Raw genomic sequence first — 68,916 nt, 5'->3', positions numbered from 1 at the left:
GGTCCTTTGTATCCATCTGAATTTGTCTCTCCTTTCTGGAGAAGGAGTGGCCTCCCTCTAGACCAGATTAGACTCATTCCCTCCTGCAGATGTGTATCCCCAAAGGTGCTGTTTGCATGTGAAGCATGCTAAGCCCCAGCCCAGCAACTGGAAGTATCTGGGCCTCCTTCCCTCCCAAGCCCTAGAGGCAAACACTCCAGACCCGGACAAAACTGCCATCACCCTGCACCCTACCAAGCGCCAGCATTCTGTGGCTGGGAGATTGCAAACAGGACGACATGTGTAGGTTTCCCAGAAGCCAGGGCCCTAAAATAGTGCTTATAGTTACTGGTGTAAGTGTTTACACCACACTCCCTCTGCCACAGGATCATTACACAGGTTGTTCTCTGCACATTCACACACACACACACACACACACACACACCCCTACCTGCCCCAACCTACTCCCCCGTCAGATCTCAGCTTTGATGTGATTTCCTCAGGGTAGCCTTCCCCGCACCCTGGGTTCATCATGTGACCTATTCAATGGCCTCCTAGCAAAACACTGTATATCCGTCTTTCTTGCACTCATTATACTTTATAGTTAGGCATGCTTTTGTATGTCTTTGTCCCCCCACTAGACTGAAAGCTCAATGAGGGTAGGAACCATGTTTACTCTTGTTCGCTGTCTCCAGTGCTTAGCACGGTAGTGCTCAATAAAGATTTCCCAATGAACGAATGAGTGAATGAGTCATGAACGTTTGCGTTGAGGCAGTGAAGAGTACTGCTTAAGAGAGTGAGCTTTGGAGCCAGATATCTAAGTCAAACCAGCTATGTGACCACATTTCGGTGCCACCGTTTCCCAGTCTGTAAAATGGAACTGATAACAGCACTTCTCTGGTGGGGTGCAGTGCAGGTCAGATGAGGGTCTCAGTGTAAAGACTTCAAGCAAAGCCAGACTCACAGTGAGTCCTCAATATCTATTACCTATTATGACTACTATTTTCTACTCTTTTGGCCAATACAAGCATTGCTGTAATGAATATTCTTTAACATATGTCTTGATATACTTTTTTTTTTTGCGGTACACGGGCCTCTCACTGTTGTGGCCTCTCCCGTTGCGGAGCACAGGCTCTGGACTCGCAGGCTCAGCGGCCATGGCTCACGGGCCCAGCCGCTCCGCGGCATGTGGGATCTTCCCGGACTGGGGCACGAACCCATGTCCCCTGCATCGGCAGGTGGACTCTCAACCACTGCCCCACCGGGGAAGCCCGTCTTGATATACTTTTTATGAGCACTGCAATAGTTGAGATTCCTAGAAGTTGAATTGTTGCATCAGAAGGTTAATTTATTTGAATTAATTTTGGTGAACAGATTAAGGGAGAGATCAATTTTGCACTTTTCCAAATGGAGATTTGTGAGAGGCCAAGGCCCCCGTTAGTTGCTGGGTCAGCGGAAATTAGACATTCAGACGTGGAGTCAGTGAGGGCAAGCGATTACTTAACTCAGGTGAAGGGTAACTTGATGGAAAGCTTTCACAGTTCCTCACGACCCACCTTCTCTCTCTGAGGCTCACATAGGGTGGCAGAGGTTAGGATTAGGGGAATCTTTTGTATCTCCTCTGCTCGAGTTTTTATTCCCAATATAGTAGGAAGTCATGTTATTAATACAATAGCTCCCAACCCTACAGCAGTGTAACTACTCTGTACCTGCCAATCTAGACTCCAATTCTAGATGTCCTGATGTCTGGGTTCTTGTTCTCACATTAGCTGTGTCACAGACCTAGGACTTTTCAGTTTGACACGAGGGCTTTCCCTGCAGCGGAGAAGCTTTCCGGCCTAGAGCCGCCCAAGCAGCAGGCCAGCCGTGGCCTCTCACACTGGCCAGCTGTCCCAACATCATTTACAAATTTCTTATAAATATAAGGGTCTATTTCTGAACTCTCTTCTGCTCCTCTAATTCTATAGATGTTGCTTTACTCCACCCTCATTGTTCCTATTTTTAAAAAACTCTTGGCTATAGTCTCATCCAAGAAAACCTGAGAATCAAGTTGTCCAAATTGTGCCCCTACCCCCTGCAAAAGTACTTGCTTACATGCACTACACACATGCCCACTAACGCATACACGTACACATTCTCACACACACTTGCTTCCACTAGAAATTTCACTGGAATTTTATTGAACCTATGGAATAATTTGAAGGGGATTGATTTCTTTTCAATACCAAGTCTTCCCATCCTGGTACATGGAATATTGTTCCTTTTATTCATGTCTTTTTTGTTCTTCAGTAGAATTTTATAGTTCCTGTATATTGATATCACACATTTTGTGTTCCTTGTTGCCATTGTCAGCAGGGCCTTATTTATTATATTTATATTATATTATGAAATGAATATATTTATTTTTATATCTTATATAATTACTATACTTTAGGTTATTACTGGATATAGGAACAACATCTTTTACGTTTGCTACTCATGGTAAGAGGTGAGCTGAGACTCTGAGGCAGATGGCAAAGCTGACTTGGTTGGCATGTAACAGGCAGAGCGCTAAATCAGACATGGCAAACAACTCCCAGGCAGGGCCTAGAATAACCTGGGAGTTGTTCGATGGCGTGGAGTACACAATGGCCAATAACATCTTTACTTGGTTTGGTTGCCACGTAGAATTGCATATAGGTTTAGCTTTTACCTCATAATTACTATCCTGAGCAATCTGGATATAATTTAAAGTAGCCAAGGGAAGGTGACATTAAAGTATCTTTTTAGATGATCCACTTTTATCTGGTTTTGAAGGTTTGGTTTTCTCAGAGTGCCTTCCTTACAGCATGTAGCACCCATTTTGCACTGATGATTAGGTTCGCCTAGGGGATTATAGTTATTCAGACTATCTTTTGACCTTCAGTCTTTAGCCTTTCTTATCAAGATTCTGTCCTGCGTGTTTATTTATTTATCTATCTATTTATAGTATAACCATTTTATTGGGATGTAATTGACATACCATACAGTATACCCAGTTAAAGTGTACAGTTCAGTGTTTTTTCAGCATTTCACCAAGTTGAGCAACCATCACCACAATCAATTTTAGAACATTTTCATCACGCTCTAGGGAAATCCTGTACTATGAGCAGTCACTCCCATTTCCCTCCAACCTTCCTCAGCCCTAGGCAACTACTAATCTACTTTCTGGCGCTATAGATTTGCCTATTCTGCACATTTCATTAAAATGAATCATACAATATGTGATCTTTGATGACTGGCTTCTTTCACATAGCGTATCATTTTCAAGGTTCATTTTTGTGTGGACATATGTTTTCATTTCTCTTGGATATATAACTAGGAGTGAAATTGCTGGATCATATATATGATAAATCTATGTTTAACCTTTTAAGAAACTGCCAAACTGCTTTCCACAGCAACTCCACCATGTTATGTTCCCACCAGCAGTGTTTGAGGCTTCCAAATTCTCCACCCTTGTCAACACTTGTTACTATCTGTCTTTTATTTTTTTGTGTGTGTGTCAAGATTTTATTTTATGTTACTTTTTTTAACATCTTTATTGGAGTATAATTGCTTTACACTGATATGTTAGTTTCTGCTTTATAACAAACTGAATGAGTTATACATATACATATGTTCCCATATCTCTTCCCTCTTGCGTCTCCCTCCCTCCCACCCTCCCTATCCCACCCCTCTAGGTGGTCACAAAGCACCAAGCTGATCTCCCAGTGCTATGCGGCTGCTTCCCACTAGCTATCTATTTTACGTTTGGTACTCTATATATGTGCATGCCACTCTCTCACTTTGTCACAGCTTACCCTTCCCCCTCCCCATATCCTCAAGTCCATTCTCTAGTAGGTCTGTGTCTTTATTCCCGTCTTACCCCTAGGTTCTTCATGACATTTTTTTTTAGATTCCATATATATGTGGTAGCATATGGTGTTTGTCTTTCTCTTTCTTACTTACTTCGCTCTGTATGACAGACTCTAGGTCCATCCACATCACTACAAATAACTCAATTTCATTTCTTCGTATGGCTGAGTAGTATTCCATTGTATATATGTGCCACATCTTCTTTATCCATTCATCCGATGATGGACACGTAGGTTGCTTCCATCTCCTGGCTATTGTAAATAGAGCTGCAATGAACATTTTGGTACATGACTCTTTTTGAATTATGGTTTTCTCAGGGTATATGCCCAGTAGTGGGATTGCTGGGTCGTATGGTAGTTCTATTTGTAGTTTTTTAAGGAACCTCCATACTGTTCTCCATAGTGGCTGTATCAATTTACATTCCCACCAGCAGTGCAAGAATGTTCCCTTTTCTCCACACCCTCTCCAGCATTTATTGTTTCTAGACTTTTTGATGATGGCCATTCTGTCTGCTGTGAGATGATATCTCATTGTAGTTTTGATTTGCATTTCTCTAATGATCAATGATGTTGAGCATTCATTCTTTCTTGTTGGTTGGCAATCTGTATATCTTCTTTGGAGAAATGTCTGTTTAGGTCTTCTGCCCATTTTTGGATTGGGTTTTTTTTGTTCTTGTTGTTATTGAGCTGCCTGAGCTGCTTGTAAATTTTGGAGATTAATCCTTTGTCAGTTGCTTCATTTGCAAATACTTTCTCCCATTTTGAAGGTTGTCTTTTGGTCTTGTTTATGGTTTCCTTTGCTGTGCAAAAGCTTTGAAGTTTCGTTAGGTCCCATTTGTTTATTTTTGTTTTTATTTCCATTTCTCTAGGAGGTGGATCAAAAAGGATCTTGCTGTGATTTATGTCATAGAGTGTTCTGCCTATATTTTCCTCTAAGAGTTTGAAAGTTTCTGGTGTTACAATTAGGTCTTTAATCCATTTTGAGCTTATTTTTGTGTATGGTGTTAGGGAGTGTTGTAATCTCATACTTTTACATGTACCTGTCCAGTTTTCCCAGCACCACTTATTGAAGAGGCTGTCTTTTCTCCACTGTATATTCTTGCCTCCTTTATCAAAGATAAGGTGACCAAATGTGCGTGGGTTTACCTCTGGGCTTTCTATCCTGTTCCATTGATCTATATTTCTGCTTTTGTGCCGGTACCTTACTTTTTTTTTTTTTTTTTTTTTTGGCGGTACACGGGCCTCTCACTCTTGTGGCCTCTCCTGTTGCACAGCACAGTCTCCCGACGTGCAGGCTCAGCAGCCATGGCTCACGTGCCCAGCTGCTCCTAGGCATGTGGGATCTTCCCAGACTGGGGCACAAGCCTGTGTCCCCTGCATCGGCAGGCAGACGCTCAACCACTGCGCCACCAGGGAAGCCCTCTCTTGTGTTTCTTGCCTAGAGAAGTTCCTTTTGCATTTGTTGTAAAGCTGGTTTGGTGGTGCTGAACTCTCTCAGCTTTTGCTTGTCTGTAAAGGTTTTAATTTCTCCACCAAATCTGAATGAGATCCTTGCTGGGTAGAGTAATCTTGGTTGTAGGTTTTTCTCCTTCATCACTTTAAATATGTCCTGCCAGTCCCTTCTGGCTTGCAGGGTTTCTTCTGAAAGATCAGCTGTTAACGTTATGGGGATTCCCTTGTGTGTTATTTGTTGTTTTTCCCTTGCTGCTTTTAATATGTTTCCTTTGTATTTAATTTTTGATAGTTTGATTAATATGTGTCTTGGCGTGTTTCTCCTTGGATTTATTCTGTATGGGACTCTCTGTGCTTCCTGGACTTGATTAACTATGCCCTTTTCCATATTAGGGAAGTTTTCAACTATAATCTCTTCAAATATTTCCTCAGTCCCTTTCTTTTTCTCTTCTACTTCTGGGACCCCTATAATTCGAATGTTCGTGCATTTAATGTTGTCCCAGAGGTCTCTGAGACTGTCTTCAGTTCTTTTCATTCTTTTTTCTTTATTCTGCTCTGAAGTAGTTACTTCCACTATTTTATCTTCCAGGTCACGTATCCGTTCTTCTGCCTCAGTTATTCTGCTATTGATCCCACCTAGAGTATTTTTAATTTCACTTATTGTGTTGTTCATTGTTGCTTGTTTCCTCTTTAGTTCTTCTAGGTCCTTGTTAAATGTTTCTTGCATTTTCTCTATTCTATTTCCAAGATTTTGGATCATCTTTACTATCATTATTCTGAATTCTTTTTCAGGTAGACTGCCTATTTCCTCTTCATTTGTTTGGTCTGGTGGGTTTTTATCTTGCTCCTTCATCTGCTGTGTGTTTTTCTGTCTTATTTTGCTTATCTTACTGTGTTTGGGGTCTCCTTTTTGCAGGCTGCAGGTTCGTTGTTCCCGTTGTTTTTGGTGTCTGTCCCCAGTGGCTAAGGCTGGTTCAGTGGGTTGTGTAGGCTTCCTGGTGGAGGGGACTAGTGCCTGTGTTGTGGTGGATGAGGCTGGATCTTGTCTTTCTGGTGGGCAGGTCCACGTCTGGTGGTGTGTTTTGGGGTGTCTGTGGCCTTATTATGATTTTAGGCAGCCTCTCTGCTAATGGGTGGGGTTGTGTTCCTGTCTTGCTAGTTGTTTGGCCTAGGGTGTCCATCACTGTAGCTTGCTGGTCGTTGAGTGAAGCTGGGTCTTGGCATTGAGATGGAGATCTCTGGGAGATTTTCGCCGTTTCATATTACGTGGAGCTGGGAGGCCTCTTGTGAACAAGTGTCCTGAACTTGGCTCTCCCACCTCAGAGGCACAGCACTGACTCCTGGCTGGAGCACCAAGAGCCTTTCATCCACACGGCTCAGAATAAAAGGGAGAAAAAGTAGAAGGAAAGAAAGAAATAGGATAAAATAAAATAAGATAAAAAATAAAGTTTTTAAAATAAAGAATAATTATTAAGAAAAAAAATTTTTAAAGTAAAAAAAAAAATGGATGGACAGAACCCGAGGACAAATGGTGAAAGCAAAGCTATACAGACAAAATCTCACATAGAAGCATACACATACACACTCACAAAACGAGGAAAATGGGAAAAAATAATATATCTTGTTCTCAAAGTCCATCTCCTCAATTTGGGATGATTCGTTGTCTATTCAGGTATTCCACAGATGCAGGGTACATCAAGTTGATTGTGGAGCTTTAATCCGCTGCTCCTGAGGCTGCTGGGAGAGATTTCCCTTTCTCTTCTTTGTTCGCACAGCTCCTGGGGTTCAGCTTTGGATTTGGCCCTGCCTCTGAGTGTAGGTCGCCTGAGGGTGTCTGTTCTTCGCTCAGACAGGACGGGGTTAAAGGAGCCACTGATTCGGGGGCTCTGGCTCACTCAGGCTAGGGGGAGGGAGGGGCACGGAGTGTGGGATGAGCCTGCGGTGGCAGAGGCCAGCGGGACGTTGCACCAGCCTGAGGCGCACCATGCGTTCTCCTGGGGAAGTTGTCCCTGGATCCCGGGACCCTGGCAGTGGCGGGCTGCGCAGGCTCCCAGGAGGGGAGTTGTGGAGAGTGACCTGTACTCGCACACAGGCTTCTTGGTGGCGGCAGCAGCAGCCTTAGAGTCCCATGCCCGTCTCCGGGGTCCGCGCTTTTAGCCGCGGCTCGCGCCCGTCTCTGGAGCTCCTTTAAGCAGCGCTCTTAATCCCCTCTCCTCAGGCACCAGGAAACAAAGAGGGAAGAAAAAGTCTCTTGCCTCTTCGGCAGGTCCAGACTTTTCCCCGGGCTCCCTCCCGGCTAGCCGTGGCGCACTAACCCCCTGCAGGCTGTGTTCATGCTGCCAACCCCAGTCCTCTCCCTGCGCTCCGACCGAAGCCCGTGCCTCAGCTCCCAGCCCCGCCCGCCCTGTCGGGTGAGCAGACAAGCCTCTCGGGCTGGTGAGTGCCGGTCGGCACCGATCCTCTGTGTGGGAATCTCCCCGCTTTGCCCTCCTCACCCCTGTTGCTATGCTCTCCTCCGCGGTCCGAAGCTCCCCCCTCCGCCACCCGCAGTCTCCGCCCGCAAAGGGGCTTCCTAGTGTGTGGAAACCTTTCCCCCTTCACAGCTCCCTCCCACTGGTGCAGGCCCCGTCCCTATTCTTTTGTCTCTGTTTATTCTTTTTTCTTTTGCCCTACCCAGGTATGTGGGGAGTTTCTTGCCTTTTGGGAGGTCTGAGGTCTTCTGTCAGCCTTCAGTAGGTGTTCTGTAGGAGTTGTTCCAGGTGTAGATGTATTTCTGATGTATCTGTGGGGAGGAAGGTGATCTCTGCATCTTACTCTTCCGCCATCTTCCTCCTCCCCCCTGTGATCTATCTGTCTTTTAGATTATAGCCATCCTACAATGGTAGGTGTGATGGTATCTCATTATGGTTTTGATTGGCATTTCCCTGATGTCTAAACCTATACTGTGTCTTGAATCTGATATTTAAATGCCCTCTTTTGCCTCTCCTTGGAGCTACTCTGGCTGGATAAATGATGGGATTTCATACTTACTCCCCCCCACCCCCGCCGATCCCAGAAACCCACACAACTGGACAATGTGCTGTATGGCCATTGTTATTCCAGCAGAAAGGGTGGGACTTTATTAGACCCTCAGGAGGAAAGAAGCATCTAGAATGCATGTGGCTCATAAAAGAAGAAAAGTGGTTATTTAGCTATCTCAATCAACCATAAAATCTTTGTTACAGGTAATACAAAACTCAGAGCTAAATCAGGAAACTTTTTTCTAGTAGCTCTTATTCATTATTAACTCTTAGTGTCTCAACTGAAGAAAAAATTAATGTGTCCTATCTGCTGTGAAAATGCTGCCTGTAGCCTGGAAAGTGCTCTATAAACACCTGCTAATTGACTAAGAGAGTCGTGAGGAGGAAGCACCAAGAGTGGATTTGAGATAAAGATTGCTGAACCGGGGGTCAGAGGGCGCACGGGACTCAGATGTCAGAGAATAATCCGTAAGGGAAAAGAAGAGAGAAGACAAATAGGGAGTTAATAAAAGATGAGGGAGAAATGGAAAAAAAGTCCATACTTTTGTCTGCATGGGGGCCTCTAAAACCTGAGTTTAAGGAGACTTGGAGAAAGTCTTTGCTGTGGCAAGTGATATAATAACAGCCACCTTTTATTCCAGGTTTGCTATGTGAAGGGCACACAGCTAAACCTGTCACATGGGTTATTATATTTGCTCCTGTTTTACAGGTGAGAAAAACGAGGCCCAGCGAGATTACGGAACCTGTCCAAAGTCCACTGGTGGCATTTGAAACCAAGCCCTTTTAGATCTTAACTCAGAACTCTGGTTGTTTCTGCAAGGTAATGGACCACAAAAGGAATAGTCTAGTTTGGGGGTAATAGAATTTGGGTGAAACTAAGAAGAAAATAGAGATTTCTTAGTAAACTGCCAAAAGGAAAACCCAGATTAGGCAAGGCTAGCCCCAGGTGACTATATCAAAGAATGAAGACTTAAGGATTCTCTAAAAAAAAAGACTACATCTTACAAAGACTCAGATGGTCTTCACGGTTGTATAGGAAAATCAGGTACCTACCTCCACATACAGGTATGGAATTGTGTGAGCAGCACTCTGTACCCTTTGCAACCCCATAAACTCTCCCATCTGTAGTTGAATACGTTGTTACTTTCAATACTGTAGATATTCTGTTTTCCTGGGAGGAGTGAGGAGTATGTCTGGAAAGAATGAAAAGAAAAAGTCTATACTGCCAACGTTAGAGCTCTAGGAAGAAAGGCAGTCCCGTGGATGATGGGGAATTGACAGTGAAGGGCTTGCCCGGCCTCATATTTTTTACCCCAGCTCATATCTTATAAGGTGTGGCAGCAACAAAAATTATGACTTGTAGCACAAAAAGGCCATCAACCCTCCCCCACCCAGCTCTCCACCCCCAGCTCCCCACCCCCATTTCTCAGAGAACCCTGGCTTAGTACTTGGGGACCATGGCAGTTTGCAGAGCGGAGCCAGTGTGAGGAACCAGTGTTTGGTCTGACAGCTCCTCCCTCAGACACACCTTTATGACTGAGACCCCTGGAGCCAGGGCCTGGCTGGGAGAACGTGCAAATTCCTGAACTTGGGGACAGTGAAGATCAGAGGTCCGGGGTGCATCACCCTTCACTCATCACATGTTAATTGGGGCTACTTTGGATTCTGGCATGGCATGGAAGATTCGCCCTGCACCTCCTTTTACAAGCTTCGTGACCATCAGCCTTTGTTTCCTCCTTTGGGAATTGTCTCAGGAGAATCCCAGACCATTCCAGTATGGAGCAATCACAGAGTCACAGGCTGCTGGAGTGAATAGGCACCCAGAAAGCACGCGGTCGGCCCACATATGTTGCTAAGGCTCCTGGCGACAAGCAGCTGGGCCTGGGTGTTACCTGCCTGGTGCTCCGGATGCAGTCATGGGATAGGTGGGGCTGGAGGAGCACACCTGACCTGCACCCCACATTTTTCTGAGAAGCTCTAGGCTTATTTTAGATAAACATCTGATGTTCTATCTTCCTTTGGAACTGAGGCAGAGAGAGATGGGAGGATGGCCAGGAGCATAGGGAGGCCATGCAGGTTTAGATGCTGACTATACTTCCCAGCCCACATCCACCTGAGGGGAGACATGTCAGGGGTCCCCGCGACCACCCCTAGATTTGGTAATTTGCTAGGAGGACTCACGCGACTCAGCATATAGTTGTACTTGTGGCTGAGGTTTATTTCAGGGAAAGGATACAAAGCAGAATCAGCAAAGAGAAAAGCTGCATGGGGTGAAGGCCAGAGGAAACAAGGCCTAAGCTCTCAAGAGTCCTCTCCCACTGGAGTCATGCAGGATGTGCTTAATTCCTCAGCAGCACACAGTAACAACACATGTCAAATACCGTCAACAGGGGAAACTCATTAGAGAACTAGTCCCCAAGGTTGCTTCCAGGGGCTGGTCACATAGACACCCTCTGCCTAGCATTTACCAAAATTCCAGACTTCCAGGAGGAAAATGGTATTCAGCATAAACCATATTGTTTGCACAAACAGTCTAGGCACCTAGCTATGTGATCTTGGGCAAGTTGCTTAACCTCTCTGGGCTTCACTGACCTCATTTGTAGAATACAGGTACTAAAGGTACCTGATAAGATTGTTGTGAGGTTTAAGTGGGTTAATATATGTAAAGTGCTTGCAATAGTACTTGGCAATGTGGCGAGCACTATATAAAGGTATTGTTATTAATGTTATTATTATTTTTATTATTCAAGGTCCAGTTTCCGTGATTCTCCCAGGTCTTTCTTCCTAGGTACTTGCACATTATTCTGTCCTTACTATCTCTTCCCTTTAGGCAGTGCTCTTATGGAGAAAGGGCTACCTTATTTCTCTTTATATCCCCTGTATTTAACACCAAATAGATAATCTGCTGATGTTGAGTAGATGTTCACTGAAGGATGAGACAATAATTGTAGTAATAATTCTGAATTCTTATATCTGTCCTCATTTCCTTGTCCTGTCCATTTGTTTATGCAGCAACCGATGATTTTTTTTGTCCTGGGGGTCTTTTCACATGCTCAGTAGGATTTGTAAGTGAAAACTGCATTGTAGAAACCATTCACATTAAACCAGCGTTTCTCCAACCATGGTCATGCTCATAGGTATTCTCCAAAAACAGGTTGCATGGATAAATAAGTTTGAGAAATTCTAGGTTACACAGGATTTATTTGTTGTTGTCTTTTTTATGTTTTTTTGACAGCGCCACATGGCTTGCAGGATCTTAGTTCCCCTACCAGGGATCAAACCCCGGGCCCCCTGCAGTAGGAGTGCAGATTCCTAACTGCTGGACCACCAGGGAAGTCCGCAGCTTACACAAGATTAACCAAATATCTTTCCTATAGGACTTCTCAGGCCTTTACTAGGGTAATTAATGCCCAGGGAGTTGGGTAGGATGCCAGGTAAAGTTAGCACATTTCTTAACTTTTTTTGACCAGAGGACCTTTTTCTCAGAACGTTATCATCGTCTAGTGGGACTGGTTCTATGGAGTGTAGTTGGTGAAAAACTGCACTAAGCCTCATTCTCTCCTAGAGCCGACTGGCCTAGGGCTTGGGTGTGCAGATGGGTGCCATTTAATTGCCATCTGTGGTCCCAGGCCTGTAGAGTGTCTGTACCTCTCCTAAAGCCTTTACCAAAGAATTACTGTGCAGCTCATGTATCCACTCAGTAAAGATTTATTGAGTTTCTGCTATGTGCACTGACTGTGGAGAAAACAGGATTCTTGCCAATCAAGGAACTGAGGACTCAGAACAGGGCCTGGTGAGTTGGATGTGGAGAGAGCAGGGCCCTCTGCTGGCTGCCCTGGGAGCTTGAAGGGTGAAGCTTTTGATTTTCCATCCAGACCTCTCAGTGTATAGGTGGGTATATGGGGAGATTGAAGTCAAGGAAGTGATAATTTTTAAAATTTAAAAATTTTCAAAAATTAAAAGAAGTTTTTAGTCCAAACATCTATTTGGAGGCAGACTGGAAGCAGTACTTCTCCACTGTATCACACTGACTCTGAGCCTAAGTGTCTGAATCAGAGAAACACATAGACAAGTCCAACCCGGGAAGAATTTATTCTGTGTTGCTGCCTGGTGGTCTTGAGCCTGTTCAGGACCATCATAGGTTGGATATCTTTCCCACTTCCATTTTCCCGTCAGTGACCCCAGATCAGGTTTATTTTTGCATATGTCTGTCTTCTCATTGCTTCCCTCTTTGAGCATCCTTGGTGAGGATGCCTGTGGCCTGACATGGACTGCAGTCAGAGAAGGGCACACTTTAGGAGCCAGAGGGCTCTGGCTGTGCTTTGCCAGCCAGGCAAGCGCTGGTGGGAAGAAAGTGATGAGAGTAACGCCTTCAGATGGGAGGGAGTTTGTGGTACTGCGGTTCCTGAGGTTCTGTGTACACACTAAGCAAACAGGAATGTAATGTGTGTGCTACAGATTAGAAGGAAACAGGCCACCCACTCTTGCTCCAGCCTGCTCACCGAGGCACCTGGTGTCTGATGCCAAGGAACTAACATCAGCTCCCCAAGGAAGTGCTGCTCCCTTCTCAGCAATCCCTCTCTGCTTTCTGAACGAAGTCCACAGGCTTCCAGGTTCTGTCCCCGGCACCAGACTGCATCTCTCAACTTCTCCTCTGATCTCCCTCTGTACTCGTTCCTGCTTCCTGAGAATGTGCCCCATACATTCCCCATCCTGGAGTGCTTGCTTTTACACCCTCCTTGCCCTCCACCTCTGCTTGTTTGAAATCCCATGACTTTTCCAAGGCCTGTGAAGCAGCCAGTTTGGATTCAGCTGCATATAAGAGAAGTTCTGCTGCAGGGGCCGAACCAATAGGGATCAATGTATCTCATGTAACAGGAAGCCCAGGAGCAGGCAGTCTAGGGCTGGTGTGGCAGCTTCATCCTGAATTCCTTCCAGAACCAGACTCTTTCTATCTACAGACAGCTGCTGTACTCTAAGCATAACCCAAGTTCCTGGAAGAACGAGGCAGAAGTGGTAGAAGCTGTCCTAGAAGGAACCTGCTTATGTCTCATTGGCCAGAAAGGAGTCTCCTCACCACCCCAACTGCAAGGGAGTCAGGGATGGTCTCTGGCTTTCTAGCCTCTAAGGGCCAGCTAGAAGGGAGCTGAATGGGTGGTGAATGATTTAACCTGTTTGAATTATTGCCTCTTCCCCGAAGCCTTTATCAAAGCATCTTAAACTTCCTTCATTCTTATCTAACAAGGGTAAACCTTTTTAGAGCCCTTATATATTGCCGTGGGTTATGTACTTGTCTTGCTTTTTCTTCTTCTTCTTTTAATAGATCTTTACTGGAGTATAATTACTTCCCAATACTGTGTTAGTTTCTGTTGCACAGCAAAGCCAATCAGCCACATGCATACACATGCCCCATATCCCCTCCCTCTTGAGCCTCCCTCCCATCCTCCCTATCCCACCCCTGTAGGTCATTGTAAAGCACTGAGAAGATCACCCTGTGCTATTGCCTTTTCTTCTTGATCATAAGCCTCTTAAAGATGATGAATACATCCTTGTCCCCCTCACAGCTTCTTTTGGATCGATTTGTGATTTCTGCTCCTTTCTCATATGTCCTTCCTCCTCAAAGTTTTCTTCCAGCTGTAAGACCTCAAGGACTCTTCTGACTGGGATTGATTAGCTGCCCTGGGACACTGCAAGGAGGTAAACCCCATCCAGGCCCAGAGAGAGTCAATGAAAGAGGGAGTGGAGACATCCAGGACCTCTCACTCACTGCACAGTGCAAGGGCCAGGCTGAGCCCAGAGGGACAGGAAGGTGAGAGCAGAAGGTAAAGAGAGACTGAGCCAGAATGGCATGGATAAAAGCGGGGGGTAAGACACTAGTTCTGGTGGCAGCAGGCAAGAGAAATCTGGGGAGGTCACGTTTCAGGAAGTGAGAACTCTCTGATCCCCAAATCTTGAAGCCCTTCTGAACCTCACCTTCTGATGACAAGAGGAGGGCTCTCACGAAGACCTCCTTTAGTTTTGGGGCAGGTAGAGGCCCATGTTTGGTATTATACATCAATTGGAACCAGTGTGTCTATCAATTTTATCAATTTATCCTCATGTGGGTTAGGGAAGCAAGACTTATGGGTTGAAGACTCAGGTCTGCCCTTGAGTTTTTCTGAACAAGTTAATTGCCCTCTCTGGGCTTTAGATTCCTAACTATAAAAGATAGGCCTGGCGTATATCACTAATTTTTAGATCTCTACCACTGGAACAAAAACAGATTAAAAGCTTGAAAAGATTCCTCAAGCAGCAACACATCTTCTTGGCAAGAGACACTTAACGATTTGTAGTATCTGGAGCATCTCTGAAGACTCCTGTGGCTGCAGGGAATACCATTAGGTGATCTTGTAGCTCCGTCCCTGCTCGCTGACCTTGGCCTTTTCTGATTATGGTTACAGCTTTTTTTTCCCCTCATATTTTCTGTCTACTGCAGTTTTTGCATTTTTAAAGAGATAACTAAGGTACCATCATGACGTGATTTCAAGTTGGCATGTCTCAACTCTGTACATTGCTTGTTTCTGGTCATTCCTCAGTTTCTTCATTGGAGTTTTTAATTGCCCTTCCCCACCCTAAGAGTTTCCTTTGTCCTTGCCCAGACACCCATTCATGAGATGCGAAGAAAAAGTCAGCCATTCCACATTGAGTGAGTCACAGGCAGTCAGTGAGGCTGATGCTGAAAAGAAGCCTCACACCTGGATGAGATGCTTGGTTCTACTTGGTGCCTCATCCAGGGGTGGAAGCTGCTGACTTTAACATTTTACTCATGTGGTCTCTTAGGTGCAGGCCTTTTGTGGTTGGTTTCACAAGTGACCTGCTAGACCAGTTTCACTAGGTTCTGCAAGCCAAAAAGGTGATCTTCTTCCTCCTGTTTCAACGTATTAACAGCAAAAAAAAAAAAAAATAACAGTGATACTCAACTAGCATTGATAGAGAGCCTGTTAGGTGCCAGGCCTAATCTCATTTCATCCTCCGACAGCCCTTCAGCTGACAACAGATCAATGACTTGTTGATTCAACACCTACTGTGTGCCAGGTTATTCTTGGATCTGGGTGGAACACAGAGATGATAGATTGCGTGTTAGGTGCCAGGCCTAATCTCATGTCATCTTCCAACAGCCCTTCAGGTGACAACAATGAATTGTTGATTCAACACCTACTGCGTGCCAGGTTATTCTTGGATCTGGGTGGGACACAGAAATGACTAAAATAAGGATTACATGAGATTTTTATTTTGTTTTAGTTTCATTATTTTCCCACAATGAATTTATCATGAGAAAAGATTATCCTCTCCCCCATCCCAAAAAAAGATAAGAAAAAAAAGTCAGAGCAGGCCCCATGAAGGAAATCACAGTCTAGTAGAAGAGACAGAAATGCACGGTGAACCAGCACATGTGGTAGGTCATGGTGAGTTTTATCAAAGTGGTACAAACAGCTGGGACAATTAATTGTGACTCTAGAAGCAGGAGGCCTTTACATGCTCTGTGAATTAGGAGCAATAATCATCCCTGTCCAGTCTGCCTCACAGAGTGGTTGCAAAAGCTCAACAAAATGGACACAAAGTCTCAAATCCTGTGCATCTGTACATCCTAAAAGGATTACTGCCCCGTCTGCTCATGTTTCCAGTAGAGTTGGGGGTGTTGGTCATTCTGTTCCCTCTGGCAGTTGTGCTGTGCAGGGGTCATCTGAGGACTGTCCTCTGGACAATCCTGTGAACCCTTGAGTTCACATTGTGGGTGGCAGCCCCAGGGCCACAAGTTCAGTCCTGCTGCTATATTGATTCTTGCCTCGTTTCCTGTCTTTGTCCCTTTTCCCATCTTCTTGTATTGAGCTTTCTTCATCCTTCCTACAAATCTCTTAATCCTTCTTGTCCTTTTTCCATAGTGTGTAGGTATCCCCAAGACCACTCCCAGGTTCTGTGATCTGTTAGGAGGACTCACAGCTGTGATTTATTACAGTGAAAGGACACAAGGTGAGATCAGTGAAGGGAAGAGGTACACGGGGCAGTCTAGAGGGCACCAGGCTCAGGCTTTCTGGAGTGTTAATAGATTCCCAGTAGATGTACCTTAATTCCTCCAGCAACAAATTGTGACAACACATGTGATATGTCATCTATCAGGGGTGCTCACTTGAGCCTAGGGGCCCAGGGTTTTATCGGGGGTCAGTCACATAGGTAGCCTCTGCCTGGCAGGCACCCAGACTCCAGGCTTCCAGAAGGAAAGCAGATATTCAGCATGAATCACATGGTTTGTACAAATAGCTCAGCACAGCGAGCCATTCATCATCTCAGGACTGGAGAGAGCCCTCCTGAAACCCATGTTGCCCAGTGCTAGCCAAGGGCCGGTCTTTCTGAAGTGCAGCCTCGGGCCTGCTATACTGGCTCTTTTCTGCACTGTCCACCCCCTCCATTCTTGGCCAAGGCATCTTTGCAGCAAAATTATTCTCATTAGGAGCGCATGCAGCAGGATGAGACCAGCCTGCAGCACTGACCTCAGTCATGCCCTTTAGAAGTTCGGGACTCTGCCAGTTAAACAAAGCCCAATAACCATAAAGGGCTGTTTTAGCAATCCAGCTGGCTTTCTTGTCAAGTTTTTACTGGTCCGAGGCATCAGGTGAGGTTCAGCACAGCTCTGCACGGAATGTGAAAGCTGACCCGAAGGCTTCCAAGGACGGAGGTGGTGCTAGAAAGTGCAACACACAAGAAGAGTACCCCAGAGGGTGCACGTGGAACCCCTGGAAACCAAGGGCTGATGATCTTTGGGGCACCCCATGCAGGACAGCCACTGGGCAGGCAGTACGGGTTCACAGGGCCCCCACTGTGGGTCCCCATCATGGGGCTCCCTCCGAAGGCCTCCAGTTCCATCCAGTTAGTTCAATTCAGTCCTCGGATTCGGAGGGACTGCCCAAGGCTGGCAGTTACGAACGGTGGGCTTGTCTGTGACAGAAGTTCATCCACCCGCAAGTGGACAGCATCTGCAGGTGTTCTCCACGTGAAGTGCGGGGAGCTGGGCTGCCCCTGCTGTCCCATGCTCAGAGCTGTCAGGTGTGATAAAGGCTCAGTGTGAGTTAAAAGCTTCCAGCCGCTTGGAAAGGTGCTCAGGGAGTTTTCCTTCAGGAAGAGGGGCAGCTTCCAGGGACAGTTTTGAAAAACAGGGCATTAGAGCTGCCCTGAGCCTCTCTAGGTGCTGGGATTTGGTTTTTCCTCTGTTGTTTCAAACTCAGTGTGTCCCATTCAGCAATCATAACCTTACATGTTAAAATCATCCCTTACTGTCATCCAAACCCTTCACCAGAAGGGTTGTATGCAAGAGGATCAAAAGCATTCTTACAGGGACTTCCCTGGTGGCACAGTGGTTGAGAGTCCGCCTGCCGATGCAGGGGACACGGATTTGTGCCCCGGTCCGGGAAGATCCCACATGCCGCGGAGCGGCTGGGCCCGTGAGCCATGGCCGCTGAGCCTGCGCGTCCGGAGCCTGTGCTCCGCAATGGGAGAGGCCACAGCAGTGGGAGACCCGCGTACCGGAAAAAAAAAAAAAAAAAAAGCATTCTTACAGAAAAACATTTTTATACAACTGAACCAGAAAGATAATCCTGTTCAAGAATTGGTTGGGATGAAATTCAGCATCTTCAACGCCTTTCAGAATGGACTTACATAACTTCCCATCCTTTTCATCCTGATCTTTTATCCTGTGAGCATCGATTTCTAGAGCAGGCTGCGTTTGATTATCAAACTGCCTCCTAAGGTATGGGCCCAGGAGAGAGGGGAGGGGAAGGGCAAGGGAGCTGGGCCATCGATGCGTCTGCTGAGCTGAACTGACCTGGGAACAGCAGGGAGGCATCCCTGAGAGGGGCTTGAGAGCCCCATCTGTCAGGAGGGGACTGAGGGGTTACAGGCCCTGAGGTGTGCCCTCCCCACCTGGCAGCCGCCATCAGAATACCATCAGTCTCTGTATCAGAAGCGCAGAGCCTATCAGGAGCTCCTTTTCAGAGGGTCCCATCTTGAACCTAAGCCCTTTCCTGTGGACCCTTGTATGCGACCCAGACAGTGCAGCCAGAATCCATGACATTCTCATTGTTTAGGGCCCTTTATCTACATAGGTCCCAGAGTTCCCAGAGCTCGGGTCCAGCTTTTCGTTCAGCCCAGCTCCAGCTGAGGCTACAAAGACCCAGAGCAGAGAGTATCAGATTTCAAGTTAGGCTCAGGCCCTTAGAGTCAGTGAATTCAGGACTCCAAAAAGGCCAATAGCATTTCTTTGGCAGCAGAAAAGTCTGACACTGGTGGACCAAAGGGCTGGGTTCCAAGCCCAGTGATAAGCCAGTCTTCCCTAAGCACCTTCTGTCTTATTCTTAGAGTCCAAGTTGATACACTCAGAATTTGCACAGCAGACAAGAAAATCATCAGCCTGTTAGGGTCAGCGTTTACAACATCTGATATGATTACAGGTGGGCATTAGCTACTAAAGACTGCTTTTTAAATCTCCAAAGTGTGTTTTCTACTGGTGAGTGCTTCTCTTTTCATATCAATTGCCTTTTCCCAGTGAAACCAAGGGCAACCATCAATTAGATCCCTTAAATTATAACTTGCGTAGTAAATAATATCCTGTAACCTGCCTTCATTGATTAAGCTCACCTTAATTGTTCTCTCAAATCATCTCTTCCAAGCTTCATGAAACTTAGACAATATATCACGAGACTCCTTTAACCAACCCCTATAGATAACACCTTTGATGTGTGGGTCGCTATAGAATTGGTTGCTTAAGTTGTTTTCCAGGAACATGGAGCTAGTCTTGTCCAGTTCAAACCAGTAGAGACCACTTAACTGGGCCTGTGCGAGTGTCCAGTGGATGACCTTTTGACATCAGAGGCCAAAATCTCCACCCTCAGATCATGCTAGCCACCATTTTCTGAACACACGTCCGATGAAGGAGCACACAAGCCAGATACACCTGCACAGAACACCGCTTACTTCACCTTTTCTTGCCTCCAGTCGTCTGTCCCCACACCTCAGACCACCCTGCTTCTTTATCCCATGAATATCCCAGCCCCTCGGATTTGAGACTTGTTCTCCCATGTCGTTGCTTGGCCGCCTGGTGAATAAACCCTTCCTCCACTGCAAACCTTGGCGTCTCAGCGTTTGGCTTGCGCTGGGCATTGGGCAAACGGACCCAGTTTTGGCACGCCAGAGGCTCCAATAGGCAAAACTCATCGTGAAAATCATCAGTATGGAGACTTATTCTGCTTAATATCCAAAGAGTTTAAATTCTAATTTACTCATCAGTGGCAAAAAAGCAAGGAAGTTGTGTTTAATACTTTTTATTTTTTTAATTTTTTTGCAGTTCCCCTGCTTGGGATGATCCCTCTAGCATTTGTGAAATTACAAGGATAACACTTTTCTTCAATTTTTGCCATACATCCAAATGCCCTAGCCACAAAATAAAAGCCATTTAAAAAATTTCCCCTCCCCTTTTCTTTCATTTTTCAAATTTACTCAAATCCCACGCAGTAAATTCAGCATTTACATGGTTAACATTACAGCTGCCAGGAAATCTTGGCTGGAGTGCCAGGGGTACATGGGCCTGAAGAATTGGCTGCATTGCCTCCTCCTTTATTTTTTCTCTAGTTGGTCTAAAGCTTTGCTCCTGGGAACCAATTTGCCCTCCCCCTTAGAGGAAAGAACATTACAAATGTCAACCTCTGTAGCCCACGCGAGCTCCTCTTTTGCAAGAGTTGGGCTCTGGAGGAGAGGACGAAAGCAAAGGCAACTCTCAGGCTGGATTTCCCCTCTCACTCTAGCCAGCAAGTAGCCAGGGCAGCTGCAAGCCTGTTTTTCTGGAGTTGAGCTCTCATTTTCAAAGTCTATGGGTCACTTTTCCCTCTCAGAAGAGGCAGCAGCCGAACTGCTGTTTTATGCCAGCCCTATCTCCAGAGTCATCCTGACACCAAGTGTTCAGCATCTCCTGCCCCTTCGTCCTTCATTTTCCCAAACAGTCCTTTCACTGTATTTCAGAGTCAGGGTCCTTCTGGGGAAGCCCACTTCTGACTCTGCATTGGGGTCCCCCAGAACACCCACAGGTTCATTGATTCCTTATCAGGACTCACAGGACTCAGCATATAGTTGTACTCACAGCTAAGGTTTATTACAGTGGAAGGACACAAAGCAAAATCAGCAAAGGGAAGAGGTGCATGGGGTGAAGCCCAGAGGAAACCAGGCCCAAGCTCCCAAGAGTCCTCTCCCAGTGGACACATTTAATTCTTCCAACAATGAATTGTGATAGCAGGTATGTAATCTTGCCTACCAGAGAAGCCTGCCTGACCTCAGGGGCCCAGGACTTTTAGTAGAGGTAGGTCACATAGGCACCCTCTGCCTAGCATGCACCAGAATTCCATACTCCCAGAAGGAAAGCAAAACCACATGGTTCCTACCAACAGTTTAGCACAGCAAGCCACTCTTTTCATTTAAGGAATGATAGAAACCTTCCCAAAATCTAGGTTCCCAGACTTATTGTCATATAATAATGTGAATAAAATAATTTTCACAGAGTGAACACATTTGTGTAACCACCACGTAAATCAAGAAAAAAAAATACCAGAATCCCCAAAGCCTCATTCGTGTCCTCTTCTGGTCATAAATCCATCTCCCCAAGGGTAACCACTATTGTGACTTCTAACACCATAATTTGTTCTATCTGCCCTTGAACTTCATATGAATGGAATCATGTAGCATGTATGCTTTTGTGTCTCGCTTTTTTTCTTATCATGACGTGAAATTCTCCCATGGTGTTGTGCATACGTTGCTCATTTTAATTGTTGTGTAGTATTCTTTTTGTGTAAATAAACAACAATTTGTTTATCCATTCTAATGTTGATGGAAATTTGGGTTGTTTGCAGTCTTTGCTATGAACATGCTAGTGCATATCTTTGGTGAACATACGAATACAATTGTGTTGGGTACACATCTGGGAGTGGAATTGCTGAGTCATGGGGTATGAATATGTTCATTTTACTCAATGCCCCCACACATTATTCCAAAGTAGTTCTGTTTTACACACCCATGAGCAAACCCATGAGAGATTTAGTTGTTACCCATCCTTGTTAACATTTGCTATTATCTGTCCTTTTCATTTTAGCCATTCTGGTGGGTGAGGTTGGTATTATTACATTGTGGTTTTAATTTGTATTTCCTGATGACTAATGAAATTGAGCACTTTTGTTATGCTTATTTGCCACTTGGCTATCGTCTTTTTTTTTTTTTTTCCGGTACGCAGGCCTCTCACTGTTGTGGCCTCTCCCGTTGCGGACCACAGGCTCCAGACTCGCAGGCTCAGCAGCCATGGCTCATGGGCCTAGCCACTCCACTGCATGTGGGATCTTCCCGGACCGGGGCACGAACCCATGCCCCCTGCATCGGCAGGCGGACTCTCAACCACTGCGCCACCAGGGAAGCCCAGATATCGTCTTTTATGAAGGACTGGTTCAAGTCTTTTTCTCCCCTCTCTGTTGGGTTGTTTCCCTTCCAGTTTTTACCATTTTAAAAGCAGATCAAAAAGGCAGACAAAGGAAACAGGGATGGGGAAAAACTGATTAAAGGTCGCTGCTGCATATCAGACACTGTGTAGACTTATGTCATTTACTCTGTGTGACAATCCTGCTAAATCAATATCATATCATTTTACAGATCCATTCACATTTCAAAAGAAATGAAGTGCCTACCATATTGCCCAGCACAATCCTTGGCGCTGGAGATACAATGAAGATCAAAATCAAGATGGTCCCTCCTATGGCACTTGCTGTGGGGGATAGTCAGGTAAAAGGCAGTTACAGTGCATCCTGTGGTTATAATAGAAGAAGCTCAGAGTTCTGTACGAGCACTTAGATGGGTTCTAACTCAGAAATGGGGAAGACAGGACTCCCTGAAGCAACTAAAAGGACCTGGGTGACCAGGCACAGGATAAGGGGATGGAGGTGGTGGGTCGGGAAGATGAGAAACAAGGACGGAGTGGTAGGTAGACAGCAGACCCTAGGGAGCCTGGTAAGAATTTTGGACTTATCCTGAGTTTGGTAGGAAGGTTTTCATTGGTGGGATGACAGCACGAGATGTCCCAGTTCTGAAGAAGACTTAGCTAGAAGTGAGGTCACCTATGACCACGATCCAGAGCAGCAGGAACAGCAGCCTGAATGGGAAAGTATTGGGGGAAAGAAAGAAATGGAAGAGTTAAAGAAATTAGTGTAGGAATCAGCAGGACTCGGTGATTGATGTGCTGTTAGAAAAATCCAGCATGGCTCTCAGGATTTGTCTTGGGCAGCACTTATGTTACATTGCCACCATCGACTCAGTTGCCCACAGGAGAGAACTGAAGTTCACAGAAGCAACTTGTCCAAAGTCAATCAGCTCATAAATAGTACAGCTGGGACTCAAACCCATCCCTGTTTGACAACTTCCTAATTCTATTGATTTCAGAATTTTCCTATTCAAGATTGTCTGGAACAGGAGTGCACATGCTCAGAGGAAAGGCCATGTGAGGATTCAGCAAGAAGATGGCCATCAGCAAGCCAAGGAGAGAGGCCTCAGACAGAAGCAAAGCACTCTCTGTGATCTAGGACTGTGAGAAAGAACCAAGATGGCGGAGTAGAAGGACGAGCTCCCACTCCCTCTCGCAAGAACACCAGAATCGCAACTAGCTGCTGGACAATTATCGACAGGAAGACACTGGAACTCACCAAAAAAGACACCCCACATCCAAAGACAAAGGAGAAGCCACAATGAGACGGTAGGAGGGACTCAATCACAATAAAATCAATTCCCATAACTGCTGGGTGGGTGACTCACAAACTGGAGAACACTTGTACCACAGAAGTCCACACACTGGAGTGAAGGTTCTGAGCCCCACATCAGGTTCCCAACCTGGGCGTCCGGAAATGGGAGGAGGAATTCCTAGAGAATCAGACTTTGAAGGCTAGTGGGATTTGACTGCAGGACTTCAACAGGACTGGGGGAAACAGAGACTCCACTCTTAGAGGGCACACATGAAGTAGTGTGCACATTGGGACCCAGGGGAAGAAGCAGTGACCTCAGGGGAGACGGAACCAGACGTACCTGCTAGTGTTGGAGGGTCTCCTGCAGAGGCAGGGGGTGGCTGTGGCTCACTGTGGGAACAAGGACACTGGCAGCAGAAGTTCTGGGAAGTACTCCTCCCAGAGTCCGCCATTGGCCCCAACAAAGAGCCCAGGTAGGCTCCAGTGTTGGGTTGCCTCAGGCCAAACAACCAACAGGGAGGTAACCCAGCCCCACCCATCAACATTAAAGTGGATTAAAGTTTTACTGAGCTCTACCCACCAGAGCAACAGTCAGCTCTACCCACCACCAGTCCCTCCCATCAGGAAACTTCCACAAGCCCCTTACATAGCCTCATCCACCAGAGGGCAGACAGCAGAAGAAAGAAGAACTACAGTCCTGAAGCCTGTGGAACAAAAACCACATACACAGAAACATAGACAAGATGAAAAGGCAGAGGGCTACGCACCAGATAAAGGAACAAGATAAAACCCCAGAAAAACAACTAAATGAAAAGGAGATAGGCAATCTTCCAGAAAGAGAATTCAGAATAATGACAGTGAAGATGATCCACGTCCTTGGAAAAAGAATAGAAGCAAAGATCGAGAAGATGCAAGAAATGTTGAACTAAGATATAGAAGAATTAAAGAACAAACAAACAGAGATGAACAATACAATAACTGAAATGAAAAATACACTAGAAGGAATCAATAGCAGAATAACTGAGGCAGAAGAACGGATAAGTGACCTGGAAGACAGAATAGTGGAATTCACTGCTGTGGAACAGACTAAAGAAAAAAGAATGAAAAGAAATGAAGACAGCCTAAGAGACCTCTGGGACAACATTAAACACAACACTTTAGCATTATAGGGGTCCCAGAAGGAGAAGAGAGAGAGAAAGGAACCAAGAAAATATTTGAAGAGATTATAGTCAAAAATTCCCTCACATGGGAAAGGAAATAGCCACCCAAGTCCAGGAAGCACAGAGAGTCCCATACATGATAAACCCAAGGAGAAATACACCGAGAAACATAGTAATTAAATTGGCAAAAATTAGAGACAAAGAAAAATTATTGAAAGCAGCAAGGGAAAAATGACAAATAACATACAAGGGAACTCCCATAAGGTTAACAGCTGATTTCTCAGCAGGAACTCTACAAGTCAGAAGGGAGTGGCATGATATACTTCAAGTGATGAAAGGGAAGAACCTACAACCAAGATTACTCCACTGGGCAAGGATCTCATTCAGATTCCATGGAGAAATCAAAAGCTTTACAGACAAGCAAAAGCTAAGAGAATTCAGCACCACCAAACCAACTCTACAACAAATGCTAAAGGAACTTCTCTAAGTGGGAAACACAAGAGGAGAAAAGGACCTACAAAAGCAAACCCAAAACTGTTAAGAAAATGGTCATAGGAACATACATATTGATAATTACCTTAAACGTGAATGGATTAAATGCTCCAATCAAAAGACACAGGCTTGCTGAACAGATACAAAAACAAGACGCATATATATGCTGTCTACAAGAGACCCACTTCAGACCTAGGGACACATATAGACTGAAAGTAAGAGAATGGAAAAAGATATTCCATGCAAATGGAAATCAAAAGAAAGGTGGAGTAGCAATACTCATATCAGATAAAATAGACTTTAAAATAAGAATGAGACAAGGAAGGACACTACATAATGATCAAGGGATCAATCCAAGAAGAAGATACAACAATTATAAATATATATGCACCCAACATAGGAGCACCTCAGTACATAAGGCAACTGCTAAGAGGTGTAAAAGAAGAAATTGACAGTAACACAATAATAGTGGGGAACTTTAACACCCAACTTACACCAATGGACAGATCATCCAAAATGAAAATAAATAAGGAAACAGAAGCTTTAAATGATACAATAGACCAGATAGATTTGATTGATATTTATGGGACATTCCATCCAAAACCAGCAGAGTACACTTTCTTCTCAGGTGTGCATGGAACATTCTCCAGGATAGATCACGTCTTGGGTCACAAATCAGCCACAGAAAATTTAAGAAAATTGAAATCATAGCACACATCTTTTCTGACTACAACGCTATGAGATTAGAAATGAACTACAGGGAAGAAAACGTAAAAAACACAAACACATGGAGGCTAAACAATACATTACTAAATAACCAAGAAATCAAAAAGGAAATCAAAACGTACCTAGAGACAAACTACAGTGAATACACGACGATCCAAAACCTATGGGATGCAGCAAAAGCAGTTCTAAGAGGGAAGTTTATAGCTATACAAGCCTACCTCAAGAAACAAGAAAAACCTCAAATAAACAATCTAAACTTACACCTAAAGGAACTAGAGAAAGAAGAACAAACAAAACCCAAAGTTAGCAGAAGGAAAGCAATCATAAAGATCAGAGCAGAAATAAATGACATAGAAACAAAGAAAACAATAGCAAATATCAATAAAACTAAAAGCTGGTTCTTTGAGAAGATAAGCAAAATTGATAAACCATTAGCCAGACTCATCAAGAAAAAGAGGGAGAGGACTCAAATCAATAAAATTAGAAATGAAAAAGGAAAGTGAGAGAGTGGCATGGACATATATACAATACTAAATGTAAAATAGATAGCTAGTGGGAAGCAGCTGCATAGCACAGGGAGATCAGCTTGGTGCTTTGTGACCACCTAGAGGGGTGGATAGAGCAGGTGGAGGGAGGGAGATACAAGAGGGAAGAGATATGGGGACATAGGTATATGTATAACTGATTAACATTGTTATAAAGCAGAAACTAACACACCACTGTAAAGCAATTATACTCTAATAAAGATGTTAAAAAAAAAAAGAAAAAGGAGAAGTTACAACAGACACCACAGAAATACAAAGCATCCTAAGACTACTACAAGCAACTCTATGCCAATAAAATGGACAACCTGGAAGAAATGGACAAATTCTTAGAAAGGTATAACCTTCCAAGACTGAACAAGGAAGAAATAAAAAATATGAACAGACCAATCACAAGTAATGAAATTGAAACTATGATTAAAAATCTTCCAACAGGGGCTTCCCTGGTGGCGCAATGTTGAGAGTCCGCCTGCCGATGCAGGGGACACGGGTTCATGTCCCGGTCCGGGAAGATCCCACATGCCACGGAGTGGCTAGGCCCGTGAGCCATGGCCACTGAGCCTGCGTGTCCAGAGCCTGTGCTCCACAACGGGAGAAGCCACAACAGTGAGAGACCCGCGTACCGCAAAAAAAAAAAAAAAAAAAAAAAAAAATCTTCCAACAGGGCTTCCCTGGTGGCGCAGTGGTTGAGAGTCCGCCTGCCGATGCAGGGGCCACGGGTTTGTGCCCTGGTATGGGAAGATGCCACATGTCGTGGAGCACCTGGGCCTGTAAGACATGGCCATTGAGCCTGCACATCCAGAGCCTGTGCTCCGCAATGGGAGAGGCCACAGCAGTGAGAGGCCCGCGTACCGCAAAGAAAAAAAATCTTCCAACAAAAAAAAGTCCAGGACCAGATGGCTTCACAGGCGAATTCTATCAAACATTTCGAGAAGAGCTAACACCCATCCTTCTCAAACTCTTCCAAAAAATTGCGGAGGAAGGAACACTCCCAAACGCATTCTATGAGGCCACTATCACCCTGATACCAAAACCAGACAAAGATACTACAAAAAAAGAAAATTACAGACCAATATCACTGATGAATATAGATGCAAAAATCCTCAACAAAATACTAGCAAAGAGAATCCAACAACACATTAAAAGGATCATACACCATTATCAAGTGGGATTTATCCCAGGCATGCAAGGATTCTTTTATATATGTAAATCTATTACTGTGATAAACTATATTAAAAAATAGAATAATAAAAACCATATGATCATCTCAATAGATGCAGAAAGAGCTTTTGACAAAATTCAGCACCCATTTATGATAAAAACTCTCCAGAAAGTGGGCATAGAGGGAAACTACCTCAACATAATGAAGGCCATATATGACAAACCCACAGCAAACATCATTCTCAATGGTGAAAAACTGAAAGCATTTCCTCTAAGATGAGGAACAAGACAAGGATATCCACTCTCACCACTATTATTCAACATAGTTTTGGAAGTCCTAGGCATGGCAATCAGAGAAGAAAAAAGAAATACAAATTGGAAAAGAAGAAGTAAAACTGTCACTGTTTGCAGATGACTTGATACTATACATGGAGAATCCTAGAGATGCCACCAGAAAACTACTAGAGCTAATCAATGAATTTGGTAAAGTTTTAGAATACAAAATTAATGCACAGAAATCTCTTGCATTCCTGTACACTAATGATGAACTATCTGAAAGAGAAACTAAGGAAACACTCCCATTTACCATTGCAACAAAAAGAATAAAATATCTAGGAGTAAACCTACCTAGGGAGACAAAAGACCTGTATGCAGAAAACTATAAGACACTGATGAAAGAAATTAAAGATGATACCAACAGATGGAGAGATATACCATGTTCTTGGATTGGAAGAATCAATATTGTGAAAATGACTATACTACCCAAAGCAATCTACATATTCATTGCAATCCCTATCAAATTACCAATGCCGTTTTTTACAGAACTAGAACAATAAATCTTAAAATTTGTATGGAAACACAAAAGACCCCGAATAGCCAAAGCAATCTTGAGGGAAAAAAACGGAGCTGGAGGAATAAGACTCCCTGACTTCAGACTATACTACAAAGCTACAGTAATCAAGACAATATGGTACTGGCACAAAAACAGAAACATAGATCAATGGAACAAGATAGAAATTCCAAAGATGTACCCACGCACCTATGGTCAACTAATCTGCGACAAAGGAGGCAAGGATATACAATGGAGAAAAGACAGCCTCTTCAATAAGTGGTGCTGGGAACACTGGACAGCTACATGTAAAAGAATAAAATTAGAACCCTCCCAACACCATACACAAAAATAAACTCAAAATGGATTAGAGACCTAAATGTAAGACCAGACACTATAAAACTCTTAGAGGAAAACATAGGAAGAACACTCTTTGACATAAATCACAGCAAGATCTTTTTTGATCCACCTCCTAGAGTAATGGAAATAAAAACAAAAATAAACAAATGGGACCTAATGAAACTTCAAAGCTTTTGCACAGCAAAGGAAACCATAAACAAGATGAATAGACAACCCTCAGAATGGGAGAAAATATTTGCAAATGAATCAACGGACGAAGGTTTAATCTCCAAAATATATAAACAGCTCATGCAACTCAATATTAAAAAAACCAAACAACCCAATCCAAAAATGGGCAGAAGACCTAAATAGACTTTTCTCCAAAGAAGACATACAGATGGCCAAGAGGCACGTGAAAAGCTGCTCAACATCACTAAGTATTAGTGAAATGCAAATCAAAACTACAATGAGGTATTGCCTCACACCAGTTAGAATTGGCATCATCAGAAAATCTACAAACAACAAATGCTGGAGAGGATGTGGTGAAAAGGGAACCCTCTTGCACTGTTGGTGGGAATGTAAATTGATACAGCCACTATGGAGAACAGTATGGAGGTTCCTTAAAAAACTAAAAATAGAATTACCATGTGATCCAGCAATCCCACTACTGGGCATATACCCAGAGAAAACCATAATTTCAAGAGACACATGCACCCCAATGTTCATTGCAGCACTATTTACAATAGCCATGTCATGGAAGCAACCTAAATGCCCATCAACAGATGAATGGATAAAGAAGATGTGGTACATATATACAATGGAATATTACTCAGCCATAAAAAGGAATGAAATTGGGTCATTTGTAGAGATGTGGATGGATCTAGAGACTGTCATACAGAGTGAAGTAAGTCAGAAAGAGAAAAACAAATATCGTATATTAACACATATATGTGGAACCTAGAAAAAATGGTACAGATAAACTGGTTTGCAGGGTAGAAATTGAGACAGATGTAGAGAACAAACATATGGACACTAAGAGGGGAAAGCGGCGGGGGTGCGTGATGAACTGGGCTATTGGGATTGACATGTATACACTGATGTGTATAAAATTGATGACTAATAAGGACCTGCTGTATAAATAAATAAATAAAATAAAATAATTTTTTAAAAAACGTTGTCTGGACAACAGCCATGAACAGCTTTGGCCAAAGCACACAGTTCCTTTGAAAGAAATATTAAGAATCTCTCCCACCCAATCCCCTGTTGCAGAGAACTAGTCACTATCCCAAAATTCAGCCTGGGTCATGAAAGTATCAGTAACCTGGGTTGCGAAACCTGAGTTCAAGTTCTGGTCCTGCCACATTCCCTACCTTCTCTGGGCCACAATTTCCTAATCTAAGAATTAATGGGCTGGGCCTGTTGACCTCTAACAGCCATCTCAGTATCGTCTTCTAAGATTCTACATGTCTGGGGAGCAGACAATGTGCTTAAACATGTAGGGTTATAGGCTAGAGGCATTCTGGAGACCATTTAGTTTGACTTTCTAAATGACATGTTATCCTCCTCTAATGGTGTCCCAGCTGTGACCCATGTAAGCTGGGGCGTGCACAGACCCATGTCACATTGATCAAGCCAGAATTTGTGACTGGAGCTGCAGAGAGGAATCTTTGAACACTCTCTAGGAATCAGTGTGTAATGAGGAATGAGAGCTGCTGTTCTAGAAGATGCTGGGAAATCACCAAGGTGTGTGTCACCCACAGGAAGCCAGTGGGAAGGTCGAGGGCCTCCACAGAAAAGAAATCAGCCCTGTGAAGTGTCAGGCATTCAAGATCAGGGAGGGAAGTGGCTGAGAGTTAATCCTGACTCAGCTCTAAAATGTGTTTCTGGTGCCACAGAAAAAGAATACATAGGGAAAATGAAGCAAGGGTTCAAGCCCTTGAAGACTTAAATATATGACATGACACTGTAAAACTCCTAGAAGAGAATATAGGTAAAACATTCTCTGACATAATTCATACCAATGTCTTCTTAGATGAGTCTCCCAAGGCAACAGAAATAAAAGCAAAACTAAACAAATGAAACCTAATAAAGCTTACAAGATTTTGTACAGCGAAGGAAACCATAAACAAAAGGAAAAGACAACATACGGACTGGGAGAAAATATTTGCAAATGATACAACCAACAAGGGCTTAATTTCCAAAATATACAAACCGCTCATACAACTCAACAACAAAAAACAAACAACCCAATCAAAAAATGAGAAGACCTAAATAGACATTTCTCTGAAGAAGAAGGCATTCAGATGGCCAACACACTCATGAAAAGATGCTCAACATCTCTAATTATTAGAGAAATGCAAATCAACACTAAAATGAGGTACCACCTTATACCAGTCAGAATGGCCATTATTAAAAAATCTACAAATAACAAATGCTGGAGAGGGTGTGGAGAAAAGGGAACCCTCCTACACTGTTGGTGGGAATGTAAATTGGTGCAGCCACAATGGAGAACAGTATGGAGGTTCCTCAAAAAACTAAAAATAGAGTTGCCATATGACCCAGCAATCCCACTACTGGGCATATATCCGGACAAAACCATAATTCAAAAAGAGTCATGTACCAAAATGTTCATTGCAGCTCTATTTACAATAGCCAGGACATAGAAACAACTTAAGTGTCCATCAACAGATGAATGGATAAAGAAGATGTGGCACAGGGCTTCCCTTGTGGTGCAGTGGTTGTGAGTCCACCTGCCGATGCGGGGGATGTGGGTTCGTGCCCTGGTCCGGGAGGATCCCACATGCCACGGAGCAGCTGGGCCCGTGAGCCATGGCCGCTGAACCTGTGCATCCGGAGCCTGTGCTCTGCAGCAGGAGAGGCCACAACAGTGAGAGGCCCACGTACTGCAAAAAAAAAAAAAGAGGATGTAGCACATATATACAATGGAATATTACTCAGCCATATAAAGGAACGAAACAGTTATTTGTAGTGAGGTGGATGGACCTAGAGTCTGTCATACAGAGTGAAGTAAGTCAGAAAGAGAAAAACAAATACCATATGCTAACACATGTATATGGAATCTAAAAAAAAAAAAAAAAAGATGGTCAGAGGAGCCTGGGGGCAAGACGGGAATAAAGATGCAGACCTACTAGAGAATGGACTTGAGGATACGGGGAGGGGGAAGGGTAAGCTGGGACAAAGTGAGAGAGTAGCATGGACATATATACACTACCAAACGTAAAATAGATAGCTAGTGGGAAGCAGCCGCATAGCACAGGGAGATCAGCTCGGTGCTTTGTGACAACCTAGAGGGGTGGGATAGGGAGGGTGGGAGGGAGACGCAAGAGGAGGGGATATGGGGACATACGTATATGTATCACTGACTCACTTTGTTATAAAGCAGAAACTAACACACCATTGTAAAACAATTATACTCTTAATAAAGATGTTTTTAAAAAAAACCCAAAACCCCCCAAAAACCCCAAAACGATACATGCATCCCTATGTTCATAACGGCACTGTTCACAATAGCCAGGACATGGAAACAACTTAATGTCCATCAATAGATGAATGGATAAAGATGTGGTACATATATACAATGGAATACTACTCAGCCATAAAAAAAGAATGAAATAATGCCATTTGCAGCCACATGGATGCAACTAGAGATTATCATACTAAGTGAAGTCAGAAAGACAAATACCATATGATATCACTTATATGTGGAATCTAAAATGTGACACAAATGAACCTATCTACAAAACAGAAACAGACTCACAGACATAGAGAACAGACTTGTGGTTGCCAAGAGGGAGGGAGGGGGAGGGTTGCATTGGGAGTTTGGGGTTAGCAGATGCAAACTATTATATATGGGATGGATAAGCAACAAGGTCCTGCTGTATAGCACAGGGAACTATATTCAATATCCTGTGATAAACAATAATGGAAAAGAATATAAAAAGAATGTATATATGTATATAACTGAATCACTTTGCTGCACAGTAGAAATTAACACAACATTGTGAATCCACTATACTTCAATAAAATAAATTTTTTTAAAAAAGAATTCAAGCCTTTCGCCCAGTTGCTCCTCTCCCTCAATCCCTTCAGAGCACCTTCCCAGCTCTCTGCTCCCGCAGCATCAGCGTGAGTATTGTTGCCTTCATCAGGCTCAGAGGGTGAAGGGACTTGCTACAATCCCACAAGAGAAGACAGAAAATGCCCTGAGTTGTTCAGAGTAAAGCAAGATTATGTCTGGTCAAGAGATGGGGGGAGACTTTGTGAAAGCAGCACCTTAAATTTCATCAGTAAGAATCTGTCAACAAACATGTATGCATACCCACTCTGCCAGGCTCCATACCTCCCCTGAGATGCAAACAGGAAGGATGCAGACTTGGACCATTACCCTCCAGATCAGAGGAGGTGACAGACAAGAAACATTCAATAACAGTGTAGTGTGAGAGGCTCTGGAAGCCCAGAGGAGGGCTATTAAAGCTCAAGCCAGGCATTCCAGGAAGGCTTCCTGGAGGAGCTGGTGGTTGAGCTGACTTTTGAAGGACGGGTTTGAATTATCCAGGTAGAAAGGGGTGTGTGTGAGAGAGAGGGAGGTATTGATGCCATTACAGTGTTTTGTATGGTCCAAAGCCCTTATCCATCCATTATTTTATTCAGTGTTGATATGATACTGGTTAGGAAATTCACAGATGAGAGTTTTTTTGGACCTGACCCTCGAGGGACTAGAATGGGAGGCTACCCTCATCATTACAGTAGGAGAATCAGAGACCCTCACTTGACAAATACACTGATTATGGAAGGAATCTTCTCTGGTGCTGGGACTCTATCCATGATCCCCCTCAGTCTTTCTAGTAACATGGGACATGGGTGGAATTTTCTCTACTTTATCAAGGAAGAAACCAAGGCTTAGAGAGCTTTTTCCATTGACACTTGTGTACTTAATGACTAAGCAAGGGCTCAGCACCTTTAAACACTTTCTGGATTAAGGTGAAGACTACATTAACAAATAGTCCTCCTGAAGCAGTGTTTTCTTTTACCGCATCTGTCTGCTGTACACAGGAGGAATTATGATGATGCCGACGATGTACCTCACCCACTCCCTGTTTAATCCTGGTTGTTCAGCTACCATAACCCAGCAATATTAATGACAATGAGGTTGTTTTAATTTGGCTATGGATAATTAAAATCATGCCATTTTTGTGAGCTTCTCCCATGATTACTTAACTCGTGTCACAGCAGAGCTGATGATGTCTAGGGCTTAAGCACAACGTCAGCTTGATCCTTCTAGTTGTACTTCAAACAGTGATGCAGAGATGTGGGTACAGAACTTTGCCAGAGCGCCCTAAGATTTCCAGGAAGTGCTAGTAGACTCCAACACATACTATAGCTCCCAGGTATAGGGGTCTATGTGTTCAAGATAATTTATTACCAGTGGATCACAGTAGAATGTGGAGATTGTGAAGGACATGTTGTAGTTCAGAATATTGTTTTGATAATCAGCTTTTTAAAAAATTAGATAGTTTAAAAGTTCCCTTGTAACTAAAATAGAGGTTGCTCTACTATGAGGAGAAAACCATAGTCGCAAATTTTAGATGAATAGGAAAACTACCATTTAATTCTGGAGAGGGGAGGGAGACTTTATTTATTTATTAGAAATTAATGTGTAATTTACATACAGTGCAATACACCTTTCTTAGTAAATATTTCCCCAAGTTTTGACAAATGCCTATAGCCACATAACCACCACCACAATGCAGGTATAGAACAGTTCCGTCACCCCTCAGATTTTCTCCTGGCTCTTTATAGCCAAGCCCTCACACCACTCTTAGCCCCGACAACAACTGATCTGTTTTCTCTCCCTATAGTTTGTGTGTGTGTGTGTGGTTCTTTTTTTTTCTTTAACATCTTTATTGGATTATAATTGCTTCACCACGTTGTGTTAGTTTCTTTTGTTCAACAAAGTGAATCAGCTATATGTATACATTTATCCCTTCCCTCTTGAGCCTCCCTCCCACCCTCACCGTCCCACCCCTCTAGGTCATCACAAAGCACGGAGCTGATCTCCGTGTGCTATGTAGCAGCTCCCTATAGTTTTGCCTTTTCTGTTTTTCATCATAATGGGATTACACAGATGTAGCTTTTGAGGGACTTTTCACTGTATACTTTTTCATATCTCGTTAATTTTTTACCATGTGTGTATATTACCTATTCAAAAAATAGATACTATTTTTGGAAGGTAAAAATCATATTTCTAAATAACTCATGTTAAAGAGGAAAGCCAAGGAAAATTATAAAATACTTAGGGCTGAATATATGAAAGTATTAATGAAAGCATTAATTAAATGGGTTTTTGTATTATCACACACAATGGTAGTAATCAAAACACATGGATGCAACAAAAGTGATACCTGGAGAAAAATTCATAACCTTAAGTGCACTCATTAGAAAACAAAAAAAAATTTTTTTAATATTTATTTTATTTATTTTGGCTGCATCGCATCTATGTGTGGCACATGGGACCTTCACTGTGGCATGCGGAATCTTTTCGTTGTGGTGCGGGGCTTCTCTCTAGCTGTGGTGCTCGGGCTCCAGAGCTCTAGAGCACGTGGTTTTAGTTGCTCCACAGCATGTGGGATCTTAGTTCCCCCACCAGGGATCGAACCTGCATCCCCTGCATTGGAAGGAAGATTTTTAACCACTGGGCCACCAGGGAAGTCCCCCCAAAATTTTTTTAAAGAACCTAAACCTATTTTAAGAGCCAGAGGGGAAAAGAAAGGTAAACCCAAAGAAACTAGAATATAAATAAGATAATTATTGAGTAATTAATGAGTAAAGACAAAAAAATGGCAATAATAAAAATACATATGATTTGTATATTGATGCACAAACCAACTGAGGGTGGTGGAATGAACATTGGACTTAACACCTTTGAGCCTCAGTTTCCTCACTTCTCTGATGGAGATAGTAATACCAGCCGCTGCCCAGCAGTTGGTAGGACTTCCGCCAGTAAGGATTTATTTGGCCGTGATAGCACTTCCTTTTCCATGTGCATCGACATAAAAGACCATTACAGTGATGATTATCGTGTGCCATTAGGGAAGTTTCTCATCAAGATATTACACCTGTGTTCCCTTACCTGAATTTCTTTCTTCTCTCCTACCTCTTAAATCTCTTCTCTCCTACCTCTTAAATCTTTCCTTTCCTCCTCTGCTATTGACCTATGTTAGCGAGGCACTCAGAAGAGGGACACTGGGGCCTCTGAACCCTCGGTCAGGCCAGTGGGAGCTCACACCCTGGATTCTGGACCCTCTGAGATACAAACTAAAGCCCTGTATTCGGAGGCCAGGGTTTCCAACCACATCTACCTCCTTCTAGCTGTGTGGTCATAAGCTAACCTCTTAATCGCTTTGAGTTTTGTGTCTGTATCTATCAAACGGGATCATAATAATGCCCATACTATAGGACTGTTATGAGAATCAAATGAGATGATACATGTGAAAGTATTCTATAAATTGCAAACTGCTATAAAAACGTCAGTTATTATGGCAATTACTGTTATTAAACTTGTTCACCAAGAGTATACCCCCAAAATACTTCCTCCATTCAAATATGACTTCTGTGCCTGTGACAGTTGGATTGGAATGGTAGTTCTTCAGAAGGCAGATTAGATGTCTGTCTTCCTGGGTTGGCTGGCCAGCCACCCAGCAATACTTCAGTGGATTTCCCAGCTTTTCAGGTGTGTGGTTAAAGAGACTGCAATGGAAACTTTAGGGAAAGGGTTAAGGTAGAGAAAAGAAGGAGGAATTTTGTTGCTGTTGTCGTGAAGAAAGTTAATTACTCTCACCTTTATTTCCTAGGTTCTCAGATAGCCTGGACAAAGGAGCTTTTACTGAAAGGTTGACAACTCATATACAATTCTTTTTTGTTCATTTTTAAAGCTTTTTTCTTTTTTTACACAACATAGTGATTTGATATTTTTATACATTACAAAATAATCACCACGATAAATCTAGTAGTTACCATCTCTCACCATGCAAAGTTACTATGATATTATTGACTATATTCCCTGTGCTGTATGTTACATCCCTGTGGCTTATTTATTTTATAACTGGAAGGTTGTATCTCATAAGTTCTCTCACCTATTTTATTCATCTCCCCCAACCCTCCAATATATAATTCTTTTTCTAAAGCTTCTATAGAGTAGATTGCAGTGCTGTTCAATAGAATTGTAATGCAAGCCACAAAGGAAAGCCATACATGGAATTTAAAGTTTTCCAGTAGCCATATTAAAAAAGAAACAAATGGGATTGATTTTAATAATATTTTATTTAACCCAGTGTATCCAAACTATTATTGGTTGAACATTATTGGTTGAACAATATAAAAAAATTAGTAGTGAGATATTTTACAGTCTTCTTTCACACTAATCCTTCAAAATTTGAGATTCATTTACAGCCCATCTATTTGGACCTGCCACATTTCAAGTGCTCAGTAATCACATGTGACTTGTGGCTGTCATACTGGACAGTGAGGACTAGGGCTTAGTTAGGCTTGAGGAAAGTAGCCTCACTTCTGAAGGGTAGAAAATATGGTAGGAATCTAAAAAGTTTCTTGTAGAGCACAGTCAGGGGAGAAAAACGCATAACAGATTTGGGTTCAATCAGTCATTCATTTATCCAGTATTTACTTATCTAGCACTTACTTTGTACCAAGCACTGTGGTCTTGGCTCTGCAGCCGATTCACTCAATGACTGTGGGCAAGTCATTTCTCTTCTCAGGGCCTCAGACTCCCTGTTCCACCTTTGAGAAAATTAAGATACCCATATAGGAAGGAGAGAAATGTTTGTACCAGCTGGAGGAAAATGCACCTGGAACTCATTAGCTTACTTGGTGGAGTTTTGAAAGGCCATCAGTACCAGTCACTTTCATTGGTTGTTTGATGAACCTCTCACAATCCCTTTATTATTAATGTCAAAACTTAATCGACCCCATAGGAATTTACGGGAGGACTTAATCATATAACTCTTATCCATGGAAATGGTGATTTGTCATGTTGATGGTGTCACCCAGGACACTGAAATCTTCACCAGTGTCTTATGGACCACACTTTTAAGGAGGTTCTAAGGAAGAACTTATAAAAACAAATCATAAATTCCTTTGTGACACGAAGTGCTTTAGAAATGCTAAGTAGAACGTGTCTGGGGGATGTTGCAAGTAGAACGTCTGTCTCAGAACCGTCATCAGGGCTTGGAAATAAAATCACATTCATTAGCTTGTAGGTGGCTATGACTTAGAATGACTGTAGCTTAAATAGAAAAAGGAAATGGAGCTACACTTTGTGGTAACAGGGTGGCCTCAGCCAAACAGCTGGGCTACCAGGTGAAATCAGTTTTCAACTTCCGTGTTGGGAGAATGATCCTTGCACGTATTTAGAAGGAGAGAGAATGACTCAGAAAATACAAGTGTTGGAAAATTATTGAGGTAATGATCAGACCATTAGGTTTCATCACTTGTGGTTGCAGCCCAAGCCGGGACTGGTAATCAGGAAGCATGGAGACAAGCAGGCATCACAAGGGCTACCACAAGTTCAGGTGGTAAGCATGGAAAAATAATACCTGACATTGGTACCTGGCCTTTTAACTTTACAAAGTGCTTTCACAACATTGTCTCATTGGAGCATCACAACAGCTCTTCCTCGTAAGTTGAGGAGACAGAGGCCCATGGTGAATGGCAAAGATGTCTCTAAGTGATGGGTTTTTGTTGTGTTTTTGTTTATGATCACTACATCTTCCTAAGCTTCCCCAGAACAGAAAAGTGGCCTTGAATTCTTATACAACTTGGGGCATGTGAGGCGCTTCTTAGAAGACTGTGTGTCTAGAGAGATCCCAGCAGTTAAGCAGACTTTCAGCTAACTGAAGAGAACTGAAGCATAGAAGGCAGTCATCCTCTATTCTCTCATAAATGTGTTGACTTTTCACTTTGGATGGGATGGAAGGAAGGACAATAGCTGTTCTCATCTACTCTATTTCCACTGGTGTCAGCCACAAAAGATGTAGGATCATTGCTAAGAAACATTTCCCTAGAACTGAACATAATGGACTTTATTAGAAAGGAAAAAATATTCTAGATCTCATCTTATATATAACAACCCCTTCTCTTTCCAACGTACTTTATAATTTATAAAACTTTTTCAGACATATCTCAACTCATACGTGTAGCAATTCCACAAGTAGAGAAAGTTATTTTTTCTTGCATACAGTGCTCTGTTGAGTTAATGAATAAATGAATCTCCAACTTACAGATGAGAAAATTGAAGTCCAAAGAGTGGGGGACCCAAGACTGAATCTTTTTGAATTTTCTGAGTTCAAGTCTGATCCTGTTCCTCTATGAGTTCTCCCTTGATATCTGGTTTCAGAACCTGCACTATGGCAAATCACTGGGGGAAACAGTCAGACTTTCCATGATGTAAGGATGTGGGGGTATCTCAGGCCTCTCCAGTCGTTCCTGACCATTATTCACTCTCTCTGGAAGAGCAGTAAAAAGGTCAAATTGACATTCTGCTTCCCAAACAGCCCAAGGCAGAGTGAAGATGGCAGTGAACAGAAGCCAAATTTCTAATCATCTCATCAGAAACCAAAACAGAGGAATTAATCCATGAGCCATCAATCACAAGTGTAAAATGATGCCAGCTTGGCAAAGAAAGTGGAGGAAATACACACACACACACACACACACACATTTAACCCCACCCCCCCAGCCCAAGCAGCTCCTGGCACTGAAATCCCAGTTTATGGGACAGATGTCTCAACAAGGAAGACTGTGCTTATTTATTCTCCAGGAATTTCAAAAGTGAAGAGAGAAATCTTAAAAGAAGTTGAGAGCTCCATGTGTTTATTAGTAGGCCTCAAACGAGGAATGATGGTTGGTGGTGAGGGAAAGGATGTGATTTCTATAAATCCAGAGGTTTTTGGAGAAATGATTTCTTTCAGGAAGGATCCAGGCACTACTGGACAACCTCTGCCCCAAAGGGCAAGCATCTTCTCAGGAATTTTCTAGAATTCAAGTCTCCACACTGAAAGGGCCCTTAAATTGACCATCTAGTGTAACCCCCTTGACCCCAGCTGGTCTGCCAGCTGTCTCCAAAACATTTCTGTCGCGGTCATTGAGCCTCCACTTGTCCAGCAGTGGTGGACAAATCCAGCATCTTTTGAAGTACTGTTTCTCTTGATCTGAGTTCTGGAAAGTGTGGCCCTTATGTTGAGCTAAACCTGCCACTCAGGTGCCTCTGCGTTAGAGCTCATTCCACACAAAGCTAATCCCTCTTCAACGTGACAGCCCATCAGCTACTGAATACCTTAATCGTGATGCTTCTGTCTCATGCAGCCAGACATCTCTACACCAAGTAACTCCAGTCAGAGGGTAGTCCCTGAAAACATTCCAAGAAGAATTGGGTTTGCAGACCCATTATCATCATGGCCATCCTCCTGGCCAAATTTCAGAATTGAGCTGGACTCCAGAGATAGTCTGAACTGCAGAGAGCACTTCCTCTCGGACGGTTACCCAACGCCTACCTCTGACCTCAGAAAAATGCCCACTGAGAGGGGAGGGAGTGCAGGATGGAAAGGTGATCTCTGAGCTCAGGGAGCTTTAGAGCTTTAGAACTGGTAGGATCCACGTCCTGGGACTGTTCTGGGTAATCATGGCAACAGGCAGAATTGTGTCAATACCTCAGCGCTCTAGCCATCAGGGCCTGGCCCTGGCCTGTGCCTGTGGCTGTGGGCCCAGCAGAGGGCAAGGGGCTGAGCTCTTGCGAGGGTCCCTCAGGGCAAGCTGGCTCTCCCTCCTGCAGCTCAGGCTGCAGCCCCATCAGGCCCACTCTTGCCCAGGCAAAGTAGTTGTAATTTAATTTATACTCTGCCAGGAGCACGGTCTGCCCATCCTGGGCCTTGAGTCTCTCGAACATGGGTTCTATAACCTCAAGAGAAAAAACATGCCCAGTAAATGGCCAGGGATTAAATGGGTGAGGCCATAGCGCAGGGGAAGTGAGAGGTAGTAGGATGTCAGCTATGCTTTGCCCTTTGACTTGAAGCTCCCTTCCATTGAACATCCACAGAGAAACATCACAAACTCAACCTCCTTCTTCTTGGATATGAGGAAACAGGCTCAGAGAGAGGGGAGGTGACCCCCCCACCCCCACCCACCCAACAACAAGGGCACACAGAGCCGCAGAGGCAGAGTCTGAGAAAGGCCCAGTACCTGCCCCCTGGAGTCTGGAGCAGCTAGTCCTGTCTTTCTAAGGACCTACCTCGAAGGCTCCCTAGCAGGAGGCACTGGATACAGTGCCCCCAGTCCCCACAGATGGTGTGCAGGCTCACAAGCACTGCGTTTTGATTTCCCACCACGATAGCTTAAGTCTCACACTGCACATGGACTGTGGGCGGGGGCCCAGTGCTGGATCCCAGCGACGCGAGACCTCAGCCCCCTGGCCTCACTTTCCGCATGTAGCCTGGCCTGGATTACTTAGTCACCAAGCTCTCTTTTCCAGCTCTAACTTTCCGTGATGGTTCTGTGGTAAAGACGTCAATTTGATTTTATTTAAACCAACTTTCTCCAAAATCTTCTGACCTCCTTCTCCTCCCTGAGGAACTGCTGTTGTGAGGCACACAGCCTGGGAGATCCTGAACTAGACGATCTCCAAGGCCTCTTGTAATATATCCCATCCAGAGATGAGGTAGCCTGATGTAGGGAAAAGACCAGGGATTTTGGAGTCAAACAGACCTGGGTTTGAATCTTGGCCCTGTCTTTTCATAGCTGTGTGGCCTTAACCAAGTTACTTAACTTTCCAGACTTGGATTTCCTCATCTGTAAGATGAGCATGATAGCACCTACTTGTTAAGGTTGTAGGTTACTGAGAGAATTCAGTGAGATAACAGATATGGAGTATCTAGTACAGTGTCTCACACATAGGAGACCCATAATAAATATCAGTTCCTTTGCCCTATTACTCCTGACACTCTTCTTCAATCTCTCAACCCCACATCCTTCAAACCCAGAGCCAGCCACTGGCAGGGCTGAGAATGTAGCAGGAGGTACGCCGAGTCTAAGTCCCCACATGACTCTGGCCGTGTTCCCTCAGTTTCATAGAAGGACCACACCCCAGCAGGACCGAGGCGGAGGGACCCAGGGGGAGGTAGCAGAGAATCCTGACCTTCTTTGCCAAGCAAGTGTGTCCTCTCTGCCTTAGGCAACCAGATGCTGTTGGTGAAAAGAGAAGATTGAAGAATGCTGTCAAACTGTTCCAGAAGAAATGCCTACTGTCATAAATCCACTGCCTAAAATACCAAGCCCTACTCAAGTCCCAACTTGAGGGCAAAGCCTTGGCCTGTCTGCCTGGGCAAGAAGCTGAAACAAAAGCAGTGCTCTGAGTGATGGCAGCAAAAAGGGCAGGATTCAGGATGACTCCTAGGAGCCTTGACACCAGGACAGCCACAGCAGAATCTGCCCTTGGAGCAGAGCCACCGCTTGACAAACAAGTCAAGCACCGGGTTTGTGCCAGAAACAGGGCTTGATCGTGGTGGAGGAAGCCAGGAGTTTGCAGGGGAGGCAAGAATGTCCATGGGGCTTGGCTCTTCATAGGAACTGAACAGGCTGGCTGGACCAAATGCATTGACTCTGCAGAGGACCCTGTTTTTGTAGAGCTCCTTTCTTCCTCCCTTCCCACGGCAGGGCAGTGTTAGGAGAAATAGTGTAGGCCTTAGAAACGGAAGTGGCTTCAAGTCTTACTCTGCCTTTGCTAGTTTCGTGACCTTGAGCAAGTTGCTTAACCCCTCTGAACCTTAATTTCCTCATAGGTAGGATGAGGACCATTAACCTTACCTCTGAGAGTAGTGGCAAAGACTGAATGAGCTAATGTAGATGTACCCTGAAGTGCGGCATGAGTAACTATGACATGGGGACAAATATTTTTTTAATTCTAATAGTTATATGTTTATTTAAATACGCATTAGAAAAATAACTAACATACCAAACCATTCTATAGATGTTGATTGGTAGACGGCTAAAGTAGGTATATAAGTTAACGAAAACAAGAGAGTTGATTTAAAGAAAACGAGAGAGAGGCATGGACATATATACACTACCAAACATAAAATAGATAGCTAGTGGGAAGCAGCCGCATAGCACATGGAGATCAGCTCGGTGCTTTGTGATCACCTGGAGGGGTGGGATAGGGAGGGTGGGAGGGAGGGAGACGCAAGAGGGAAGAGATGGGAACATATGTATATGTATAACTGATTCATTTTGTTATAAAGCAGAAACTAACACACCATTGTAAAGCAATTATACTCTAATAAAGATGTAAAAAAAAAAGAAAGAAAACTACTAAGTAGATAATGGTATAGCTGGTGTGTAGACATGGCAAAACCCATGAACGTGCTATATGAGTGACTGAGGAGTGGGAAGCTGTACGGAACCCAACACAGTGGCTGGCACATGGCAGGCTTTGGAAGTCTTTGCTCCTTCTTTCTCTTCTACTCCCAAGAGATGAAGGAGAGTAGGGAAAGTAGGAGGAAAGAGGGAGGAAGCAAACCTACTTACTTATGACCTACTTGACTTGTATGTCTATTTCAGCCCCACCCTTCTTGTTCCCAAGTTTCCCTCTATGTAGGAATTGCCTCCTTACCTCTGTTTCCTCCCAGATGCAGGTCTTAGCTGTTCCACTAGAACATGATTTTTGCCTTAAGTCTTCTGATATAATCAGGTATTGGAAGCTCTAACCACCTATACTAAATCCTCACAGTTCAGTACGTCCTCCTCCGGCGCTTTGCAGGAGATAAACGTTTTAATGGATGTGAGAGAGAAAGAGACAGAGAGAGCACGAGAGGAGATGGGAGGAGAGGGAGCCGAATTCAGGAGGGGGAGGCTGTGGGGCTGCAGAGTCAGATCATGGCTCTTGAGTCTTTGGGACTCTCCGGAGTTGTCTTCCTGTTTCCTAAATGTTTTTGTTTTTGTTTTTTCTCTTGAGGAAGTGGAAATTCAGAGAGGGGAAGTGATTTGCTCAAGAAAGCAGCAACTTAAACCTGGATATCTCAATTCTTGGTCCTATTTCTTGCTTTCTGTCATAATGGGGGCTCTGGGCTTTACAATCCTAGGAGAACCAAAGCAGTTCTTAAAAAGAAGCTCTGCTGTTCAAAACAAAACAAAAGCCAAAACACTGGGACGAAATATCTCTAAAACCCATACTCTCTCAGGTCAAGGCCCGGCTTTTACATAGCTCAGGTGAATGGGCGCTGGAGAAAGAATCCCTGCCTGGATGAAGATTTCACCACGTGGAGCTGGGGGAGGGGCACGTGACCCCAATGTCACAGGCTCTCGCTCTTCCTACTGAGATTTAGGAGTTTTTCTTAAGTAAATGCATTTGCTGTATGGCTGTAGAATAATTTCCAGAGACGTTATATGATTTTTTAATAATTTTCACCAGTTAGATGTTTGTGTTGCTTGGGGGGAGTCCATTAAGTTCCCCACACCACCAGTCACACAGTCACTTCTCTCATGGTGACTCTTTGCTCCCCTTATTTCAAGGATTTTTGGTATGTATATGTATAAAGTACATATACATAAAATATATATGTATATATACATATATATAACATATGTATATATGTATATATACATGTATATATACATTACATAAAACATATAATAAATATATATATATATTTTAAGACAATACACATCTATCAGAATGACCCAGATCTAGAAAACTGACAACACCAAAGGCTGGAGAGACTGTGGAGCAATGGCAACTCTTATTCTTTGCTGATGGGAATGCAAGATGTCACAGCCACTTTGGAAGACAGTTTTGCAATTTCTTACAAAACTAAACATGCTCTTACACTGAGGAACTGAAAATTTATGTCCACACAAAAACCTGCACACGGTTGTTTATATCAGCGTTCTTCATAATTACATCTTGGAACCAACCAAATGTCCTTCAGTAGGTAAATGGATAAATACACCGTACATGAAGAAAATGGGATATCATTGGCATTAAAAAGAAACGAGCTATTAAGTCATGAAAAGACATGGAGGAAATTTAAATGCATATCACTAATTTAATTTAATTACTAATCTAATTACTAATGCAACCTGCAAAGGCTAAACACTGTATGATTCCAACTACATGACACTCTGAAAATGACAAAACTATGGAGACAATAAAAAGATCAGTGGTTACCAGGGACTGGGGAGGGGTAGGATGAATAGGCAGAGCACAGCGGATTTTTAGGGCAGTGAAGCTATTCCGTGTGATACTATAATGATGGCTACATGTCATTATACATTTGTCCAAACCCACAGAGTATATAACACCAGGAGTGAACCCCCATGTAAACTATGGACTTTCACTAATTGTGATGTGTCAATGTAAGTTCATCAGTTGTAACAATTGTACCCTCTGCTGGGGGATATTAATAGTGGGGGAGGCTATACATGTGTGGCGGCTGAGGGTATATGAAAAATCTCTGTACCTTTCCCTCAATTTTGCTGTGAACCCAAAACTTCTCTAAAAAGACAAAGTCTTAATTTTAAAAAGACAACACATATATGACAGACACTACTAATTACAAAGCTCGTATCCTTTCTCTCCATTCTTACTAACAGAACCCCAGTTTTACATGAGGTGGCAATATGTCCCAGCCTCCCTTGCAGTCAGAAGTGACAGAGCCACACAAGTTCTGAGCAATGAAATGTAAGTAGAAGTAAGCTGAGGAGGGTTACCAGACAACTCTTTTAAGTGGTCATAATCGGCAGGCACTGCCCTTTGCCCTTTCACCTTCTTGCCTGAAACACAGGGGTCGTGCCTAGAGGTATAGCAGCTGTCTGTGAGCTTGCCGCCTGATGCAGGCCAGAATCTCAGGAAGGGGAACAGAGAGCTGGAAGGAGCCTGCGTCCTTAATAACATGGTACCAGCTCTGGACAGCCTGCCCCAGACTTCTTATTTAGTAAGAATAATAAAATCCCTTGTTTGCTTAAGTCACTGTTTCTCAGGTCTCTTTTATATGCAGTCAGTTGGCATTCCTAACTTAATATGTATCCGGTAAATGAATTCAATGAGGATACAGTGAAAAGTCAGTCTCTTTGTTTCCTTAACCACCAGACTCTAGGTCTCTTCCCTAGAGAAAAACCACCGTTAGCACCTTCTTTTAAATCTTTTCAGTTATTGTCTAAGCACACACAAGTATATGCAGGCATCATTGTGTGTGTGTCTATTTTTTTCAGTGCTCTTTTGATAATAATTTAAATCTACAATCCTAAACCTTAAGACTTGGGGGTGTGAAACATACAAAGGTCATTTTGTTGAGATTCTCAGAGAAGGTCAGAGAATGGGCCACACTTGTTGAACATCACTGTGTCCAAAGAGGTGTTTTGGATGAGAGCGTGTAGAACGTGTGATGGTGTAGGGGCTGAAGAGAAGGTCTGACCTACTGACTGACACCAAACCCCACATTTCCAAGGTCTCCAAGTAAATGAGTGAAGAGCCAGGACTAGCACTAAGTTTCCAGTTATCTAATTAACTGCTCAAATGTCACCCAAATATAATCATTAAGGACAGAGACTCTGAGCCAGAGGAAGTCCTCCTGGCTGTTTTGCTGCGGGGCAAAGCTGAAGAGAGGCCAAGTGTGTGGGGCCTGTTGGAAGCAGTTAGTGGCTCGTAAATTCTTTAATTGGTCCTGTGTCTCGATTGACTTGAAATTCCACTTCCTCTCATGTTCCCTGTGCACAAGTCCTGTGAATATTGCCACCTCTCTGAGAGTCAGCCTACTTGGACTTTCCAGGACTTCATGCTCCAGAGCGGTGAACAGAGCCGTTCCCAGAACTTCTAGTGTCCTGACTCTCTTCCAGCAGACAGGGTTCTAGCATTGTTTGCCAGTCACTCTTCCGGTTTAAAGTCAGTAACTTCCTTGCTGTGAAGGGCCATGTTATGCCAGCACAAGCTTGAGCCCTCTGTAGTTTATACCTTTCTTTACAGATGCATGAAACTAAGAGCTAAATCTGATGCGTGGGAAATCCCCACTTGTCCTTGAGAACTGAAGAACCTTTAGTATCAGATACATTCGGTGAAGATGAAAATTGCCAGTCAAACCCAGCCAAGAACCAATAATTCAAACTGTAAAATAATTCACTCATAAGTCACCTAGCGCCAAATCCATGTTTCTTTCCCTCATCCAGTATACAACAAGATCAAAACAGGATGGAAAGTGCACCCTTTGCACTCATTCAGAGCGGGCTGTTTGAAAAGGTGTGGACAAACTTGATAACTAAGCACGATGGTTGGCTGGGAAAGGCGGGCAGCTTACAGAGAAGAGTTGATCATGTGTGATCAAGCCTCTTCCCTGCCTTTTCCCTGCTAAGAATGCCCTTTCCTCCAATTTTTGTTTGTTCATATCTACCTTTTAAGGAGTGGCTCAAATGTCTTCCATGAATCTCTCCTCAAGTCCTCTTCACTGTTATTGTTCCCTTCTCATAGCAGGTAAGCCTGCAGAACGCTGCTGCACAGTGTTGTCAGGTTTTCTCTTCTCATCTCCTCTGTTAGACTGTTAGAGTTAACTCTTTAGAGGCAGGGATTCTATTTTATTAATACTTTTTTTAGAAAAATAAAAAATTTCCTGGTACATAATTTTACTTTCCTGTTAATAATTTATGCATATTCATTCTAGACAGCAGACAATACAGCAAAGCAAAATCAGGGAATACAAATCATTTGCATTTTGTTGTGCAACATTCTAAGCTTTTAAAATTCCTACATTTAATAACAAAACAGCAGACTCAGAGATATAGAGAGTAAACTAGTGGATACCAATGGGGAGAGAGAAGGGGAGGGACAATATAGAGATGGGATTAAGAGGTACAAACTATTAGGTATGAAATAAACTAAAAGAATATACTGTACAACACAGGGAATATAGCCAATATTTTATAATAACTATAAATGGAGTATAACCTGTAAAACTTGTGAATCAGTATATTGTACACCTGTAACTTATACAATATTGTAAATCAGCTACACTTGAATTAAAAAAATTCCTACATGGGCTTCCCTGGTGGCACAGTGGTTGAGAGTCCGCCTGCCGATGCAGGGGACATGGGTTCATGCCCCGGTCCGGGAAGATCCCACATGCCACGGAGCCGCTAGGCCTGTGAGCCATGGCCGCTGAGCCTGTGCGTCCGGAGCCTGTGCTCTGCAACAGGAGAGGCCACAACAGTGAGAGACCCGCGTACCGCAAAAAAAGAAAAAAGAAAAAATTCCTACATTTAAAATTCTTACCTTTATAGGTGTATCAAAATTGGATTACCCTATAAAGTTTTTAAATCTTTTTTTATGTTACTCTATATCATTAACATCAGTAAATATGACGTTATTTTTTTAATGAAAATATGTTGTTTTCTGATTTTTTAAAAATGAGAATATGTTGTTTTTCTGATTATAAAAATATGTGATACGATTCATAAAAATTGAAAGAATACAGAATTGCATACAGTATCAAGATTATCTTTTTTTTAAACATCTTTACTGGAGTATAATTGCTTTACATTGTTGTGTTAGTTGCTGCTGTATAACAAAGTGAATCAGCTATACGTACACATATGTCCCCATATCCCCTCCTCTTGCGTCTCCCTCCCACCCTCCCTATCCCACCCCTCTAGGTGGTCACAAAGCACCGAGCTCATCTCCCTGTGCTATGTGGCTGCTTCTCACTAGCTATTTACTTTACACTTGATACTGTATATATGTCAATGCCACTCTCACTTTGTCCCAGCTTACCCTTACCCTTCCCCATGTCCTCAAGTTCATTCTCTACGTCTCCGTCTTTATTCCTGTCCTGACCCTAGGTTCATCAGAACCATTGTTTTTTGATTCCATATTTGTGTGTTAGCATATGGTATTTGTTTTTCTCTTTCTGACTTCACTCTGTGTGACAGACTCTAGGTCCATCCACCTCACTACAAATAACTCAATTTCATTTCTTTTTATGGCTGAGTAATATTCCATTGTATATATGTGCCACACAAGATTATCTTTTAATCACACCACATAGACCACTATTTCCATTCTCGTATGTAGCCTTCTATATATTTGACTAGATTTTCTTCTGAGAGCAAGTGTGCGTATATGTATCACACTCATATATATTAATACTTATTTAAATATGTTCATTCATACATACTTTTTTTTTTCTTTTTGGGTACGCAGGTCTCTCACGTTGCCTCCACTGTTGTGGAGCACAGGTTCTGGATGCGCAGGCCCAGCGGCCATGGCTCATGGGCCAGCCGCTCCGCGGCATGTGGGATCCCCCTGGACCGGGGCACGAACCTGTGTCCCCTGCATCGGCAGGCGGACTCTCAACCACTGCTCACCAGGGAAGCCCCTACATACATTTTTTTAAAACATGAACATCTTTCAGTGTCAAATTCTCATGTATCTACATCATCCCTTTTAATACCTGCATAATGTATGGATCTGCCACAAGTTAATAAATTTCCTATTATTGAACATTTACATTTTTTCCAAAGTATTTCCTTTTATTAACAAATTTATGGATCATTTTGTTATATGCCCTTGTATATGTATACTTTTAAAGGTTTTGGTACAAATTGCCCTTCATGAAATGTGTTTATGTTTGAATTTTCCAAAGTGTCTAAAGAGAGCCTTGCACATGGTGGACATAATAAATGTGAGGTGGATGAATGCATGGAATATAGAAAAATATTTTCCCCTCCCTCTAATCTTTCTTCTTGTCTTTCGAGACCTCTGTGGAAGATCTGTTGATTCTTCAGGCACCATGGGAAGGGCCCAGGTTACACAGGCAGTGCCTGTGTAAACTAACCACCTCAATTCTCTTAGCACTTTGGAGGCTGGGGAGATGGGCCCTGAGAGGGGGCGTCTGGCTCTGAGCCCGCCTGTGGGTGAGCAGCAGGGCTGGGGCCAGACAGAGCCGCCTGAAGCTATGGACTCCCAGCCCAGCCTATGCCTTCCCCACTTCACTCCCCTGGACAGCTCTTCACCTCTTCCCAAACCTTTAGATTCTGCGTAAATCACATTTATAGTCAAGTAACTTACGTTATGTCAGGTGGTAAAAATAAAGTGAAACGCTGTACATATACAAGTTACTCTAAGCATCCAGCACGTGAGTGAGCTTAAACATCTTTTTTTCCATTTATTGTTGTTATTATTTTTTTAACATCTTTACTGGAGTATAATTGCTTTACATTGTTGTGTTAGTTGCTGCTGTATAACAAAGTGAATCAGCTATACGTATACATATGTCCCCATATCCCCTCCCTCTTAAGCCTCCCTCCGACCCTCCCTATCCCACCCCTCTAGGTGGTCACAAAGCACCGAGCTCATCTCCCTGTGCTATGTAGCTGCTTCCCACTAGCTATTTTACAGTTGATACTGTATAGATGTCAATGCCACTCTCTCACTTTGTCCCAGCTTATCCTTCCCCCTCCCCATGTCCTCAAGCCCATTCTTTATGTCTGCATCTTCATTCCTGTCCTGCCTCTAGGTTCTTCAGAACCTTTTTTTTAGATTCCATATATATGTGTTAGCATACGGCATTTGTTTTTCTCTTTCTGACTTACTTCACTCTGTAGGACAGTCTCTAGGTCCATCCACCTCACTACAAATAACTCAGTTTCGTTTCTTTTTATGGCTGAGTAATATTCCATTGTGTATATGTGCCACATCTTCTTTGTCCATTCATCTGTCGATGGAGACTTAGGTTGCTTCCATGTCCTGGCTATTGTAAATAGTGCTGCAGTGAACACTGTGGTACATGACTCTTTTTGAATTACGGATTTTTTCAGGGTATATGCCCAGTAGTGGGATTGCTGAGTCATATGGTAATTCTATTTTTAGTTTTTTAAGGAACCTCCATACTGTTCTCCATAGTGGTTGTATCAATTTACATGCCCACCAACAGTGCAAGAGGGTTCCCTTTTCTCCACACCCTCTCCAGCATTTAATGTTTCTAGATTTTTTGATGATGGCCATTCTGACTGGTGTGAGGTGATACCTCACTGTAGTTTTGATTTGCATTTCTCTAATGATTAGTGATGTTGAGCATCCTTTCATGTGTTTGTTGGCAATCTGTATATCTTCTTTGGAGAAATGTCTATTTAGGTCTTCTGCCCATTTTTGGATTGGGTTGTTTGGATTTTTGATATTAAGTTGCATGAGCTGCTTGTAAATTTTGGAGATTACTCCTTTGTCAGTTGCTTCATTTGCAAATATTTTCCCCCATTCTGAGGGTTGTCTTTTCGTCTTGTTTATGGTATCCTTTGCTGTGCAAAAACTTTTAAGTTTCACTAGGTCCCATTTGTTTATTTTTGTTTTTATTTCCTTTTCTCCAGGAGGTAGCTCCAAAAGGATCTTGCTGTGATTTATGTCATAGAGTGTTCTGCCTATGTTTTCCTCTAAGAGTATTATAGTGTCTGACCTTACATTTAGGTCTTTAAGCCATTTTGCGTTTATTTTTATGTATGGTGTTAGGGAGTATTCTAATTTCATACTTTTACATGTAGCTGTCCAGTTTTCCCAGCACCACTTATTGAAGAGGCTGTCTTTTCTCCATTGTATATTCTTGTCTCCTTTATCAAAGATAAGGTGACCATATGTGCGTGGGTTTACCTCTGGGCTCTCTATGCTGTTCCATTGATCTCTATTTCCTTTTTTGTGACAGTACCATACTGTCTTGATTACTGTAGCTTTGTAGTATAGTCTGAAGTCAGGCAGTCTAGTTCCTACAGCTCTGTTTTTCTTTCCCAAGATTGCTTTGGCTATTCGGGGTCTTTTGTGTTTCCATACAAATTGTGAAATTTTTTGTTCTATTCTGTGAAAAATGCCAGTGGTAGTTTGATAGGGATTGCATTGAATCTGTAGATTGCTTTGGGTAGTAGAGTCATTTTCACAATGTTGACTCTTCCAATCCAGGAACATGGTATATCTCTCCATCTGTTGGTATCATCTTTAATTTCTTTCATCAGTGTCTTATAGTTTTCTGCATACAGGTCTTTTGTCTCCTTAGGTAGGTTTATTCCTAGGTATTATATTCTTTTTGTTGCAGTGGTAAATGGGAGTGTTTCCTTAATTCTTCCTTCAGAGTTTTCATCATTAGTGTACAGGAATGCAAGAGATATCTGTGCATTAATTTTGTAACCTGCTACTTTACCAAATTCATTAATTAGCTCTAATAGTTTTCTGGTAGCATCTTTAGGATTCTTTATGTATAGTGTCATGTCATCTGCAAACAGTGACAGGTTTACTTCTTCTTTTCCAATTTGGATTCCTTTTATTTCTTTTTTGTCTCTGATTGGTGTGGCTAAAACTTCCAAAACTATGTTGAATAATAGTGGTGAAAGTGGGCAACCTTGTTTGTTCATGATCTTAGTGGAAATGGTTTCAGTTTTTCAACATTGAGAACAATGTTGGCTGTGGGTTTGTCATATATGGCCTTTATTATGTTGAGTTAAGTTCCCTCTATGCCTACTTTCTGGAGAGTTTTTATCATAAATGGGTTTTGGGTTTTGTCAAAAGCTTTTTCTGCATCTACTGAGATTATCGTACGGTTTTTATCCTTCAATTTGTTAATGTGGTGTATCACATTGATTGATTTGCGTATACTGAAGAATCCTTGCATTTCTGGGATAAACCCCACTTGATCATGGTGTATGATCCTTTTAATGTGCTGCTGGATTCTGTTTGCTAGTATTTTGTTGAGGATTTTTGCATCTATATTCATCAGTGATATTGGCCTGTAGTTTTCTTTTTTTTTTTTTAACATCTTTATTGGGGTACAATTGCTTTACAATGGTGTGTTAGTCTCTGCTTTATAACAAAGTGAATCAGTCATACATAAGCATATGTTCCCATATGTCCTCCCTCTTGCGTCTCCCTCCCTCCCACCCTCCCTATCCCACCCCTCCAGGCTGTCACAAAGCACCGAGCCAATATCCCTGTGCCATGCGGCTGCTTCCCACTAGCTATCTACCTTACTACATTTGTTAGTGTGTATATGTCCATGACTCTCTCTCGCCCTGTCACAGCTCACCCTTCCCCCTCCCCATAACCTCAAGTCCGTTCTCTAGGAGGTCTGCGTCTTTATTCCTGCCTTACCCCTAGGTTCTTCATGACATTGTTTTTTCTTAAATTCCATATATATGTGTTAGCATACGGTATTTGTCTTTTTCTTTCTGACTTACTTCACTCTGTATGACAGACTCTAGGTCTATCCACCTCATTACAAATAGCTCAATTTCGTTTCCTTTTATGGCTGAGTAATATTCCATTGTATATATGTGCCACATCTTCTTTATCCATTCATCCGATGATGGGCACTTAGGTTGTTTCCATCGCCGGGCTATTGTAAATAGAGCTGCAGTGAACATTTTGGTACATGACTCTTTTTGAATTTTGGTTTTCTCAGGGTATATGCTCAGTAGTGGGATTGCTGGGTCATATGGTAATTCTATTTTTAGTTTTTTAAGGAACCTCCATACTGTTCTCCATAGTGGCTGAAGCAATTCACATTCCCACCAGCAGTGCAAGAGTGTTCCCTTTTCTCCACACCGTCTCCAGCATTTATTGTTTCTAGATTTTTTGATGATGGCCATTCTGACTGGTGTGAGATGATATCTCATTGTAGTTTTGATTTGCATTTCTCTAATGATTAATGATGTAGAGCATTCTTTCATGTGTTTGTTGGCAGTCTGTATATCTTCTTTGGAGAAATGTCTATTTAGGTCTTCTGCCCATTTTTGGATTGGGTTCTTCGTTTTTTTGTTATTGAGTTGCATGAGATGCTTGTAAATTTTGGAGATTAATTCGTTGTCGGTTGCTTCATTTGCAAATATTTTCTCCCATTCTGAGGGTTGTCTTTTAGTCTTGTTTATGGTTTCCTTTGCTGTGCAAAAGCTTTGAAGTTTCATTAGGTCCCATTTGTTTATTTTTTTTTTATTTCCATTACTCTAGGAGGTGGGTCAGAAAGGATCTTGCTGCGATTTATGTCATAGAGTGTTCTGCCTATGTTTTCCTCTAAGAGTTTGATAGTTTCTGGCCTTACATTTAGGCCTTTAATCCATTTTGAGCTTATTTTTGTGTATGGTGTTAGGGAGTGATCTAATCTCATACTTTTACATGTACCTGTGCAGTTTTCCCAGCACCACTTATTGAAGAGGCTGTCCTTTCTCCACTGTACATTCCTGCCACCTTTATCAAAGATAAGGTGTCCATATGTGCGCGGGTTTATCTCTGGCCTTTCTATCCTGTTCCATTGATCTATCTTTCTGTTTTTGTGCGAGTACCACACCGTCTTGATAAGTGTAGCTTTGTAGTATAGTCTGAAGTCAGGGAGCCTGATTCCTCCAGTTCCTTTTTTCATTCTCAAGATTGCTTTGGCTATTCGGGGTCTTTTGTGTTTCCATACAAATTGCGAAATTTCTTGTTCTAGTTCTGTGAAAAATGCCAGTGGTAGTTTGATAGGGATTGCATTGAATCTGTAGATTGCTTTGGGTAGTAGAGTCATTTTCACAATGTTGACTCTTCCAATCCAGGAACATGGTATATCTCTCCATCTGTTGGTATCATCTTTAATTTCTTTCATCAGTGTCTTATAGTTTTCTGCATACAGGTCTTTTGTCTCCTTAGGTAGGTTTATTCCTAGGTATTATATTCTTTTTGTTGCAGTGGTAAATGGGAGTGTTTCCTTAATTCTTCCTTCAGAGTTTTCATCATTAGTGTACAGGAATGCAAGAGATATCTGTGCATTAATTTTGTAACCTGCTACTTTACCAAATTCATTGATTAGCTCTAATAGTTTTCTGGTAGCATCTTTAGGATTCTTTATGTATAGTGTCATGTCATCTGCAAACAGTGACAGGTTTACTTCTTTTCCAATTTGGATTCCTTTTATTTCTTTTCTGTCTCTGATTGGTGTGGCTAGAACTTCCAAAACTATGTTGAATAATAGTGGTGAAAGTGGGCAACCTTGTTTGTTCATGATCTTAGTGGAAATGGTTTCAGTTTTTCAACATTGAGAACAATGTTGGCTGTGGGTTTGTCATATATGGCCTTTATTATGTTGAGTTAAGTTCCCTCTATGCCTACTTTCTGGAGAGTTTTTATCATAAATGGGTTTTGGGTTTTGTCAAAAGCTTTTTCTGCATCTACTGAGATTATTGTACGGTTTTTATCCTTCAATTTGTTAATGTGGTGTATCACATTGATTGATTTGCGTATACTGAAGAATCCTTGCATTTCTGGGATAAACCCCACTTGATCATGGTGTATGATCCTTTTAATGTGCTGCTGGATTCTGTTTGCTAGTATTTTGTTGAGGATTTTTGCATCTATATTCATCAGTGATATTGGCCTGTAGTTTTCTTTTTTTATGACATCTCTGTCTTGTTTTGGTATCAGGGTGATGGTGACCTTGTAGAATGAGTTTGGGAGTGTTCCTCCCTCTGCTATACTTTGGAAGAGTTTGAGAAGGATAAGTGTTAGCTCTTCTCTAAATGTTGGATAGAATTCATCTGTGAATCCATCTGGTCCTGCACTTTTGTTTGTTGGAAGATTTTTAATCACAGTTTCAATTTCAGTGCTGTGATTGGTCTGTTTATATTTTCTATTTCTTCCTGGTTCAGTCTCAGAAGGTCGTGCCTTTCTAAGAATTTGTCCATATTAGCACTTGACATGAGGTGGAGAAGAAGGAGGATGAAATTAGGAGTCAAAGGTTTAGATTTGAGTCTGGCTTCTGCTAAGACACAGAATCTATCTGGGCCTCCATTCTCTTCCTTATAACATGGCAGTTGTACTAAAATCTGCTCCTAGGAGCCCGGTAAGGATCAGGGGAGATGGTGAATATAAAAGCAAATGTTGTGATAATTGTACAAATATTTAACAATGTTAATAATATTTGCTGCTATTGATAAGATTGAAAAATATTTCCTTAATCTTGCATATCCGACTCTTGAGGCCTTTCTAAGATGGGTTTCTTAACTGAAAAAAAGGAAGGGACCAAAATGGCAGCATGTAGAGCAGAGTGTGGCAAGCAGGGAAGCCCGCATCCTAGTTCCAGGTGTTGGGGCTCACTGTTCTCTTTGGTGGAAGGAAGAAGTGGGACAAATGACCTTCAGTGCTCTTCTAGTTCTGAGCCCAGGCCAGTTTATCCTGTGACCATAGGCAAATCATTTCTCCAAAGGCCTCAGTTCTCCCATATGTAAAAGGCAGGTTTAGGCTGAATGAACTTTCTGGGCCACTTCCTTTCTGAGGACTTATGCAACTCCCCGGGGACCTGCCCTCTGTCCTTCTTGTTTCCTGGCAGGCACACCACGGGACCTGCCCTCTGTGCTCTTGTTTCCTGGCAGGCAAACTCCGGGACCTTCCCTCTGTGCTCTTGTTTCCTGGCAGGCAAACCCCGGGACCTGCCCTCTGTGCTCTTGTTCCCTGGCATGCTCTTGGTGCCTGTGCTCTTGTGCACACCGCCAGCCTTCTGGTGGTGGCTTCTTCTCTTCCTTGTTTGGTTTTTCAGCCACACACTCACAGGTGGCTGAGTGACAGCTTGACAGAGTGAACCAACCCTTCCGTCAAGAGGCATCACGGATGCACTGAGCGGGGCTGCCTTCTGATGTCCCTTCCTCATGCCCCAGGATCGTGTCCTCAGCCTGTTTCCGGGCAGAGCTGGCCTCCCCCACCCTCTCCCACTGTCTTCGCGCTGGTGCTTCCCATAAACTCACGTGCAGTCTTTTCCTGAGAAGGCTACCTGCTCTCCTCTGCCTGGAATGGCTCTCTCTGGTCTTTTCCTGCCTCCCCCTCAATAAATAACTCTTTTTAATCTCCGCAATCGGTGGCCATCACTTGTTCTGCAGCTCTTTCCAGCTCTTATGAGTTTCTGCTTTTAAAACAAGTTCAGCTTCTCCCTAAGCTGCTCCCTCTCTTCCTGAGGGCTTGGAGTCTCCAGTCCTGACCAGTTCCCACCCCTCCGACAGACATTGCGTGAAATGAGCACTGACATGAACTGTGAGGGACTTTTACAAGTCTACTCTCCCTCCAAGGTTTTGCTTTATTTGTTTGTTTGGGTGGGAGTGGAACATTTGGACATAAACACATTGAAGTTGAGGCTTTGATATTAGTTCCGAAGGGGCCCTTCCTTCTGTCCAGCCTTGAGTTAACATCATTGTCACCAGTATCAGTAACAACAATATCCTGAAGGCAAGACCCAGAGACACCCTGGTGTCACTGAACTGGAGGATTCATCAGAGACAGGGTAACATAGATAGGCCTCTGTTGTCCAGCAGACCTGGGTTCAGATCCTGCTTTGCTACTTGTTAGCTGTGTACCCTTGTCAAGTGCCTTAGCTTCTCTAACTAAGCCTCTGGTTTCTTATTTATAAAATGGAATTGTACTATCTCCCTGGGAGGATTGTTGCGAGGTTTAAAAGTCAACTGATGTGAAACACTTGGCACAAGGCCTGGTGTCAGGAAACGGTGGCCAGCCATGCAGACTCACACACTCCCCTCCTGAGGAAACGTCACTAACAGAGTCAGATCGTGTATCGTTAGGTGCCTGATGCATGACGCTGGACAAGTTCCGGAGGCTCACACGGAGAGAAGTCAATGCACCTTGTCATTTACAAAGAGCTTTTACGTGTATCATCACATGATTCCTCAGAACGCTCTGGAGGGTGAGCAGTGCTGGCATCATCATACCCATTTTTCAGAGGAGAAACCTTAGGCTCAGAGATGTTAAGTGATCTGCCCAAGGTCCATGTGATTATAAAGATATGTGCTCATGAAATGTGTCTGGGGCTTAAACCTAGGTTTGCTTGTTTCATCACAAACCCTTTTTCCACAACATACTGGAATGACCAGGAGGAGAGGAGACACTTGCTTTGGGCCTTGGAAGCGATGAGACCTTGATACAGTAGGAATAGGGAAGGTGTTCCAGGCAGGGGCATTTTATAAACAGGTATAGAGGCAGGGACAATCATGTGGGGTTCCAGGAAAAATGATTAGACATGCTTTGCTGAATAGGAGAGTTCGTGTAAGAGTGGTAGAAAAAAACAGAATTAAACCGGACATTCGCTGAAGTGAATGCCAGACTAAGGAACTTGAGCTGTGATAGGCCATGGGGAGCCACTGGGAGCCATCGAAGCTTTCAGAAGAGGGGAGCACATGATCTCATCAAGAGGAGAGGCCTCTAAATCATGACTCACCAAGAATGGTTGGAGAGACGGACGTCTAACCTAGAGAAGAACAGACTTATTGGGAGAGATGGGGGTGTTTGCCAGACTTGGGGGAGAACACGATGGCTGTTGGGTGAAGAGGGGGATGGGGGACTCAGGTGGGATCAGTGAGGGGTGGGGAGAAGCAGCGAGGATCAATGGGCAGAAGCTCTAAGGAGACAGATTCTCAGTTCAAAGGAGAAGAACTTTCTGGTCCTTTCAACGCACTTTAAACCCCAGTTCCTGAGAGCCCACGGTGTGCTCTGGGCACAGTGATGCACTGGGGATGGCGCAGTGATGGATCTGGAAAAAAGCTCCTGCCTTCACAGAACTCCTATGAAATGGGGGAAGATATGCCTTAAACAGAATCATCCCAGAAATGGATGTTACAGCCAGAGCTGTCTGGTTCGTGTATGGGCTGCTTTGAGACTGTGAGTTCCCTGTCACCGGAGTTTTCAAGAGAAATGTGTCAGGAAAGGGGATTCTTACACTGGGAAAAAGGCTGAGTAGATGACTTCTCATAAGGTTTTGTACCCTTACACGTGTAGTGAAATCTTCAGCAACTCTAAATCCCTTAATTAGAGGGAGAAAAAAAGGCAAATGATCAAATAGCGTCTCCTTTTTTTTTAAAGCCCATATTTGCATGTTCCATCCTAATGGAGTCTGAGGTGCAGAAAGGGTGGCCAAGCAGGAATTTCATCATGCGTGTGGCTGGGTGACTCCACCTGTGAATTGAAAATCATTAGCTGAAATTGTGACACAGCATGCCAATTACAGCATTACCCCCGCCTGCAGGCTGGGGCTGTGGCCGCATCTGTGGCCGTGGTACAATCCTCCAGCAGCTAATGTGAAGTCAGCTCAGAGCAAGGAGGCAAGGCCCCACTGCTGGGCAGTTAGCAGACCGCAGGGAGCCGGGCCAGAGCGGCAGGAAGGGCGGAGGGACGCCGGCACCACCCTTCTATAGGAGAGTGTCATATCTACGATTTCAGAGTTCTGAACCTCACAACAGCACTGGGAGGTGTGTGCATAGGCTGATGAGGAAACTGAGGCTCAGAGAAGGAAAAGGATTCTGCCAAAGTCACACAGTGGGCAAGCCCCAGAGCCCGGTGTTTAGTTGGGCTCCTCTGAATCCAACTTGGGCATCTTTCTACCACACCACCCTGGGGTCAAGACTGATCAGCTACAGATCTTTCCAAGGGGAAACCAAGGGGCCGGTGGGCAGGCACCACTGTCCACACTGTGGGTCCCATCGCGAAATCTATGACACTCGTTACTGCGGGGTGCTGTACGGGCCATGAGCATACCAATAGCATCAGTGCTACCGTGTTATGCTGAGTGGTGACAGACGTGATGCCGAGCACTTGTATTCATGCTCTCCTTCGATCCTCGTGGGGCTTGTATCTCAGCTTTACTGATGAGGGAACGGAGGCTCCAAGAGTTGAGGTGGTGGCACAGCCGAGTTTGGACCCCGGTCTGTGTGACTTCAGGATTCTTCAAGGGCAGCACTGCCTCCCTGTCCCCTTGTCAGTTTTTCCTGCCAGGTCACTGAAAGGGATGCCCAGGGTCCAATTCTTGGCTGCCAGGCCAACAACAGCAGTAGTAGTAATAAGCAGCCCCTCCCCCCATTTCTTTATCCCTCGCTTGAGGGCTTGTGCAGCCCTTCACATCCGCTCATCCCCTTGGAATCACGCAGCTCTCGGGGTTTCTGGCAGGACTGACTCAGCATAGTGAGGGCCTTGCCCAGAGTGCCAGCCAGTGCCACGGCAGGGGCCAGGATGCATGCCACACACCCAGCTGCTGCTGGGGCCAGCTCTCCCCGCCATTACCTCTCTACACTCTGCTCTCTTCCGAGTCATCTGCCAGAGCCAACAGTGGCCACAGTCCACGGGGCCATGGGTGCAGAGCCGCCAGAGGCCTGGGAAAGGCTGAGGTCCCACGTCACTTAGGCGGCCAACCTCCAGGTTAAGCAGATGGGCTCTGGAGTCGCTCACATATGGGTGTGAATCTCCTGGTCACACAGACTTGTGTTAACCCATTTCTCCCTCCCATAAGATAGCAAAATGGTACCCATGCCATAGGACTGATCTGAAGACAAGAAAAGGTAATACATGTGAAGCGTTTAGACAGTGCCTGCCCAGGGTGGGCTCTACATTGATGGTAATTATTTCCACCTTTACACTGATTGTTTGATCCACTCATTCAAAAATATGTGTGCTCCTGCCGTGTGACAAGCCTATGCTCTGTTCTGAGAAGATGTGGATAACACACAGCCTGGACCTTCAGAGAGTGAGTGATGGGGACAGACCTAACCAGATTGCCCCAGTGCAGGGAGATGCATTTGGTAAGAGAGGCCCTAAGATGTACCAAGTGCTGTGGGAGCCCAGAGCACAGAGACACAATGCGGATGCCTCTTTCCCCGTCCGCCTGTCTATTCACTCTCACTTCTCTCAAGATCCAGCATTCCCACCTTCTCCCTAACGCCCTAACAGTGTCCTGGTGCTTCCCTCCCCCTCCAAGCTTGGGGGAAGCCTTGGGAATCTCCACTCTGTCATGGACCCTTGGAGCACTATCACGTTTTAACAGTCCCTTGTCTGTCACAGGAAACCTTGGAACTTGTAAACAGCCACAATAGGATCTTTTGAAAAATATATCCCCTTAAAACAACAAACAAGCAAATAAAATACGTAGAATGAGAGTCTCCCTCTCCTTTATGTAACCAGTATAGAAGCTAGGCTCAGAGATGGTCCGTGACTTACCCTCCAGTGTTACGGAGAGTACATGGCAGAGCCAGAATGAAAGCATGCCACAGCTACAGGTTCAGGGGCTGTCCCCACTGCCTCATTAAAAAGAACAGTCCCCCCCCTGCCCCTCCCCACATCTGAATCAAACCGACATTTGATTCCAGGTGACAACTGGATTTAATCCATTATGGTGCACATCCGTGCACTTCCCACTCACATCACCTATTTGATTATTCCCCCACTTATCGAGTTGAGAAGGGTGGGCATGCCTCCACTCTAGTCAGAGGAGGCTTCCAAGGTTTCAAGGTTTAGTGATAGCCCAGGACCCAGCCAGCATCGGAACTGAGTGCTTCTAACCCCAAATCAAATGCACTTTCTGGCACACTGCAACCTGAACAGTGAACCGTGATGAGCATCTCACGCCCCTCATGCAAGTGGAGACCATCAGCGTGTGCAGATGGTGAGAAAGGACTAGGCAATTTTCTGCTTGCATTCTGGGGAGACATTTCTTTGACCTCCCCAAGGGACTTCTCAGCATCAGCTCTGGACAAACTACTTCAAGAAAAGCATGACATCGGGCTTCCCTGGTGACGCAGCGGTTGAGAGTCCGCCTGCCGATGCAGGGGACACGGGTTCGTGCCCCGGTCCGGGAGGATCCCATATGCCACGGAGCGGCTGGGTCCGTGAGCCATGGCCACTGAGCCTGCACGTCTGGAGCCTGTGCTCCGCAACGGGAGAGGCCACAACAGTGAGAGGCCCGCGTACCGTAAAAAAACAAGAGAAAAACATGACATCATTTCCTAAACCCTACGATCCAGGAAGTTGCTCATCTTGAAAAAACAATCATAAACTCAAACTCTGCATGTTTTTTCTTACCTCCCCTCTTCTCCCCAAGCTGGTCTTGCACAAGCAGCATGACCTTCCATTGGGTGACAAGTATGTGGTTAGTGAAACGCTTACAGGTACTACAGGAAGGACCTGTAATGAGGTGGGTGCCTCACCCACCTCATTAGGACTCTCACTGGGGTGTGTAGGAGAAGCTTCTATAAATGGTAAGGTGATCCCAGCGGCCAGTCTCCCCACACCATCTGTGCCATTCCCAGACGAACCCAGAGAGGAGGCAAAGGAAGGTGAAACATGTCTGGTGAGTACATGGAATCTTCTCTGCCAGCCCCCGCTGGATGCCCATGCTTCTGGGCCGACTGAGAGGCAAGAGTGTCCAGCTCGGGACAGCTGCCTTGGGAACTCTGAAGGCTAGACCTTGATATTTTAGGGTTCTCTTTCTCAGGGGCTGCCTATTCCCTCTAGCATGGTCCCGGAGATAGAGCGTGTTTGGGATGGAGTCCTGAATAATGGGCAGGGTCTTCAACGCAGCTGGAGGTCACGTCCCCTTAGACAGACAGACAAGCTTTGCCTTTTCAAGCCAGCTGGTACCTGCTTTCTGTGTTTCTCAGTGCAGTTTTACCAGCTGTCAGTCACTCTGGCAAAGAAAAGTACATCTCAGGGCTACAAGGGAGGGAGGGAGTGACAGCATGTGAGTTGATTTAAAAGAAACCACTGGCAGCGCCGGAATTCTCCTAAGTAAACTACACATCCAGAAGCACCAGCAAGCTCTTTAAAAGTGACTTGGTGAGCTGGAACCGCCAGGAGCAGAAGGGAGCAGGTGTGCCGAGGACAGTTCCTACCAGCGGCCCCTGGGAAGGGGGTGAAACATCACTGCTGGGGAGCTCAGGTTCTCTGGCTCTGAGGTCACTTTGAGGACTGGGCTCGGCTTTGACGGCGCCCCTGCTAAGCAGCAGGCTAATTATTGCCTGTCATGGGTGCTCTGCCCAGTGGTTTGGCAGCTACACCAAATCCAAACAAGGCAAGAGTCAAACCGGTAAAATACTGTGAATGGTGGTTAGGTCTGCAGGAAGGTTTGCCCAAGAAATCGCTGAGCATGATGCAAACGGGCAATGCTGGTTACTTCAGAAGTCACAAAGACCAGGACAGGGTGGCAGCAAAAAGGACCATTCCCTCATCCCCAGCTTCCTCCCGTGAGCATGCAGCAGTGCTGGGTTGCTAAGAAGGGGAACTTTGGATCCTGTAGACTTTAGCAAGAGGGGATGCCAGCTGTCAGCCAGGCCATCTCCCTCCCTCTGGAGGAGATGGTGGCCCAGGAAGGTACAGACACTTACCGGGGTCCCACAGAAAGCTGATAGCAGGGCCCAGACTCGGTTCTAGTAGCACCCTTTCCACTGTGTCCTACTATCAGAGCCGAGCTTATCCATGAGTGCGGGTGACGTCTGCGACACAGGAAAGCAATACTGAACCTGGTTCCTCATTTGAGCCTGAGCCTCTGCTGCCGCTGAGCCTCAGGCTCCCGATTCAAGACAAAGGGCTTGAAATGGATAGACTTCCAGGCTCCTGCCAGTACTGACAGCTCTCTCACCATGAAAGGGCACCCGGGACAGAGAGCAATGGGCCCCAGCAGAGGCTCACCCTCTGGGGGCATGTGCACCCACAGCAGCCTGCCCACCGGGAGACCTGCATGACGTCCTGAGGGGCCCAGTGTGTCAGTGCCTGTGACTCATGGAATTGAGCTCTTAAGGCTCAACTTCTGGATCCACCAGATATTCTAAGGTCACAGTGAAATGTGGACGATGGTCAGTTCAGAGAAAATCAAATTTTTAAAAAGAGAGACAGGGAAACACCTTCACTCCTTTGAAGCTCTCACACCTGAGTTCCTGGCCCGTCCTGGTCAGTCAGCCAAGCAGGTTTCAGAAAATGGTTCCTGAATGAACGGGTTCACTTACTGGACACCCAGGGAAGGAGCCACGAGGCGCGGTGGAGCACAGAGATCATGAGCTGCGGTCTCTGCCCTCGTGGGGCTCGAAGTGGATTGTCATTAGGCTGTGTTACAAATCCAAACAAGAGCCAGGGGGCCAAGAGGAGGAGGGGATTAATCTTGGCCATGGTTTGGGGTAGGAAAGACCCTGGGACCCAGGTGGCACTTGGTATGGACGATGAGTTGGACTCAGTCAGAAGTAGTTTTGTGGGGGCTTCCCTGGTGGTGCAGTGCTTAAGAATCCGCCTGCCAATGCAGGGGACACGGCTTCAAGCCCCGGTCTGGGAAGATCCCACATGCCGCGGAGCAACTAAGCCCGTGTGCCACAACTACTGAGCCTGTGCTCTAGGGCCCACGAGGCACAACTACTGGGCCCACGTGACACAACTACTGAAGCCCGTGTACTTAGAGCCCGTGCTCCACAACAAGAGAAGCCACCTCAATGAGAAGCCCACACACCGCAACGAAGAGTAGCTTGCGCTCGCCACAACGAGAGAAAGCCCGCGTGCAGCAATGAAGACCCAATGCAGCCAAAAAAACAAATTAATTAATTTTTTTTAAAAAAGTAGTTTTGTGGAATGAGGAGTGTTCTGGGCGGAGGGAACAGGAAAAGAAACGTGGGTGGTTGGGCACGTGTGACCCAGGGGACTATCAGGGTCACAGCGTGCTGGTCTGAGAGGGCTGCGTCTAGCTCCCAAGTTAAGGTTCGTGTTGGAATCCGGGGTGTGCGGTTACTCCGCCTCCCGGAGTGGGGGATGATGTGGTGGAGGAAGGCCTGGCAGCCTTCTGCACAGAGTGGTCGGGCACCATCTGCCTGCCAGGCACCGAGGCCAGAGCCCCACGCCAGACAGGAATGCAGGCTGTGGACACAGACGCTGGGCCCAGTGTGGAGGGGAAGCATTGTTCCCCATCCTTGAAGCCACTCGGAGGCCCTGGGTCAGAGGCAGGATCCCCAAGGTTCCAACCTGGATGCAGACCTCTGCCTGCAGGAGGCCAGAACCTCTGTGCTGAGGACTGACGCCCTGTCCCGCTGGGATGGTGCGCTTTCCCGCCAGCCGCTTTGCTGGGCAGAGCGCTGGCTTCAGGACTTACCCTCTCTGGCCTCAAGCCCCAGTGTGCAGAGGACCCGTGCCGTTCTGGGCTGTGGGTCTGCACAGAAGCCCTTTCCGGGGAGCTGGGATGCCAGCGGCTCTTTCCCCATTTCCAAGCCCCTGCGCTGTGTCCGTGCTGCTCTGTTCACCTCAGAGAACTTCTCGGCTTAGCCTCCACCCTGCTGGGCTGCGCTCCACAGCTGGAGCAATGGTTCCTTCCCCAGGGCCCACGTGTTGGCCTGGGATGTGAGCTGGAGTGAGGAAGTAAGGAACGGGGACTCAGGTCTCTGGATCGCTGAAGTAAGGAACGGGGACTCAGGTCTCTGGTAGGGGCTGAGGGGGATTCCGAAGGAGTCTGCACTCGTCTCTCTCAGCCTGTTTTCCTCCTTTGTAAACAGGAGATGGTGACTGCCCCATCTGCCTCCCTCTCAGAGCAGCTGTGTGGCTCAGGGGAGAGAATTCACTGAAAGGAGCTTTGATTAGTGTAAACGCTATGTAGGCCTAAGGCAGTGATTCTCAGTCCTGGCTCTGGCTCCGAATTAGAATCACCAGGAGAGTTTAAGGGAAAAAAATCAACGCTGTCCCTAACGCAGAGATCAAGATCCTGATTTCGTGGGTCAGTGGTGGGGCTTAGGCTAATATGAATTCTCCAAATGATCCTTGGACTCAGTGAGGGTCTAAGAGATCCTAAACTCTCTCTGGAAGTGAAGGGGGCCCAGAATCCTTCTTCCTTCCTCTCCTCTCATGCTGACCATATAATGTCGAGGCAGGGAGGAAGCTGTGGGTGGCCCTTTCTCTCTGGCAGCTTCCTGGAACTGTGCCCAGGTCATGCCACCACCACGACCTCAGCTGGCTGCAGGGTGGCAGCGTGGAAATTGCGTGTGGTCAGGCCGCACCAGCTCCCAGTCTGGGCTCAGGCCAGGCTCTGCCTGAGCAAGTGATATTTGGCAAGTGACATCACCTGACTGGACTTTCAAATCACTCATCTGTGAAATGAGAATGACAACATAGAAGGGTTTGTAACTATAAAAGAACACATGCTCACACATGCTTAGCAGTGTCTGCACATCTGAGGCCCTCAATGGCAGCCCATGAGAAAGCTCAAACCCTCCTCTATCCTGTGTTGCTGGTGCCATTATGTGTGGGATCCTAAGGCATTTGTATGCCCCTACCAGAGGGCCAGGCCCTAGTGATGGGCACACGTGGGATCCCAACAAAAGCCCTACAAGGGAGGATGTTTGGTTTCACTGTCCCCTTCTACAGAGATGCTGAGACCTTGCTCAAGGCTGCTCAGACCATCCGTTCAGGGCTCATTCATCCCGGGATCCTCAGCAGCCCCTCATTCAGCCACCCAGGGAACCCCCATTTCCCCACGACCTGGGTGCCAAGAAATTGTACCACCCATGCTGCACAGGGATTGAAAATGTCTGAATGTGGGAGAAAGGTGAAGGGAAGCAGCACAGGCTAGAGAGAGAGAAAGAACAGAGTGGCAAGGGCTGGAGCGAGTGGGGGTCCTGCCAGGAGCTGGAAACATCCCGGTGCCTGGAGCTGAGGGGGACATTGGGAATGACTCACAGCCCACCAGTGACCAAGATCTAAGACCTGGTTTCTGAGCCAAGCTCTGCCTCTAAACTACCCTGTGACCTCAGCAGATGGCTTCCCCTTCCAACGCCTCAGCTTTCTTACCTGTCATATGGGAATATTGGATCACATCACTGTTTTTCAAGCTGCCAGTTGTCACCCATTAGCAAGTTGTGAAATCAGTTTAGTGGATTGTGATCAGCAAATTAAAAAAAAAACAAACAGAAAATATCAGTGCATTGTACATAGTAAGGGTTAGTATTTTTTTGTGAAGCTTTACGTCAATCATAGACCCATGTGTGTAAGCAATGTACAAAATGTATTTCTGTATTAATGAAGTCTCTAACAAAAAGCTTGAAGACACTTGGCTAGATGACTTTTAATATATCTCTCAGCCCTAATTAACTCTAGAAATCTGTAAGATTAAAAAAAATCTTAGTCTAGAGAAGAGACCTAGGGAATAGGGTCTGGGCAGGTGGGGAAGGTGCAGCCCCCAGAGTATCATTATGTGATGGGCACCTGCCAGCAGCTCTCTGTGGTCCTCCCGGAAACAACAAGTGAAAACCCCAGTCCCACACCTGCAACCAAGTCATCCTCCCCACCTGCTGCAGGTGACTCGATTACAGAGCCCAGCTGATAAGGATGGAGACGGTTGCCTAGTGAGCCCGCTTTCACAATCTGGAATCTGTTCTGTGCTTCTCATGTTACCCCTGCCAAAGGTGGACCACAGAAGAAGGGGAGGTTACATTATCAGGTATATGTAATTAGGTTTAGCTGTGAATGACAGTGAACCCCAAATAACAATGGCTTAGAGAAATAAACAAGACAGAAGTTTACTTCTTCCCTACACAATAGGCCTGGATGTAGGCCATTCTGGTGGAGAGGACAGCTGCACAATCCCCAGGGGCCTGGGCTCTGTGCAGTTCCCCACTCTGACGTCCTGAGGGCATGCGTGGTCTAGAGTTGAGTCTACATCACACCCACACCCCGGGCAGCAGGTGGAAGAAGATGGAAGTGAGCAGGCTAAGGGCATTTGCCAACTTTTGAAAAAGAGGTTTCCTCAGAAGGATTGAAAACAGGTATTCAAACAAATACTTGCAAATGAGTGTTCATAGCAGCACTATTTACAATAGCCCAAAGGTAGAAACAACCCAAATGTCCCTCAACTGATGAATGGATGAACAAAATACAGTATATAAACATAGTGGAATATTATTCAGCCATAAAGAAGGAAGGAGCTACTGATAAATGCTACCACATGGATGAACCTTGAAAACATTATGCTAAGTGAAAAACCAGACTCAAAGACTACGTACACGTGTGACTCGATTGATATGAAATGACCAAAATAGGCAAATCCAGGGGAACAGAAAGTAGATTAATGGTTGCCAGGGGCTGCAGTTAGCGGGGAATGGGGAGTGACTGCAGATGAGTGGGGGATATATTTGGGGTTGATGCAAAAGTTCTGAAAGTAGATAGTGGTGATGGTTGTACAACATTGTGAATATACTAAATGCCACCGAATTGTATGCTTTAAATGGTTAAAACAGTGAATTTCACCTCAATTTAAGAAAAAGAGGTTTCCTAGAAGTTAATACACATCACTATACCTACAAGTCATTGCCCAGAACTCATTCACATGACCCCCAGCTGCAGGGGAGCCTGGGCATTAACATGGGGGATTTTATTACCAAGAAAGAAGGAGCAAGTGAATACTGGGATAGACTTTTTTTTTTTTTTGCAGTACGCGGGCCTCTCACTGTTGTGGCCTCTCCCATTGTGGAGCACAGGCTCCAGACGCGCAGGCTCAGCGGCCATGGCTCACGGGCCCAGCCGCTCCGCGGCACGTGGGATCTTCCTGGACCGGGGCATGAACCCGTGTCCCCTGCATCAGCAGGCGGACTCTCAACCACTGCGCCACCAGGGAAGCCCTGGGATAGACATTTGTCAGTTGCTACCACATTAGTGTTGCTGGTGGCACTGATATTCTCAGGAAAAAAATATTGGGGAAATTGCCCCCGGCCTGATGGTAGAGTTAAGCAGTGACTCAAGGAGGCGGTGTGGGATTGTGAGACGGGCCCTGGATGAGAGTTCAGAAACATCCCACTGTGGGCAAACCACCTCCTGGGCCTCCACGTCCTCACAGCCAGAATAAGGGTGTGGGGAGATGCTCGGTCTCCAAGGCTTCTCCCTTGGAGAGTCTGTGTTTTTGAGTCAATTGTAAGGGCGAAGCCACTCTCCTTTCATCCCTGCCCTTCATCCAGGCAGGTGTAAAAAACAGCTCTGAGGCTCATAAACATCCATGGAGTTGTAAACTCAAGAAGAAACTTGGATGGCTGTGCACCTCCCCTACCCCCTGCCCTACCCTTTCTAGAACACTCTGGCTGTGATTAGTGCTATGCCAAGGGGTGGTGGGTGGGAGAACAAAGGCCCTGGATAATCCACAGACAGGATCATCAGATCCTTGATTTGGGGCTGGCAGAAACGATCCTAGGGCTCACACGTGGGGCGGTGACCGAGGGAGGCAGGAACCACCTGGGGACTTTGGGAGCGTGCACTCAGCATGCCGTCCCCCTCGGGATTCAGGGATGCTCCTCTTCTACTCACCTCCCAGTAGAATGCCCTTTGGAACACATTTCCCCTTCCAGGTGCTCACTCTCTCCTCCGTGTCAGGATGCAAATGCCAGAAGGGAGGACAATGCACAGTGAGGGCTTCTCACCACCTGGGTCCCCCTCCCAGGTGGAGAACAGGGGACCATGGCAACAGGGAGGGTCAGTAAGACCTGGGTTCAGAATCCTGGCTCTGCCAATCATTAGGTATATGACCTCGAATAAGGTATCAGTTTCTTTCTTTTTTTTTTTAGTTGAAGTATACTTGATCTACGATGTTCTGTTAGTTTCAGGCATACAGCAAAGTGATTTGGTTATACTTATATGTACATTCTTTTCCATTATAGGTTATTACAAGATATTGAATATAGTTCCCTGTGCTATACAGTAGGACCTTGTTGTTTATCT

The 68,916-nt window shown here is 44.6% G+C and overlaps 1 long non-coding RNA gene across 2 annotated transcripts; it reads left to right on the top strand.

The window, feature by feature from the left end:
* Nucleotides 1–9,029: 9,029 nt before the first annotated feature.
* On the top strand, nt 9,030–31,515 carry LOC132593522 (uncharacterized). 2 transcript variants are annotated; one of them, XR_009559122.1, is made up of 3 exons: nt 9,030–9,143; nt 22,037–22,165; nt 22,820–31,515. It is a non-coding gene; the product is annotated as an uncharacterized lncRNA (long non-coding RNA). The 2 variants fall into 2 exon arrangements; XR_009559121.1 differs by having other exon boundaries at nt 9,041–9,143; nt 21,627–22,165.
* Nucleotides 31,516–68,916: the final 37,401 nt, after the last annotated feature.

This window comes from Globicephala melas, chromosome 15, assembly GCF_963455315.2.
Source record: "Globicephala melas chromosome 15, mGloMel1.2, whole genome shotgun sequence".
NCBI lineage: Eukaryota > Metazoa > Chordata > Mammalia > Artiodactyla > Delphinidae > Globicephala > Globicephala melas.
The sequence above is the reverse complement of the archived record's forward strand: the minus strand, read 5'-3'. Positions and strand labels throughout refer to the sequence as shown.